General features: G+C 36.2%; 1 protein-coding gene across 4 annotated transcripts; it reads right to left on the bottom strand.

Moving 5' to 3' along the window:
* Positions 1–36,431: 36,431 nt before the first annotated feature.
* Positions 36,432–70,997, bottom strand: WDR75 (WD repeat domain 75). 4 transcript variants are annotated; one of them, XM_077154410.1, is made up of 22 exons: positions 70,898–70,990; positions 70,529–70,768; positions 66,906–67,035; positions 65,552–65,617; positions 64,584–64,674; positions 54,869–54,993; positions 53,053–53,123; positions 52,013–52,132; positions 51,441–51,529; positions 48,749–48,907; positions 47,807–47,866; positions 47,601–47,716; positions 46,773–46,948; positions 45,382–45,539; positions 44,733–44,913; positions 43,070–43,164; positions 42,013–42,108; positions 41,206–41,375; positions 40,562–40,621; positions 38,390–38,536; positions 37,183–37,274; positions 36,432–36,777 (listed from the first exon to the last, which is right to left on the bottom strand). In XM_077154410.1, the coding sequence occupies exons 2-22, from the start codon at positions 70,609–70,611 to the stop codon at positions 36,573–36,575; spliced, it is 2,490 nt and encodes an 829-aa protein (XP_077010525.1). In that variant the 5' UTR covers positions 70,612–70,768; positions 70,898–70,990; the 3' UTR covers positions 36,432–36,572. The 4 variants fall into 4 exon arrangements, with proteins under 4 accessions (XP_077010525.1, XP_077010523.1, XP_077010522.1 ...); XM_077154408.1 differs by having other exon boundaries at positions 70,876–70,978; XM_077154407.1 differs by having other exon boundaries at positions 70,529–70,997.
* Positions 70,998–72,089: the final 1,092 nt, after the last annotated feature.

Raw genomic sequence — 72,089 nt, 5'->3', positions numbered from 1 at the left:
TGACAAGCACCACCTGTTGAGCAGGATAGGAAAAGCACAGAAGCAAGAGTCTTCAAGTCTGACAACATTCTAGGTCTCATTTTCAGGGAAACTTGATAGTAATTACACCCTCCTCCTGAGACCTGGGATACTCTGTCTTAGAAAATCTGACTGGAGTCAATAATATCTGAGTAGACCCTCATCAGAAAAAAATATTCCATAAAGGTAGGATAAGAACCATAAGGAAAAAAGAACTGAAAAATTCTGATCAGTTAAACAGAAGCTATGCTAGAAGTCTAGAATAAGTTGAACTGAATGCCAAAGAACAGATAGAGAACAAAGCCAACTGTTCTAGTTTGCTAGCTACTGGGATGCAATATAACAGAAATGGAATGGCTTTTAAAATGGGGAATTTAATAAGTTGCTAGTTTACAGTTCTAAGGCTGTGAACTTATCCAAATCAAACAAGTCTATAGAAATGTCCAATCTAAGGTTTCCATATATGGAAAGAGACCATAATTCAGGAAGGCTGATGATGTTCAGCATTTCTCTTAGCTGGAAGTGCACATGGCAAACATGTACTAGCATCTGCTAGCTTTCTCTCCAGTTTCTTTCTTCATGAAGCTCCCTGGTAGGTGTTTTCCTTCTTCATCTCCAAAGGTCACTGACTGGTAGGCTCTATGGTTCTCTCATCATTCTGTTATGGTTCTCTGTCTGTCTCCTCATTCTCAAAAGGAACTCTCTCAAAACTGTTTCCTCTTTTATAGGATTCCAGTAAACTAATTAATACCCACATTGAATGGGTGGAGACACATCTCCCTCTAATCAAGTTTAATACCCACAATTGATTGAGTCACATCTCCATGGAGATAATCTAATTAAATTTCCAACCTATAGTACTGAATAAGGATTAGAAGAAACCATTGCTTTCACAAGATTGATTAGGATTAAAACATGGATTTTCTAGGGTACATAAATCTTTTAAAATTGGCACACCAACCAACAAGAAAACCCTAGGTCAAAGAATGAAAATGACCTCCAGAATAAGGTAACCAAGGAAACCATATACTAGACACCAGCAAAAAATGATGAGTCATAAAAATGAAGATATGGCCCAGTAAAAGGACAAAACTAATACTTCAAATGAGAAATAGGGGTAGAAACAACTAATTAAAGATGTTCAAAAGACACGCTAAATCAAATAAAAAAATCAAATCAATGAATTGAGAGAAGATATGGCAAAAAGATGAAGGATATAAAAAAGACATTGGACAAAAATGAAGAAGAACTTGGGGGCTTGAAAAAACAAATAATGGAATTTATGGGAATAAAAATCACAGAAGAAGAGATGAAAAACACAAAGGAGACTTACAACAGCAGATTTGAAGAGGCAGAAGAAAATATTAGTGAACTTGAAGACAGAACATCTGAAATCCTACACAAAGAAGAACAGATAGGGAAAAAAATAGAAAAATATGAGCAGGGTCTTAGGGAATTGAATGACAACATGAAGCACATGAATATACATGTTATAAGTGTCCCAGAAGGAGAAGAGAAGGGAAAAAGGGCAGAAAGAATAATGGATTTTCCCTATGTTATGAAAGACATAAAATTAAAGATCCAAGAAGCACAGTATGCCCCAAACATAATAGATCCAAATTGACCTACTCCAAGACACTTACTAATCAGATTGTTAAATGTCAAAGACAAAGAGAGAATTCCAAAAGCAGCAAGAGAAAAGTGATCCATCACATACAAGGGAAGCTCAATAAGACTAAGTGTGGATTTTTCAGAGAAAACATGGAGGGGAGAAGGCAGTGGTGTGATATATTTAAAATACTGAAAGAGAAAAACAGCCAACCAAGAATTCTTTATCCAGCAAAACTATATCCACCCTTCAAAAATGAGGGTGTGTTTAAAATATTTTCAAACAAACAGACACTGAAAGAGTTTGTGAATAAGAGACTTGTTGTATAAGAAATACTAACGGGAGTACTATAAGCAGATAGGAAAATACCAGAGAGAGGAATTTGGAGAGAAGTGCAGAAATGAAGACTATCAGTAAGGATAAAAAGAGAGAAAACATAAATAAGATATGACATATAAAATCCAAAAGACAAAATGGTAGGAGAAAGTACTGCCTTTACAGTAATAACATTCAATGTTATTGGATTAAACTCCTCAGTCAAAAGACATAGACTGGCAGAATAGATTAAAAACAAGGCCCATCTATATGCCGCCTACAAGAGACTCACTTTGCACCCAAGGAAAAACAGTTGAAAGTAAAAGGTTGGAAAAAGATTTTTCATGCAAACAACAACCAGAAAAGAGCTGGGCCAGCTATACTAATACCAAACAAATTATACTTCAAATGTAAAACAATAAAAGAGACAAAGAAGAACACTATGTATTAATAAAAGGGACAATTCATCAAGAAGACATAAAATCATAAATATTTATGCACCAAGGCAGTGTCCCAAAATACATGAGGCACACAATGACAACACTGAAGGGAAAAGTAGACACATTTACAACAATAGTTGCAGACTTCCATAAACTGCTCTCATCAATGGATAGAATGGTTAGACAGAAGATCCCAAAAACTTACTTTGCAAAAATAGAAAAACCAATAACCAAATTTATTTGGAAGAGCATGGTACCCTGAATAGCTGAAAATATCTTAAGAAAGAGGAATGAAGTGAGAGGTTTTATTCTACTTGATTTTAAAGCATATCACAAAGATACAGTTGTCAAAATAGCATAGTACTGAAATAAAGATAGATATACTGACCAAAGAAATTGAATTGAATGTTCAGAAATAGACCCTCTCTTCTATGGACAGTTGATCTTTGGTCAAGTCAACTCAACTAGGACAGAGCAGCCTCTTCAATAAATGGTGCTTGGAAAACTGGATATCCATATCCAAAAAAAAATGGAAGAGGACTCTTAACTCATATCTCACACAAAAATTAACTCAAAATTAAACCAAGACCTAAACGTTAGAGATAAGAACATAAAGCTTTTATGAAAATACAGGGAAGTAACTTAAAGATCTTGTGATAGTAGGTGGTTCCCTAGACCTTACACCCAAAGCATGACCAATGAAAGAAGAAACAGATAAAGGAGATCTCAAAAAGTGAACTCTTTTGTGCATCAGAGGACTTTGTCAGGAAAGTAAAAACGCAGCCTATGCAATGGGAGATAATATTTGGAAATCACATATCAGTTAAGGGTTTAATACCCAGAATATATCAAGAGATCCTGTGACTTAACCACAAAAGACAACTCAATTTTAAAATGGGCAAAAGACATGGATAGACATTTTTCAGAAGAGGAAATATAAAATATTTGAAAATATATGAAATGATGCTCAACTTCACTGGCTATTAGGGAAATACAAATCAAAGCCACAATGAGATATCATCTCACACCTACTAGAATGGCCATTATCAAAAAAACAAAACTACAAGTGCTAGAGAGAATGTGGAGAAAGAGGTACACTATTCACTATTTGTTGGAATGTAGAATGGTGCAAACCCTCTGGAAGGCAGTTTGGTGATTCCTTAGGAAGCTATGTAAAGGATTCCCATATGACCCAGCAATCCCATTTCTAGGTATATATTCAACGGAACTGAAGCAGGGACATGAATGGACACTGATGTTTATGGCAGCATTATTCACGATCGCCAAGAGATGGAAACAGCCCAAATGTCAATCAACAGATGAGTGGATAAATAAACTATGGTATATACATATGATAGATTATTATCTAACTGTAAGACAGAATAAAGTCATTACACATGCAACAATGAGCATGAACCTTGAGGACATTATGTTGAGTGAAATTAGCCACAAAAAAAAAGGACAAATACTGTATGGCCTCATTAATATGAACTAACATTAATGAGTAAACTTTGAGAGTTAAAGTTGAGAACACAAGTTATCAGGAGATAGAAAGAGGGTAGTGATTGGGCATTTGTTACTGAAGGACTACAGAATGTTCAACAGGATTGATTGTAAAGATCCAGAAATGGATAACACAATATCTGATAGTAGCACAATATTGTAAATGCTCTAAACAAAGCTGAGAGTATGGTTGAGAGAGGAAGGCTATGGTCATGTATGACACCAGAAAGAAAGACAAAAGATATAGACTGTGACCGTATAACTTAGCAAAGTAGTGATGGTGAGTAAATGTACAAATATAAGAATGTTTTTACATGCAGGAGAAAAAATGAATGTCAACATTGCAAGGTGGTGAAAATGGTATGGTATATGGAAAAAATACAATCGATGCAAACTAGAGTCTATAGTTAACAGTAACATTGTAATATGCTTCCATTAAATGTAACAAAGGCAATATACCAAAGCTAGAAGTCAATAAGAGTGGATATGAGGGAGGGGTATGGGATTCTTGGTGCTGTTGTTGTTGGTTCTCCTTTTTATCTTTTTTTTTTATTTCTTCTTCTTCTTCTCTTTTTCCTTTTCTTCTTTCTTTGCAGAAGAAATGGAAATGTCCTCATATAGAATATGGTGGTGAATGCATAACTACATGATTATACTGGAACCATTGTTTGTTTGTTTAGGATTGAGTGTATGAGGTATGAATAATACTGTTTTAAAAAATAAGCAGAAAGATGCAAGTGCTAGAGAAAATGTGGAGTGAGAGATATACCTATTCACTGTTGGTAAGGAAGTAGAACGGTGCAGACCCTCTGGAAGGCAATGAGGTGGCTCCAGGAGGCTAAGTATAGAGTTGCCATATGATCCTGCAACCCCATTATTAAGTATATACTTGGAAGAACTTAAAGCAGGAACATACATAGGCATTTACACACTGGTGTTTATGGCTGCAGTATTTATAATTTTCAATGGACAGAGGGGCAAGAAGGGCAAACTGTGGTGTGTACATACAATGGAATATTGAACATCTGCAAGAAGAAATGAAGTTGTGAGGCATGCAACTAGGTAGATGAGCCTTGAGACAGTATATTGAGTGAAATAAGCCAGAAACGAAAAGACAAATATTATAACACCTCACTATAGACTTACTATAATTTGCAAACTCTGAGAATTGAATTCAAGAGCATAGGTTATCCAGGAAAGGCTTACTGTAAATATTCCTAGATTGAAATCTCTTACAGCAGTCACATCTATTCCTGAGTTGCAGCAGTTATATCTAAATTCCAAGATGCTGAGTTCTTTGTGTTTAAGCTGGTCGTTTCCTGGAACTTTGGTTATCCATGTGACACCTAAGACTCAGAGCTAGAGTTGTGCAACTATGAAAGTCAGCATTACCCCATATAGCAACTGTTAACAAAAACAAAAAAAAAAGGTGAAAAAGAGATTTATTTCAATTAGAGATACAAATGAAGCAAATCTGGTTAGGACTAAGGTGAATCAGACTAAAGGGTAAAGGATGATATTGACTGTGTTTTAAAACTTCAATTTTTGTGTAAAGCCAAAGGAAGAGATGTTTATTTGGTAAAATTTGTATTTTCTGTAGCATACTATCTAAATTAAGTAGTATGGTCAGTTTATCTGAACACCATAATTACATGGAACCTTGCTTGAATAGGGAGTGAGATTTTATTGGTTTGTACAAGGTAGTGTGATGCCCTGATACATGCCAGAGTAATCTGAGCAGAAAATAAAAAAGTATTTGCAAAGTCCCTTAGAGAGACTGGGGGAAAATGTGGAAATATTAAGCTTCTGCTCCTAGGGAACTCCTGATATTCTCACAAGCATTGAGGACTACCAATTTAATAGGCCAATCCCTCAGTCTTGGGGCTTGCCCTTATGAAACCTATTCCTGCAAAAGAATGAAAATGTTCAAAACTTGACCGTGGTGATAAATGCAAAACTTATGTGATGATACTATGAGCCACTGACTGTATACCTCAAATGGTATGTATGGTGTGTGAATATATCTCAATAAAGCGGCACTAAAAAAAAAAAGAACTACTTAGGCAGAGAAGACATCAGTAGGGAGAACGGTAAACTTATGTAGCTCAGGAGCAACTCCTAAACTAAGCCAGGAGAAAGAAAAGGTAGTAGGCTCAGATTGCTCTCTCAGAGAGTCTTCTGCCCTGAACAAATGGAACTGGAGTGAATAAGGTTTTCAGATATTTGGAAGACACTGGCATGACTCTCACTCTGAGGAGGGAATTGGGTTCAAACTATACAGAGGTTTGCATGGCATTGCCAGAGGTGTAAGGTGTTCTTTGGCTGGATGATACAACAGTCAATTGGACAGACTTGGAGTTTTAGATCTTCTAAATGGGAGGTCATCTATATATGGATAATATGCAAGATGCTCTATTATAAGGATCTGAGTAAAGAGTGCACAAAATCATCTTGTTGAAAGACTGGGTATATCCCATTAATGACCTTTGTTTTATCTAGCTCTGGAAGCCAAATTGCAATCACTGCTTTTTTCCCCGTTTCTGGAATATTTTAAATGGCACCTTATCTACAAGTTCTTAAAATATTGGGGAGACAGAGTGACTTTAACAGTGAATAAATAAGTATTTGCAAAGTCCCCTTTGGGGAATGGTGAGAAAGGGGGAAAATTCAACTTCCCCAAGTTGAATTCTTGATATTCTCATAAGCAGTGCGGACAACCAAAGCTGTAGGCTGAGCCCCCAATCTTGGGGTTTGTTCATATGAAACTTAACCCCACAAAGGATAGGTCAAGCCTACTTAAAATTAGGCCTAAGAGTCACCCCCAAGACAACCTCTTTTATTGCTCAGATGTGGCCTCTCTCTGTCAGCTAACACAGCAAGCAAAGTCACTGCCCTCCCCCTGTCTACGTGGGACATGACTCCCAGGGGTGTGGACCTTCCTAGCAACGTGGGACAGAAATCCTACAATGAGCTGAGACTCAGCATCAAGGGATTGAGAAAACCCCTAGAATGAACTGACTCAGCATCAAGCATCAAGGGATTGATAAAAACTTCTTGACCAAAAGGGGAAAGAGTGAAATGAGACAAAATAAAATGTCAATGGCTGAGAGATTCCAAACAGAGTTGAGAGATTATCCTGGAGAATATTCTTTTGCATTAAATAGATATTACCTTGTTAGCCAAGATGTAATGGAGAGGCTGGAGGGAACTGCCTGAACATGTAGAGCTGTGTTCCAGAGCCATGTTTCTTGAAGATGATTGTATAGTGATGGAGCTTTCACAGTGTGACTGTGTGATTGTGAAAACATTGTTTCTGATGCTCCTTTTATCTACCTTATCAACAAATGGAATAAAAATAAATAATAGGGGGAACAAATGTTAAAATAAACTTAGATTGAAATGCTAGTGATCAATGAAAGGGGGTGTAAAGGGTATGGTATGTATGAATTTTTTTTTCTGTTGTCTTTTTATTTCCTTTTCTGAATCGATGCAAATGTTCTAAGAAATGATCATGATGATGAATATGCAACTATGTGATCATATTGTGAATTACTGATTCTATATGTAGAACGGAATGATCACAAGTTAAGAATGTTTGCATTTGTTTGTTGTTATATTTTTTAAAAAATTTAAAAATTAATTAAAAAAAAAACCTAACAATCAGATTCTATGTCTATCTATTAGATGGAAAAAGATTTGAAAATTTGATAATACCCAGAATTGACAGTGGGTGTGGAAAGTTATTCGAATAGAACACCTTAACTAGAAAACTAGTTAAACTATAATACCTCCTTTCACAGTGAAATTCTACATAGCATTAGAAAATGAGACAGAGCTATAGATACTGCAAATAAATTAGAGCTAAAATAAGCTGAGTAGAATGAAAGAAAGTCAAAAAATAGTAAGAAATATTGGGGAGAATTACTTTCTGACACCATATTTACCTCAGGCATTTCCAAGTTACTCTATTATTTTTATGCTAATTAGTATGTCAGCTTTATAATGCCAGTTATGTTAAATTATATTTTCCTTGAATAATAACCTGTTAAATCAGATGTTCTAACTCCTATTCATGGACTTCAGTGAATTCTCACTCACGTTTTCTTATTTTCCTTCCCTGTTGATAATTCTCCATTATTTCTCACTTTATAGATCTTTCTTATTTAACCCTTAATTAGATTAGCTAAACTATAATTTCTTGCACTTTTTTTTGTATGCTTATGGCAGGGGTCACATTTCATTCTTTTTCCATGTGAGTATCCCCTTATTGTGGCACCATTTGTTGAATTTCTGTTTGTTTGTTTTTTCATTTGTTTGTTTGTTTATTTGGGAAGTGCATGGGCCAGGAATCTTATCTAGGTCTCCTGCATGGCAAGCAAGAATTCTACCACTGAACTACCCTTGCACCCAATTTTTTGCATTTTTAAAGGAGCTCTAATCTTTTTATATTTCCTAAAGAATTAATGTTTCCTTTTCTCTGTACCAATCGCACCTTCTACTTTTCCGAGAATGGTTTTGGTATTTTCTAAACTTTGTGAATTTCAAGCTTAATTTAAACATTTCTAAAATTAATTCTAATTTGTTAAGATTATGATTGACCAAATATTTTCACCACAGTGATTTGGCCGAGTTTCAGTGGTTTTTATGTGTCTTCATTATTGTGATTTTTCTAGATGATCAGAAATTTTATTTCACATTAGAACTTTAACCATGTATTTATGAGGTATTTTTAAATAGTTCCAAGGGGATAATGATTAATTTTTTATTATACTCAATTTTTCCATTGTTCTCAAATAACATTATATGACTATTACTACTTTAGGAATTTGTGTTTTTTTTCTGATGCCTAAACGAATGGTCAAATTTTAGTTATCTCCATAAACCTTTAAAAGAAAAAGTGTATAAATTTTTATGTACAGGATATGTGATGAAGGTAATACAGATCCACCATAAAAAATTATTCGATTTATAACTCCTCCACCTTAATTATATCTATTTAAACTGCCATAAACTTGGAAAGGTGAATTAAAATTGTTTTAAAACATTAAGTTTAAAAAAAGATAATAGGACTAACCCTCAAACCTATGGAAAGATGGTTAATGTCTAATATTTAAATCATTACCTTTTCATTATACAAATAATTCACATACTTTTTTTTTCAGATCATGGCCCAAAATATAAGGCAAGTTATTGGTTTGAGAAGCTTTTAATATGGCTGGCTAGGCATCCTAAATATAGTAAAACTTTATATTTTGTATAGTAAATATGCATATAGTTAAAAAATATAGTCCCAAAATAAACCGATAATTGGATTGAGAAGCTTTTATAACAGGTGGTTAGGCATCCCAAAGTGAGGCAAAACCTAAATTTTTCAGCATAAAGAAAAGAAGAGCATTTATTAAAAATTCAGGTTTGCAATTACAGCCTGACCCTTATCATTAGTCGTTTCATTTCACAAACACCATTTTATTTGGTTGTCCATTTCAGAATTCAAGTTTTGTGTGTCCTGATTAGCAGATTAGTTGCTGTTGAGAAATTGAGAAAATAATTGGAGTGCTGAAAATTAGGCTCTTTGATTTGGGCTCATGTAAATTTTTATTGAGAGAGTGTATCCTCCTTAAGACAAGGTTTATGGTTGCAGTCATAAAGTCCAATTATTTGCTACATAACTATTTATTTGAAGGTCACATGTAAATTTAGGTCACGGCTCTAATGACAGTGTTGATGTGAGCAATACATTCTCTAAGGAGTCTTAATAAAGAAAGACAAAGAAGGTAGAAGGTGCTTGCTCGTTATGTTGGAAACTGCAGACACTTGTGAAGACACCGCTGATTGTGAGACTTACCACTGATTTAAGGAGAGTCCCTTTCCTTTTTTGAGCCACGGTACACGTGGAAAGTGATAACGTGGGTCCATGGTCAGCGGGAAACAGGGAAACTCCCAGATGAGGTCACTGGCCTGAGGGATTGGGTGGGATTGGGTAGTATCGGTGCCACCAGACCTCCCTAAAGGTAGAGGGATTAATAAAAACAAACAAACCAAAAAAAACACAAAACCCTCATTAGACAAGAAAATGACATGCTTTCAAGTACAATTTAAATATTCACTTTTTACATACATTTATTCTATGCGAAAGTTTATTATGAAATTTATTTTATATATTAATTACAAATTTATATAAATTTAATATTTAAATATTTAATATTTTAAATATTAAGACACTCTGATTCCAGAAAAAACTTACACTGAAAAAGTACAACTTAGAATAAAGGAAGCCTGGTAGCTAATATTGTGGGGTCAACTATTTTCTAGTTTATGTTAGAAGGAACCATTGGAGGAAACTTCAAAAATATCTGTTTATCGAACATCTCAGTTCAGGGAACTTCAGGCCTGTGAGCCTCAAAATTGCTTGCCAGACATGTCATGATAGTGGGAAGCTAAACAGATTGTAAAGATGGAGCTTCACACTTATTGTCAGGTTTTAGACGGTAGCCGACTGAAAAATCAGAGAAACTGAGTCCAAGTTTAAAAAGTTTATTGTCCCGGGGCGAGGTTCCCTGTCCGGGTGCTCAGGGTGCGGGCCGGGGAAGTCGCGCCCTCCCTAGGAGTGGCAGGGTTAGATATAGGCTAGCTAGTGGGGGTGCCAATGATGCCTACGGGGCCTCCTGTGGTAGGTTAGGAGTATCGCGTGCTTTAGGGCCGGGGGCATAGCTATGGGCCGTGTGCAGTGGGCATAGCTATGGGCCGTGTGCAGTGGGCATAGCTATGGGCCGTGTGCAGTGGGGGTCCTTTGTTTGTCGGGGCAGGTCCTGATTGGCTGAGTTTGAACAGCTGTATGCCCGGATGTTCACGGGTTTTAGTTCAGGTGGGGGCCTTCCAGCCAGAGGCTTCGGGGCCAGGTCTTACACTTATGATGAGTAATAACTGTCAATGAGATATTTTGTGAAAAAATTTTCTCAGGCATTTTAGATTCTTTCATAAATCTGAATGAATAGAGCAAGAATCAGGCAAAAACCTTTGTACTTTGTGGATAATTTGTTTTCTTAACTTTGAAACATTTATTTCAGTGCACTAATATATAATATGATAACACATTTCTTAAACATCCATATGAAAAAATATGACTTCAATGAATATGATTTCAGATAGTTGGCTTACAAATACTCATAAAATATAAATTTGTTATAAAATGACATTTATAACATCCATAATCATAAAATTTACTGTAGTAAATTATATGGGTTTGATTTTCTAGAAGAAAAAACTTTATCTTCTACTTTATAACCTTACTACAGTGGAATGTGTTATTAAAAAGTCACCCATTGGGGGTGCAAGGGTAGTTTAGTAGAATTCTCACCTGCCATGTGGGAGACCTAGGTTCGATTCCCAGTCCATCCATGCACTTCCCCAAAAACAAACAAGCAAGCAAAGTGGACAAACAAAATACAACAAACAAACAAAAATTCAACAAGTGGTGCTGCAATAATGGAATACTCACATGGAAAAACGATGAAATGTGACCCTGCCATACAGCATACAAAAAAAAAAAAAGTAACCTATTAAACTCAAGCTAGGAATGCTCTCAGTTATTGGTAGAGTTGTTCAGATGTTGATATGACTGACATTGCTCATATAAAAGTTTAAATGCTTGAAACAATTGTGATAAAAGTTTTCTAGTTTAATGTAGGTTGAAGTGTTATATTACTTCAAAACGCCAATAATCCAAAATTAGAAAGATCTTATTAAGATTAATTTTAATTAATCTTAAATTAGCACTAATTTTAATTCAGAATCATCCTTAGAAAAAGCATTAGTCTCTGTTTTATGTAAGTTCATTCTAAATTACCTCTTATTTAAAGGCAGTGGTTTGGAAAAATCATGCATTTTAAAGGAAGTTTGTTAAATACATTACATTGTTTGTGTGGAAGAGCCTGTAAGAAGAGTTTACATTATAATGAGTCATTATTTAAGGAGCTACAATAGATAATTTCTGGTGTACGTGCTAAAAATGGTCAAAATAACAAGCTAGCTCTTTTTTGATTGCTGATGAGTTACTAAAAAGTTAAACTGGTTCAAACATGTTTTTTATTTTTTTGGAATTTTCCCTTTTGTAGAATAATGGTCAGACATCAGACAAATATCCTAAACTAGGCCAAGCGTAGTTGAACAATTTTTTTTTAAATCAACTCTAATTGGTACAGTTTGTCATTGTTGGATACATTTTAGATCCTGAAATGGACTCTTAATATAGCTAAAAATCATATGGCTGGTTCGGAAGGTTCCTGCTATGTCTCTAGGGTATATGAGGATGTGGCTTTACATATGATTCTGGGTAGGAAAAACATAGTTAATTTTTGTATGATGGCAATCTGAGGTCTTTCCTGGCAGAAAGATATATAGAAGTGTATAGTAATATTTAAGAAATACACCATGCTCTTTATTTCAGAATAGTCCTGTGGGATCTAAGCTTGGGGCAGTCTTAAATACTTCTATAAGGGAAAAAAACTACCTTCAAAGAATCTTTTCTGCACCTTTAAATTTTTCCAGTAAAGAACTCAATCTTGGTACTTCAACAAAAGCATATTTGTTAGATTTCATGACATGATGTGTCCTGGATCCATCCAAGAAAAATTTCCTTTACTCTTTCTCTTCTTATAGCACTCCCTTGCTCCCTGCTCCCAATACCACACCTCAATCTCAACATCACTGATTGTTTTCTCTCTTAGATGACCACAGTTGATGGATTGATTCTACTCACATCATCTGTGCTAATGTTTTTTGGGAATTGTGGATGTTCTGGCAGGTAAGTAATCAGAAAGACCCTTTGGCTTCCCTCAAATACCAGGTACAGGCCTTGCTTTTTGGACTGAGAATTTTTTTCACAAGTTAGAAGAATAAGTAGGAATAAGTAGTTGCATTTAATTTTATGTGAACCAGCCACCAGGAAACATTTGCTACTTATTCCGTAATCCATCTTCCCTATTTCCCCATCACTTTCCATATTCCACCCACATAGGAAAGCTCATCTAAGAGGCAAAAGAGCGTGTATCTGATACCACTGCCAGCATTATTTACCTTCAGCTCAGCATGAGAACATTTGCCTTTGTGAATAGATGTTCCTACTTATAAGCACACACACTAATACTTTGGTAAAAAAAAAAAAGAAAGAACTATTGTACACACAATAAATACAATTGATCTTTTCCATACAATAGGATGTGATAGACTCATTGACATTAGACCAGATGCTTGGATTTTTTCACGATGGTTGATTTTCACGGTTCCAGCCATACTTGTTTGCTTTGCCACTGATGAACCTTATAAGCAATTTGCAAGGCAGCTGGCAGGAAGTTATAAATCCAACCTGGAGTCTTTAATTTTGTCGAGGTATGTTCCTGTTCATGAGGTGACAGAAACTGGTAAAATGTAGTTACATCACTGTTACCTTTAGAAAAACCTTAAATAACCATTTACAAATGAACTAGAATGAACCACACCTGACTGGCCTGCAGGATCCGACCATGCTCCTCACTGAGAATGTCCAGATAACTTTGCTATCCTCCCATCTTAAATTTCTCCAAAGCTGATTTACTGCCTTCTTGGCTGTACTGTGACAAGGCTTAGGAAAGTCTTCAAGGTTTCTTTTTGTTGCCTTAATGCTCCCTGAAAATCTGCTATTGCCTTTAGATAAAAGGAAACATTTTGAGCCAATTGCTTCCACTTTGATTTGGCCACATTTTCATTCCTGAATTAGCTGGAGATCCACTACACATTATTTGTCAGAACAGTAAGTGACTACCGAACACAAAACAAGAGAATGAAATTGGCTGATATTTGATTATTGTAACCAGTGCTAAATCTTGGCTACATTCTATAAATTTTTATCTGAATAGCTATATATATATATTTCAATCATAAAAGCAATTATGCCCTTGCAAGGGAATAGCTTTTTAGTATTATTTATGAATTTATTTATTTACTGCTAATTTACTTTCAGGTTCTTTAGAGCAAATAGTTTGGTCCAAGTCACAAGGAAAGAAAGCTTCTCCCCTTTCCTGGGACTACTGGTATTTCACTCTTTTCTATGTATTCTGATCCAAGAAAGGTGGTATTGAAAACATTTTTATTATTGGTTTTTCATATTTTGCTTTACATTTCATCATTCATTTCTGCATTTTGAGCATTTGTTTTTCAGAGGTCAATAAAATTTTTAATATAAATTCTACTTTCCATAGTAGCTGTTACCTCTTTATTTATAAAACAACTTTTGATTCTTAATAAAAAGATGCAGTTACAAAATAAACCCTAACAAAGTTGGCTCATAGAAGCCACCATAATAGGTGCTTTCGGACTGATACTTTTTTTCTGATGTTAAAGTCCTGCCTGCACTTCATTTGAAAGTTGCAAGAATAAAAGTAAAAATATTCAATATTTCAGAATCACATCATGACAAAGTATGAGTAAGTAGCTAAATGCATATGGTGAGACTATAGGCATAAAGCAGAGTGTATTACAGTATATGATGTGCCCAAGCTACAAAGAATTTAGAGAGAATCTGAGCATACAAAAGAACGGTTAGGACTTAGAATCAAATATTCCTCTTTATTCCCCCTCCAGAACACCCGAGGGGGATGGGTGCCTTCCCTTACTCAAATACAAGGAGTGATCCTTGAGGCTGATGCCTAGGAGTCAAATTCCAACTTCACAGCCATGCTCCCCATGGAAGTTAGAGAAATTTGTTCCTGGTGTCCCGATCACAACCCAGCATGCATTTTCCAATGGAAGGTGCCCTCTTCAGTCGGGCCCACCCAGTGGTGTGGTTGTATAGTTGAAAAAGAACCATCAGCATCATGGTTCATGTAAATTATAGATTAAATAGGCTGATTGGAAGCCCAATCACCATTTCTAATCTAACACAGGAATTATTTTCCCACTGAAATAATTTAATACCCAAACTTGAGTACCAAAGTTAGAGATTGCTTTTATAGACTCTCTCCTTCAATTCTAGCCCTTTAAGCCAGAAGCTGACATGGATTTATATGTGCACATCAGAGAGGCAACAGAAGGTCAAAACAAACCCAATGCATGAAAAGGCTGCATTTATGTTGTATACAAGGATAAATTCAGAGGTTGGGGGTGAGGAAAGGAATTTTCAGGATATAATGATTTCATGTACCCTTTGGGGAGAGAATAATAAGGAGTGCTTTTGAGAAAAGGAAGCTGAACAGTAACTTGGGAAGGCTGGAAACAGAATATAGGAAGGATCGTTTTCCAGTGCTGCAGTGTCCAAATACCTGGATTGGAACTTGTTAAAAAAAATCACTCTCCTACCCTTGGACTCATTTTCCTCATCTGTCAACTGATAGGATTCCATTAATCGGTGGTTCAGGTAATTAGTTACAATGCTACAAGCAGTGCTGCTATGATTCCCTACCGAGAACCATTGGACTAGAAGAAATCTAAGATCTCTTCCAGTTATGAAATTTGAGTTTTCTTTTAAAAGATAATATTCCACATATATAGGTATGAAGTTTTCGTAATTTTCTTTTGCTTACCTAGCAGAAAAGATTCTTCAGGAAGTGGGGACATAATAAATGAACTGTTCATCCATAGTCCTTTATTGTTGCAAAAACCATTCTAGGCAATTTTATTTCCAAATCCTTGTTACCCAATACATTAGGGTTGATCCACAGCGCCCTCTAGCCTGTGTGCCCGAATAGCCAGAGGCTAGACTTTGTAATTAAGTAGGAAAGCACTGGGCTTTATTCCTTGAATATTTTCTTCATAAAATATGTTTTCTTATTGTTTATTTATGTAATGTATAGACTTCAAAGGGTTGCCTTCTCTTTAACTTGAAGGAAACCATTGTTCATTTTAGGGAAATGAGTAACACCCCACCCAAGTTCTCCTCTACTCCACTTATCTAACATTCCTTGGCAATTTTCATTTTTAAAAAACTGGCTTTCAAATATATTGTACCCAGTAAGGAAAGAAGTTTGTAGCAAAACAACCTGATACTCTGATGACAAAGTCATGGAGTATATTATGAACTTATGTTTGGAAAAGTAAATAGACATTCATATAATATTAGATGGAATCATATAGAATTTCCCTAAACCAATTTTGATCTACAAAAATGGCTATTTTGTATGGTTCACCTTAATATCTAAAAGTATAAGCGGGGAACAGGGTAGAGGAGAATTGGGGAACTGGGAGACAGATAAGAGGCAGACTTACTTTTGTCCATACATTCTTTGAAATAGGAGTATTTTTTTTTACTATCTACATGTATTACCTATTCAATAAATTAATATAAAACATTTTAAGAGGAGAAGAAACAAAAAATACATGATCATAAGTTCCCCCAGTCTGACTTAGTTTCTCCTAATCCCATATTTCTCCTTACATTCTTTCCCCCTTCTCTGCTAGAGTTGTTTATTAAACTAATTATACATTATTTTAAAACTTCTGCTAAATTATTTTTAGGAATTTATTCTAAGACAATAAATCATCCAAGTATTCAAATATATATGTACAAAGTTTTTATTGTCTTTTTGTTTTATTATTGCTTTAAAATAGTGATAAATTTGGACAACACAGGTGGAGGGATTATATAAATAAAAGAGGGTTCATTCATCTATTGGGATACTATGTAGTCATTAAAGTTGCAATGTGGTTTATATTTATGGATGTGGAAATACAGTTATCATACAAGACAAAAAGTTTATGATTTAGTAAAGCCTCATAAGTAGAATTTCTTAAAACTTGAATTGTCAGCTTTCATTGCTGTTTTTCTCTTTTCTTTTTTTGCATTGGAAGGACTCCTTTGGAGGAAAGTTGATCTTTACTAATTATTTGAGTTCAGTTTTTAATAGGATACTGAACTTCTGAACATTAAAGGCTATTATGAGGGAAACTGGAGTGTTTAAGGCAAAAGGAAAGCACAGAAAGGATGCTGAGAATATGAATGGAAGGAAAATGGAACTCCAGGACTCCAGAAACCCCAAATAGAAAAAGTGGTCTGAGAGTGGGCCCCTCTACCAGGAGGTGTCAGCCAGTAGGCCTAAGGAAGGACTGCTATCAGGCGCTAGGAGCAGCATTGGATTGCAGACCTTGCCAGCCAGGCACTACCTTGCCTTCCCATGAAAGGGAACTTCACATGATCTGTGCCCGGGTTGTATATCTGCTTATCATTCAATTTGTACTCTGAGGGAGTATTTCTCTGTCTGCACCATGGACTCACCAGCTAATTGTCCAGCATGACAATGACCAGCCCAGACCATAAGTATTTGTTTTCTGCCTGTTCTAGTTTGCTAGCTGCTGGAATGCAATATACCAGAAATGGAATGGCTTTTAAAACAGGAATTTAATAAGTTGCTAGTTTACAGTTCTAAGGCTGAGAAAATGTCCCAATAAAACAAGTCTATAGAAATGTCCAATGTAAGGCATCCAGGGAAAGATAACTTGATTCAAGAAGGCCCATGAAGTTCAGGGTTTCTCTCTCAAGTGAGAAGGCACACGGCAAACACAGTCAGAGTTTCTCTCTCATTTAGAAAGGCACGTGGTGAGCATGGCGTCATCTGCCAGCTTCTTCTCCTGGCTTCCTGTTTCATGAAACTCCCTGGGAGGCATTTTCCCTCATCTCCCAAGGTCGCTGGCTGGTGGACACTGCTTCTCGTGGCTTATGTCATTCTGCTCTGCTCTCTCAGAATCTCTCTCCAAAATGTTTCCTCTTTTATAGGATTACAGTAAGCTAATCAAGACCCACCCAAATGTGTGGAGACACACCTCCACCGAATCCAGCTTAACAACCACTCTTGATTGAGTCATATCTCCAGGGAGATGATCTAATTACAGTTTCAAACATACTGTACTGAACAGGGATTAGAAGAAATGGCTGCCTTCACAAAATGGGATTAGGATTAAAACATGGCTTTTCTAGGGGGACATACATCATTTCAAAACAGTACACTGCCCCTGCATGGCTGCCCATTCGGGACATCTCCTTCCAATGTCCTTAGGGCATCTCTTAGCTCCAGGGGACCCCCTGGAGATCTACTGGTGTGATGGTGGTAAGGGAAATATGAGATTGGCTTGACAAATTGAATATGCTTGAGGACTCAAGGATGGAGCAGTGGGGAGTGGACACCACTGATAGGTCTGTATTCATAGGAAAAGGTGCAGAAGGACATATCAAATGAGTACAGAGTATTTTGACCTCTGTTGAATAATTTTGCCCCCCAAATTTTTGTACCAATATTGTTTTGACTTTGTTTCTAAATATCAACACTTTAATGAGAATATTAGTATTATTTAATTGTCAAGGAAACAGCATTTTGTAAAGCAAATCTCATTAAACCTATTTATAGTCTTGATTGAATTTCACAAAGTATTTCTAACTTTCCATTTTCAATCTTGTTTTACTGAAATTATTTTCCATTGGGGATAGAGTTTTGGTATAAATTTTATAACAATTTTTACTGATGATGGCATCTAGCATTTAAACTTTATTTGGGTGCCATCATTTCTATCAAATGTACTTCACCCAGCTCAAATTTGAATATTTAATTTTTTCTAAGGAGGTTCAATTCTTCCATTAATTTTAGTCATTTTTTTTCATGAGTAGTTTTAGTAATTGTCAGTTTTATTTTGTGTTCATTATTTCCTTTAAGCCTGTATTTTTGAGTTAATGAGTGCAATTATCCTTCAGCCAGTTCTCTGTTACAATGAAACTGGGTCCAGACCACATAAGATAGGTTAGCCTTTGATAGAAACAAGAAGGCAGATACAGGAAAGCTGTGTTTTGATTTTCCAGAGATGCTACCACAAATACCACACAATGTGCTGGCTTAAACAACAGGAATTTATTGGCTTGTATTTTAAAGCTAGCAGAAGTCCAAAATGAGGGCATAATCCAAGTGATGCTTCCTTCCCAAAGTCTATTCATCCTGGTGCTGGCTGCTGGCAAGTTTGGGGTTTTCCTTTGGCTTGCATCTCTGCTTCCTGTCATCAAATGGTGATGTCCTCTCTTTTCTCACTTCTGTCATCAAAGGGTGATGTCTTCTGTTTTCTCATTTCTGTGACTTCTAGGTCTTCTTTATAAGGCCCCATGTAATCTGGATGAAGACCTATCCTGTTTCAGTTAGCCACACCTTAACTAAAACTAACATCTTCAAGATGTCCTATTTTTGAGTTCACACCCCTAGAAATGCAGATTAAGAACATGTGTTTGTTGAGGTACATAACTCAACCTACCACAGCTGGTAGAATTGGTTGTGGAAAGATGAGCGAGTGTCTAATAGCTTCTATTCCCCCGTGATGTGTATGCCTCAAGGCCAGCAACTGAGCGTGCCTTCTTAACTTTCAGAGAGGAGATAGTGTGATGCAGTTATTTTAGACAGAGGAGACACCATCCTAATAGGGAAGAATGGTAGGATTGAAGTAATAAATGCTCTCTTGAGATTTATGGTCTTGGATTTAAAGTGAAACCAACTGTGTATTTTCATTCCGCTGTTTGAGTTCAGGAGAAGGGCAGAGTTGAGTTGGGCACGGTATTTACAGCAGAGGTATGAGGGAGCAAGGTCTTCTCAAAGCATTGCTTCCTTAATGGTCTTTTCTCCCCTGTATCATTCAACTTTTATTTACTGTCTCATTTTTCCTTTGGTATAAAAATGTGCTCCAATATCTATCATCTTTAAATAACAATACCAACAAAATGCAAACAAAACTTGCCTTTTGCCCCATTTCATTCAAAGAGCCAAGCTACCACTCTGTTTCTCTGTTTCCCTTCAGAGCTTAACTTCTTAAATGAGTTTTCTATGGTCTCTGCTCCATTTCCTCACTTCACACTTTTCTCTTCACCCATTGCCCTCAGCCCTCTGTCTCATCACTATTGAGACCGTCTTATCAAAAGACTATGTTTATCAAAGAAACCAGTGACCACCGTTATGCCAAATTAATAGTCAAACCTCAGTCCTCATCTTACTTGACCTTTCTGCACTTGACCATTTTCTTCTCTTGGTTTCCTTGACACCACACATCCTCTTTCCCACTGCACCTCATTGGCTACTCCTTTGAAATCTCCTCCTCTGCAGAATTTTTAAATGTCGAAGAGCCCATTCTTGGGAATAACTTTATCTAATCAGTTTTCCTATGGGATCTCCTTAGTTATCAAAGCTTTCAGGATTACTTACATGCCAGTGACCCCCATGAATAGATTTTCCAATGTTGGAAAATCCTTGTGTTTCCAGATCCATAGATGATTATTATAATGCAGTGTTTCATTTTGTTTTGTTTATACATTGATGGGTGTGGCTTGCAAATGCTTCATTTAGGAGTTTTACATATGTATTTATTAGTGAGATTGTCTATTTCTTTTTTATACAGCTCTTGTCCAGTTTTTGGCGTCGAAATTATCTTGGCCTTTTGAAATGAGTTGAATAACTTAGTTTCTCTATTTGCTTTCTTTTTGTGATCTATGTTTTATGTTAAGGATTGACTATGTAAGTGCAGGAATAAGTGGCTATAAAACTGGTAGTCTCTTACAAATTTTGGAGGAAGATTTTGGATTACTGATTACATTTCTTTAATAGTTATGGTTTATTCAAATTTTTGCATTTCTTCTTCAGCAATTTTTGGTAATTTGTGTTTTGCTTTAAAAAATGTCTTTTCTTATGTAAGATTTAAAAAATTTTGGCACAAATTTTTTCCTAATATATTTTTCATGGTGGAAATGGTGAACTGCCACTTTGCATCCATTCACCTTACCAACATTCCTTTCCACACTGCAGAGGCTGGAAAGGTAAAAACTATACTTCCTAGGCTTTCTTGCAACTACTGTTCTAGATGTAAAATAGGTTCTGCTAAAATAATTGCTTAGATGTAGGATATGGAAGGTGAAGCTAGGCACAGGTCATAATACTGTTGCTTCAATACTGGCCAGCATGGTCTTTGACTAGGTATTGGGTTTTATTACATCGGCCTTCCAATGTTCAGACACTAGTTTTATGAATGTTGACAGGCAGGTGTGACAGCAGCAGCTGCCTGATCTCTGAAGCACAACAAAGGCTATGTGATCTGGAGTTAACATTTCCAGTGGGAGCTTCCTGATTCCCTAATTTCCTGATTGTATAACTTAGTAGTTTCCTTATTTTTATGTAATTTGCAAATTTTTCATAGTAAACATTTAAAAAATGTAAAGGAAAAAAACCACATTTCAACCCAAAAGCATATGCATAATTCAGTTTCCTTGAAGGTCAGGCTTCAATTTCTACTTATCCTATTGGGTTCACTCTTTGTTTCAGTTACATGAACTTTTCCCTTTCCTGACATTAAAAAATAGATATTTATATATATAATATATATGTATACATATTTTATCTCTCTATATTTTTTTACCTTACTTGAAGTGGCATCAGCTATTGACTCAGACAGCCATCTTCTCTGGAAGTCCTCAGCAGAACAAAGGGAGGGAGGGAATAGCTGCAGGTTGGCTGTGTCCCTCTATTGCAGGCCACAGATCCTGTCAGCTACCACTGTCCATCTCTCTCTCTGCCTTCTGGTAATTATGCTCGCCCATCACCATTCAGGTCCAGTAGTGGTACCATCACCCTCCTCTTTCTAGCTTTGGATTACTGAACATTTCCTCAAGTCTTCCCACACTTTTATAAATAGTTTCTGTATTAAACTCTACTCAAATTACCCAAGTTGACATAGAGAGTATTCGGCTGAAGGTTGCAGGCTCTCAGAACGCTCAGCTTCTGGAGTAAATACAGGTAGCTCTGCCCTCCTGAAATCAGTAGCCTTTCCATGATCTTGTCGTCCCAGAAACTAAGAGGAAGAATTTAGAATATTCATTTGTAATTCTAACAGCACACCAATCCACTTTTTCTCCTACCTATTACGGCATCCAGCGAATTCATTTAATCCTGCCAGCTGTTCTTGGTGGCTCTGGGAAGAAGAGCCAAATAAGAGGAACTGAGCAGAGAGGCAGGAGGAGGGCAGGCCAGTCTAGACAAGCTTCTCTTCCCAACACAGAAGGTATGCATGCTTTCACAAGACAGGATCAGCTGCTGTGTCTCTGCATTTTGTTTATACGTCTAATATTTTAGGATGGCATTACATTTCTAGCTCTCCTCTTCACATCATTCCATTAGTAATGAATTATGTTGTTCTCATCTTATAGGATGTCTTTCAAGCTGAGAAAAGTGATTAAAGGAAAGATAGGACCCTGTTTGAGAGATATTGAAGGCAAAACAACCAGTGGCCTGAGGCAAGGATGGAAAATTCACAGGCTCTCAAATTGCAAATCTGCTCAGACTCTTCTGTTTGGGACAGGTCACTCAGAGGGCAAGTTATGTACCTTATACAGACAAAGTGATTATAATAATCATAATAATTACCACTAGGTACACTAATCAGTACACTAAGGTGTACTGATTAAGTAGCATTTATAAGGTGTTATGGAAACATCAAACACTCATAAAACAGTAGAATAACTGAAATCCAGTCTCTGAGACTCAAGGAAAAAGAAACACTTATTGCTTTAAATTTTAATATTTTTCCTTAGCTTACAATTTTGTAAGGCATTAAAAATACCAGACCCATGTTCCCAAGTTTTTCAAGTGTAAAGGAACCCTTTTTTTACAAAAGGAATCTTTTTAATATAAAATATTTTGTAATCATCTGTGTAATTAAGTTTATAACAAGTACCTTTTAATAAGAAAATACATCAGAAAAAGCTATATTGATTCACTAATATATTTAAATAGATCTGCATTTTATTAATCATGGGATGCATGTGATGATGTGGTCAAGAACATGAGCTCTAGAGTCAGATTGCCTGGCTCAAGCTTTTAATCCTAGCTCTGTGATTTAGTATGTAACCAAGGTTATGTCTCAGTACCTCAGTTTCCTAATATTTAAAATAGTGAATGACAGTACTTATTTCATAGGAATGGTATAAAGGTTCATTAATATATGGTATGATAAGTCCTTAGAAGAGTACCTGGCACGTACTATATTTGTTTGAAAAATAGCACACATACTTGCTTTGAACTCATTTCTTTAGTCCTCATATAATGCCTGATGGGCTGTATAGCTTAGAGACTAAGAACTGCAGATTGTATCTGTATTGTTGGTGCTACATCCTCAGTACTTAGCCCAGTGCCTGGCAAGGAATGGATGCTTGGGAAAATGAAGTCAGAGAGATCTGGCTTCCAATAATATTCTATATGCCAGCAATGAACATTCCAAAAAGGAAAAAAGAAACTAATGCCATTTATAAGTAATGCCACCCTGAGTAAGTTACTTGACCTCTCAGCTGGAAAGTAAGGATAACCTCATAGGTTTGTGGAGAGGATAAAGTGTGCTGTTGTATGGCAAATACCACACATTGATTGGCTTAAACAACAGGAATTTATTGTCTCGTGGTTTTGGAGGCTAGATGTTCAGCATCACAGTATTGGCAGGGCTTACTTTCTCTGAGTCTTAGTGTTCAGGTAATCCTCTGTCACAAGACAAGTTCTCTCTCCCTGGGTACACTCCTCTGGTTTCTGCTGACTTCTGGCTTCTCCTTCTATGCCCTATTTCCTTTGCTTATGAGGACTTCAGCCATATTGAATTAAGGCTCACACTGATTCAATTTGGCTTCATCTAAATAGGATCCTTGAAGATTTTGTTCACAAATGAGTATGCACCTTAACTAAAAATACTTTCAAAGGTCCTGTTTACAGAGGGATTCATATGCATAGGACTGGGTTAGACTTGAACAAGTCTTTTTGACAGACATGATTCAATCTCCAAAACACACAAACTACAAAACAACTCAAAATTCATCTCAAACTTTTCCAAAAAGTTGATGATAGAATACTCATTCTAAAAGAACAGCATTACCCCAATACTGAAGTTAGATAAAGGCACTACAAGAATATCTCTTATGAATAATTTAGATGCAAAAATCCTCAAAAAATATTAGCAAACTATTTCAGCAGCATATTAAAAGGATTATGCCCACAACTAAGAAGGATTTATCTCACAAATGCAAGGGTGGCTAAATATATGAATATCAATAAATGAACAGAAAGAAGGGGAAAAAAACCACAGCATTTCAACTGATGGAGAAAATCACTGGGCAAAATCCAGTACTCTTTCATGGTAAAAACATTCAATAAATAAGGAATAGAAGAAAACTTCCATGAAAAAAGTAATAGTTAATATCATAATGTTCCCCAAAGTCAGGAACAAGGCAAGGATGCCTGCTTTTGCCCCTGCTATATAGTTTTGGAAGTCCTGGCCAGAGCCATTAGGCAAGGAAAGAAAGAAAAAAGGCGTCTGAATTGGAAAGGAAGGAGGAAAACTATCTCTATTTACAGATGACATAATAAACAAAGTTGCAGTATATAAAATCAACACTGAAAAAATCAGTTGTATTTCTATAATCAGCAATAAACACCCCCAAAAGGGAAAAAGATGCTAATGTTATCATAGCTTGCCACATATCCAGTTGGCCCACTTACTGCTGTCATTTCTCAATATTCAAGTTAGGCCATATGGCAACAAGGAGGGCTTCAATGCATTGTTATATAACTTCTTGAACTAGTCTGGTTTAAGAAGTTTTAACATTTTCATGTCATAATAATTAGAAAGAGAGTAATAATAACTGTTACAATAATAAACATTTATTGAAGGCTTACAGTATGACAGGCCCTGCATCAATATAGAATCTTTTCTATTATCACATTAAGTCCTCACAATCCTATAAGGTATGTACCATTATTATGCCAATTTTCACAAATGAATAATTGAAGCCTAGGTACTTTATGTGATCACCCAAGGTCATCCAGCTAAATTCTGTCAGAGCAGAGTTTTGAACTCAACAAATTAACTCAGGAGCTCACAATCTCTATAACTTGCATAGAATATAGATAATGGAAAGGATTCCAATTTGGTAGTCAAAAGATCTTGATTAGAATTTCAATTCTATCACTTATTCACTATGGTCATTGGGCAAGTTACTTAACTTCTTCAGCGCTACATTAATGGCTTCTATGTCTACTCCATAGTTATTGTGATCAATGAGGTATTCTATGGATAGCATTTTGCAAACCACAGAGAGGTCAGGAGAGATAAATTTCAATTGATAGCACATGTCCCCAGTACAGCTCTGTGCAACGACAGTGAGGCAGTGATCTTCATGTAATCATTCTGAGGCAGGACATGTGGATAGGATCTTCTCTGATTATTTAATGTTAAGTCCATCTATATATGATGGGATGATGTACCTTCTTTCTGGTCTCCATCTGGCCTATAAGATTGACCACATGCATCCTTGCAATTTAAAGATAGGGACTGCATCTTACCCATCATTACACAAAAATAAACTCAATAAAAACTTGTTGAATAAAATCCAATTTTTGGACATCAGAAATTCCCAAGCATTCCTTGGTATGATTAGATTAGTCTTTGTGGGGGAAATAAAACTCTTCTGGATTTCTTAGTGCTCCTGAAAATGCCCTAGCCCCTAGACACTCTTTACATACCATGAGAGTTAGATATGTAGCTATTTGCCCAGTTAATTTCTCTGATCCAAACTGGTGAAACTTCTCAAATCTTGCTAAGAGGCCCAAATGATTGCAACACAGACTAGTATATTAGGTTAAACCCCAGATTTCCAGGAAGACCAGAGTATTCTTTCCCTAAGTATGAAACCCAGACCTTAAAGATGTCTCCAGGTCATAAATGCCAGGACATATGGGATTATCCTATCCTTAGAGATATTTTATTTACGTAAGGAGTAAGGACTCAGACTCATTATGTTTCCAAGGAGACTATTTCATGAGGGGAGGGGGACAGCTGTTTCCTTCCCCTTTATCAGCCATGAAAATCACCTTTGACATCACCTGCCTACAGAATTTCCAGCTGCTTGCCTAAGACATTTGGTTTGGCTCTCACTGTGTCATCCTAGAGGGGGCAATTGTCCTTATTTACTGTAATATAATGAATAAGAAATCTGTGTTTCTGATCCAGAACACCTCATGTGCACATTCAGGATAAAATTAATAAAGATGCATATTAAAAATCAACAGTCTTTGAGATTTTATAAAATTATCTCCTGAGTTTCTAGCCAAGGGGATTAATGTCCAATATGTGGCCCAAACTATGGATGCCTCTCCCACCATGCCACCTCTTTAAAAAATTTAATTAGCATACTTTGTTTATAATGAAACTTATGAGTATGAGTAAGGCAAGTCCGAAGCATGCAGCAGCTGATCAGGGTCAGGGCACTATAGTACAGCTGGAACTTTGGGAAGGCCCATTCCCAGAGGGAACATGGTAACAGGTTTAACAGGACATAGGAGCCAGAAGTCAGAGGACTTGGAGGTAGGGATTCTTGGTAACTTACCTGTGGTTGTTTTAGGAGCTATGCAAGGCTTAAGAGCAAGCCCCTGAGTGGGAGTGGGAAGACATTCCAGAGGCATGACTGGATAGGAGGGGTGTTGTACAGAGACATATAGGAGCCACTCTCAGAAACAGATTATTATCAGAAAGAGCAAGGACAAAAAGTAGACCTTCAAGCTAGGCCCACTGCTCCAGTTTTGCCTCCAAGATGGGGATGTATCCAGTCGATTCATTCCAACAGAGTTTGGAAGAGGGTGTGGAGGAAGATCCAGAAGATTTAAAGCATATCTCTTTGACAGTGTCATCCAAAGGTGAGAAATGCCAGCAGCAGAGATCAGGTTGGGAGTTTCAGTCATTTTCTTGGTTCAGTCATTAAATCGATTTGAAAACACAGAAAAAAATAATAAAAACAGCTGAAAAGTAAAAACACAAGATAAAAGCAACCCCAAAGCTGTCAAGTATTACCATCTCTTTGATGGTTTCAGCTCAAGAGGTGAAGGCTCCATTGTCATGGGAGACCCCACTCCCCATCTTCCTCAATGCAATTGTTGTTGGGATACTCAGATATCCCTAGAGAGGTGCTAAGAAGGACAGAGACTGAGTAAAGAGCCATTTAATGGCTGGATCCTGGGACTTCACAGAGGGGCACATGCAGCACAGTAACCCCTACCCCCCCCCCCCCCCCCATTCATGCCCCACACAAGGCTAGAGGCAACCTTGCCTAGGTAGAGAGAGGCAGAGGCCTCTACTTTGGGTGTTGTAGAAGTCCTGAATGATGGTTTTGGCTGTCCAGGATCAGGGCAAAGCCCCAGTTAATGCTGGAGGTGAGCACAGGGCAGGGCTGTTGGAGGCCTTGTCCTCTATACGGTGTTAAACTTGGTCCCTATGAGGTAGACCAGCAGCCCAACAGAACTGTAAGAGGTGAGTGACACAAAGGGTACAGGGGGCCCTGTGGCAGCTTCGGAAGCAGCATCAGCAATGAAGTATATACTTTGTATAGCTAGTCTATGTTCTGTACCACACTGACACCCACAACCTCTTCCACATGAGCTGGTCCCCTACAGTGTTAATGCTGATGAAGGTGGTCACCTTCCACACGGGCAGGGCGCAGGCATTCACTCAGCCAGGCAGAGTCAGGACGATGCCCCAGGTTTACAGACCAGTGGAGCCTATGGCAAGGTTGAGAGGAATACAAAAGAGACAGACTCCCTAGGAGATGGGGGTAGGGCTGGCGATCACTCAGGAGAGGCAGAGACTGGATCCCATCTTGGGAGGATGTGCACCCTAGCCTCATCAGAGTAGGGGCTTCAGATTGGGAACCTTGTGCTTATGTGAGGCCCTGGGGCAGAGAAACCTACTTGTTGACCTTGAGGCTTGCAATGAGTAAGGAAGCAGATCCTGGAGTGATCCTGGAGCCAAAGAATGCTCGAGTCTTGGCTCAACCACTTACTAATGTGACTTTGGGCAATTCACCTAACATTTCTGGGCTTCTGTTTCCTACTCTGCAAAATGGAGATAACAAGACCTCATTTTAACATGTAACTACAACCTAAGATGTGGATTAAATGGTACATGATGCACCATGTTTCCCTGTTGCTAAAACAAATACCACACAATGAGTTGGCTTAACAGGAATTTATTGGCTCATGGTTTTGAGGCTAGAATGCTCGTTTCTTTCTGGAATGGGTTATCCTTTAGCCGGCCTGCCATCTGCGGGGTTCCTTGGCTTTTCCATCACATGGCAACGTACATGGCAGTATCTTCTCCTTTCTCTTCTGGATTCTGTTGCTTCCAGCTTCTGGCTGTTTGCTCTTGTTTCTCTTTTTCCACTATCAATTTCCTTTTCTTATAAGAACTGCAGCTGTACTGGATTATTCCCTCATTCCCTCTGGGCACACCTTAACTAATAATATCTTCAAAGGCCCTATTTACAAATGGATTCATACTCACAGGAGCAGAGTTTGGAACTTGAACATGACTTTTGTGGGAGACGTGATTCAACCTCCACACATGGCGAGTCCTAAATAAATGTTAGGAATTGTTACTGTTAGTGTCATGCTATTATATCCCCAGGACCCTGAGGAAAGTTACAATTATCTCTGTGATTTGTTTTTGTCTATTCCCCTCCCCCACCTCCTTCTACACACACACCCAGATCTGAGCCTCGAGAAGGCAGAGTTGGGGTCCCAAATAGATTTAATAAAGAGTTGTCTGTTGAGGCCTGCCTCCCCTTTTTAAATGTGTAAAGAATTCTGCATATGACAGTAGGCCTCTCTATTCCATTAACATATTCAGCAATAAAGTACAGCTAACAAAGCATTAATTACTATCTTAGTTGCGGAAAGTTAATATGCAGTACTCTTGGTATCAAAGACTATTAAAGCTGGAAGGCACCTCAGAGAAGAATGAGCCTTCCTTAACTTTACTGATGAGGAGACAAAGATACATGAAAGTTTAAGTGATTTTCCCAGAAATTCAATATAGCCATGCTGACTGATTTGGTAGTTGAACATACATTCTTGGATCTCCAAGAATCCATGGGGATAGATTCCATAAGACCCTGAATTGGAAATGTGATCCACAATGACACAGATAGGAAGATTGCTCCCATTACAGAGATCTTCAAAAAAGATGCAGAGATATTCAGGGGGGCCTATTTTCCATGCACTAAGAGAGGAAGTTGGAAATGTCAGGAAGAAGGCAAAGGCAAAATATAAATTTGTAATTTCTTGTTCTTGGATCAAGATGTTCCTCATTATTGGACATACCAAATAAGGTATACTCACTGGGCTGATTTTCATTAGTCAATACCTCTGCTTGTCCTTTTAATTTAAGGGATCTAGATACCTTGTAGTGTTCAGTGTTTTATCTGGGTTGTCTCATACAGTCAATAGGATATTATCTATCAGGGTTATGAACTTTGAGGATGAGAGAAGAGTATTAGAAGTTCGGATAAACTGGAGAGCTGGAGTTAGACATATTCAGCTAGGATTTCCAATAAACTCCCAAATTAGGGGATTGGAGATAGGGAAGAATTTCAAAACAGATGATGATGTCACATAATGATAACCATTGAGCAGCAGTGCCTTGACTGCTAAGACCTGGGGTCTTAGTTTCTTAGGGATGCCATAAAAAATCGCCACAAACAGTGTGGCCCCAAAACAAGAGAAATTCACAGTTCTGGAGGCTAGAAGACAAAATCAAGGTGTTGGGAAGGCCATATTCCCTCTGAATTCTCTAGGGAAGAATCTGCCCTGTGTCCTTCTGTTAGCCTTTGGTGGTTCCAGGCAATCTTTGATGTTCCTGGCTTGTAGACACATCATTCCAATCTCTGCCTCTGTCTACACATGGCATTCTCCTTCTGTGTCTGGGTGTGTATGAATGTCCCTTTTCTTACAAGGACACCAGTCACACTGGATTAGGTCCCACCCTGGATTAGGTCCCACCCAAATGACCTCAGCTTAATCAACTACATCTGCAAAGACCCTAATTCCAAACAAGGTTTCATTCAGAGATATCAGGGATTAGGACTTGAAAATAGCTTTTAGGGGGGGACACAGTTCAACCCGTAACACATGGGAAAAATAAAGATCTCAAAACTAAACTTGGAAGATGACAACTGATTCATACAGAATAGACTGGGAGACCCAGATAATTTCAAAGCCCAAAGGAGCAGAGTAGGAGGGAGATGAAGAAAGTGTGGTATTATCACAGCTGATGCCAATAGATTGCTTAAGAAGAAATGGTTGCTGGGAGGTTTGCAAGAAGCACAGCTCTAGGAGAACAAAATGAAGTCATGAGGATATTCATCAAGTAATGAATCTGAGCAGTTCTGGCAACATGTTAAAGACACTGGATAGATTACAAAGAGTTGGTCCTGCAATAAAAGAGATAGCAGAATTTGAGGAATTTAACTTTTGTATTTCTTCCCACCACCTTTTTATTTTGAAAAGTTTTATGTATAGAAAATTTGCCAGAAGACTGTATTAAGTATCTATATACTCTTTACCTAGATTTACCAATTTTGAACATTTTGCTATATTTGCTCCTCCCTTTCTCTTTATACCTATATCTATATCCATACCATCTAGCTATATAGCATATAAACATTTTTTTTCCTGAACCATACAAATTGCCTGGAACATCACACTTCACATCTAAATATTTCATCACACATTTCCCCAAAACAATGCCATTTTCCCACATAAGTGTAATTCACTCATCACCCTCAGAAAATTTAACACTGATACAATCCTTTACCTGAGATGTATATACATTCTAATTTCTCCAGGTGTTCCCAGCATGTCCTTTACATTTCCACCCCGCCCACCCCCCATCCAGGATCTAACCAAGGATCACGCACTGCATTTAGTTGTCATGTCTCTTTTAATCTGTAACAGTTCCCAAGCATTATTTTTTTCTTTCAAGATTGCCATTTTTTTTTTTAGGGCAGACCAGTTGTTTTGCAGAATATCCTTCACTTTGGATTTGCCTATCCTCATGATTGGATTCAAGCTAAACATGTTTTGCAGGAGTTGTACACTGGTGGTATTCTAGCCAGTAAGTTTTACAATAAGTCTTAACATACCAAAGTCCTGCCAGCTTGCAGTGACATGGATTTCCAACTTAAAGAGGTGTTTTATACTGAACAAATGGGATGATTTCTCAGTGTGCTGAAAGCTAATCTAGATTTTCATGACAAAAACTGGATTAATCTCATAGTCCTACTTTACTCTGTGTTATGCAAAGCTCAGGAATCAGAAGCCTGGTTTATACTGATAATCAGATTTGTTCATCTTTTGCATTTATCTTTTGGGTTAAAAGACTGATTCAAAAAAGTTGAAATTTGTTTTGGCAATATAAATGTCAACTATTAATGTAAAGATAGATTACATTATCTGCTGTAGTTCATGCCCCAAATGAAACTGAAATCCTTTTGCTGTCCAGTGGGATACATTTTAGATAGGGTACTAAATTTACCAAGAATTTTGCTTAATACTCACACATACACATAGGTATAACAGTTTATACCTCTGTGACTATAAAGCCCTTTATGTATAAAGTCTACCTTTGGAAGGGCTGTTTCATACAAGATTGCATTTAATGTTCATAATAACTCTGTGAGGTTGTGAGATGACTGAAGTTTCAGAGAGGTATTTAGAGAATGGTTGTAATTCCAGATGAGACAATATTTTCCTTGTTGTTAGTGGTTTGCAATCATATATTCACCACTTTTTTCCTCTCAAGCTAATACTACTGCCAGAGAAAAATTGTTCCAGAATTGGTTATCAAAGACATCAGGTGAATTGACTATCTATGAATATGAATCAATTTTTGTAGTAAAGAGAGCCAGACCTAGAACAGAAATCTCACTTTAATAGGTAGTTTTAATTTCATGCTAACTAATAAGTCATTCATTTGCTCATTCAGTCCTCGAAATTTCATTTGGAGCTGACTTTGCTAGGTAAGGATGACAAATTGGATATGATATCTGTTACAATATATGAGTATTTGTGCATCTTCATATTCAGGTGTGTTTCCAAAATTTCAAGATAGTTTACAGAAATACATCTGATTTAATGAAAAGCAAAATCAGTAAGAAATACAATAAGGTTGAAATAAAAATAATGTTAATGATGAGATTCATATATAACCCAGAATGCAAGCTGTGAGATTTGGTTTCAAGATGTGAGAATCTTGAGTATAAGCATGTCATCCCAAGGGGAAAGTGAAAATTTAAAGGTAGAAGAATTGGAGGTGGTGGCTGCTGGAGCTAGGTTCAAGCAGACTAAAGAGAATGGGATAAAAACCATGAGGGTGGAAGTGACAATTAGTTCCCCACAATACTCAAAGGATGTGTCATTTGTACACAAGGAATAAGTAGCAATAATCTGTAAGAGTCAGTGTGGAACAAGAAGCAAGCCCACCTCCTCTCTGGCCCTGTGGGAAATGGGGAGTGGAGAACAGCCTGAACTATCCAGTGAGGTGTTGTATTCAAAGCCTAGAAAACTTGTGTTCTACTTTCTATTGACTGTCTTCACTGCCAGACTAAAGTTCATGGATTCTGCTATCTGTTGCAGAATATGATTTCACAGTGGTTTATGGGAGCACTTGGAGCACAGGAAAATATTTGATTATACAGGGCAAGTTTTGGCCCTTCATTCACTTTGACAGTTGAGTGCAAATTAAAGCTATCGTCCTACTTTCTCCTGTTTTACTCTGTGGCCTCTTTCATTCAACAAATCTGAGTTCGTCTTGTAAGTTATACCACCAACCCTCAATTCCAATTTTTACTTTTGCTCAGTTTTGGGGGATGTTGCTAATGAGGAATTCTGACTCCAATCCTGGTCTCTGGGGGTCAAGTTTGCAGAGATCCAAGATAAGGACATTTTAGGCCTAAGTAGATACAGAATCTTTTCTCTTATTCAGAAATGTAGTTTTTAAAGCTTCATTCTATCTTCTTTAAAGCACCAAGAGGCTGTAATTAAGCAGCAAGGCCACACATTTTTTTTTGGCTATACAAAAAGAGAATTTTGGGTACTTTGGAGCCAAGAAAGAACCTCAGACCATTTAATGAAACCCAACCCTCTTATTTTAGAGATAAAAAAGGGTAAGACCTCAAATAACTTAATGCAAGCACAAACCTAGTAAGAGCCGGAGCCGGAACTAGGATTGTGGTCTTTGACTCCTAGGCCAGTGTTCTTCCTGGAATGTAATGCTGCTCACCAAATAAAACTGGGCTAGTGGACTTGAATTTCACAACTGCAGACAGGCATTTCTGTGGGAATAAGAGTTCAAATTTACCCTCCTATGTTAGCTATAGTATATCATCATCAATATTTGCATTTAAAGTGCTTGCTTTTGGAGCACTTATACTCATTCTTCCTTTAAAGCAGGCAGCCACTGAGTAACAAGGATTATCAAAACTTATCGTATCACAGATTTAGTATTTGCAAGAACAATTTCTTAGCATTTTTGGGTGTGGGGTAAGAGGGCTATACCACATTGTTCTGGAACCTAACTTAGTTTTGTGGTCACAGAGTATCAGATCTGGAAGGGGTCATTTTGTCTAATTAACCAAATTGAAAGAATTGTGACCCAGAGATTAAGTGGTTTGCTAAAGGTTTCAGAAAAACAAAAGCAACTTGAGCAATTTCTCTCTGATTTAGTCTGATGGACTCAATTCCATTCGCAGCCCTTCATGGTATACTATGACAAAATCCCAGGCACTTCAATTTCTATTGCCCTATAATCTCAGAGATATGCATCAAAAATAAATAACCTACCACATGGGCTCCTAAAATCCTTCTTGGTATTACCTCTTACCAGTTCAGTTAGAATTGTATGACGATACAGAATCTTGACTTTGGTGTTGTAAGAAAATCCTGCCCCTTTCATGACTATCAAGAAACACAGATAACAGAGGAAAACACAATTTCTAGAAGTAGTTCATACAAAACAACCTCACAGGAATTTCAGTGCCATTTACAAGACAGTTAATTTTCACCAGATGGCTGTTTAACTTATCAGGTTTCTGTTCAAGGCTCCACAAGAGTCATAGTACAAATACAAGAAATTATTTAAAAAAATATTATCCACAACATTACAACATATTCTGCAACTTTTATATTGGGGATTAGTCTAGAATCCAGTTTGATCTGTTTGCAAGGTTCCAAGCTTAAATCTCTGGCTGCACTCACTAATGTTGCCTGAATCTTCTTTTCCAAGTCATCCATTACTTCTCTTAATTCACTCACATTAGGATCAAAAAGTTTTCCAAGAATTCATGGTTTTCCACCTGATCCATATCTAAAGTTATATCTATCATTTCCTAAAACTTGGAGAAATCAGAACAAAGATCAATGAGGAGTCACAAAAACACCAACAATATCTGGTGTTTTCCTTCATATTTTTCCAAAGCTTGCATAATGTTAAGGAGTTTATGCCCTGAGAGATATGTTAAGAGTCTTGTATATTTGCTGCTTGTAAAGTAAGTTAAGATCTGGGAATCAATGAAGTAAATCTTCTTGTAAACTCTGCCTCAGTTCTGCATCTTCTACAAAAGCTTCTACTAAATTTAATATCAAAGTGTTACTGGATTTCGTTTTCCTAGGTTCTTGTCTACTCAGAATAACCAAATAAAACTTGAAAAAGAGCAGTTGTAGAGGACTTATATTTTCCTATTACAAAACTTACTACAAAGTTACAGAAATCAAGATAGTGTGGTACTGGCATAAGGACATAAGGAAAGAAACAAACAAACAAAATCAATGAAACAGAATTAAGAGCTTAGAAATAAACACTTGCATTTACAATAAGGGTGCCATGACAATTCACTGGAGGAAAGGACGTTCTTTCCAAGAAATGGTGTTGAGGCAACTGGATAGCCACAGGCAAAAGAAATGAAGTTGGGACCCTACCTCAAATCATACACAAAATTAAAAGATTAAAGACCTAAACGTAAATGCTAAATGTATAGAACTCTTAGAAGAAAACCACTGACAGTGAAAAGTTAACCCAGAGAAGGTGAGAAAATATTTGTAAATCATATGTATAAGGGCCTAGTATCCAGATACTCTCAACCACTCAGTAATAAGGACAATTAACAATGGACAAAGGACTTGAATAGAAGTTTCTTCAAAGAAGATACACAAATGACCAATAAGTACATGAAAAGACATTCAGCAGTATCAACCATTAAGGAAATGTGAATCAAAAGCATAAGATACTACTTCACACCCACTAGGAGAGCTATAATCTTAAAAGACACAAAACAAGTGTTAGAGAGGATTCGAGGAAACTGGAAGCCCTACATGCTACTGATGTGAATGCAAAATGGTACGGCTAATTGGGGAAACAGCCTGGCAGTTCTTTAAAAGGTTATAGAGTACCCTAATGGCCCACCAATTCCATTCCTACATATATACCCAAGAGAAATGAAAACAATAAAAAAGAAACGAATGAAGTACTAATACATACATGCTACATAGATGAACCTCGAAAACATACTAAGTGAAAGTAGTCACATATGAATACATATATATTGTTTGATTCCATTTATAGTAAATGTAACAGGCGAAAGACAGAAAGCAGATTAGTGGTTACTTAGGACTGGGGGTATTGGAAGGAAACAGGGAATGACTACTGATGGATATGGAATTTCTTTTTGTGATGATGAAAATGTTCTAAAATTGATAATAGTGGTGGTTGTATAACTTTGTGAACATACTAAAATCATTGACTTGTATACTTTGGGTCAATTATACAGTTTGAGTCATAACTCTATAAAACTGTTATTTTTTGTTTAAAGTGACTCAGACATCAAACAATGCCAAAGTACAGGCCTTACTTGGATACTGACTTAAATATACTAAAAAAGTTATTTGTGGCAATTTTGTGAACACTCATTGTGGTATGTTCTTATGATTATACTTTAAACATATCTGTATGTTAATTTTTTAATATAAAATTTATAGAAATGTATCACAGAACTGGAAAACTCAAAGTGCTAAATGGTTAAGATATAGCAGTATCATTACTTTAACATAATACAGAGGGGACGGATTCTTTTCAAATAGCAATGGGCTTTGGTAAAAAGTAGTTGTTCTTTAACTCGCTATCCATTGTCATAAAATGGAGAGAGCAATCCAAGTCTTCTTATTCCCTGAGGCTGCTAAGAACATTATATTTACACATATAGTAGACAAAGTCCTTATTTGAAATGCTTGGGTCCATATGATTCGCATTTAGAATTTTTCAGATTTTATGCAGTACATATATTATATAAAGCCTTAGTAGGGTTAAGGGAATACCATAAAATCTCTAAGAGAAATAAACTAAGAGGGAAAAATCAGGACTATAAACAGTCTCACAACAGTTCAGATCATGTTTGGTCACCAAATAAATTTTGGTGTCAAACTTAAAAACAACAATGACATTAAGATAAGAAAGGCTTTTGATTTTTGTAACTTTTCATATCTCAGAATTACAGATAGGGGACATATACAGTATAAGTTCAAGTCCCAATACTGATGCATCAGCTGTGAAGAAAATACCTACCTACTTTATAAGATGACATTGAGTGAAAATAAAAATGGAATGATGTTTATGTGAATGTACCCAGCAAGCTATAAAGCATGACACAAATATGATTTCATATTATGTTATTTAAAGTCTGTTAATGTTTAGCATTTTATTTTAAGAACAGAAATAACATTTAAATAGATGTTTCTAGAGTATCAATATACAATAAACAAAACAAAACAATCCCTTCACCCTTTCTCCAATGCTTAAAGAGCAGTTATCCAGCTGTAGTCCACTTTTCTTAATTTTCTCAGTTCTTTTTCTTCAGATTTTGACAACTGATGTATAATATCTTCTTCCAAATCTGTGTTCTTTGTATCCTGGACTTCTTCAATAAAATCATTTTCTTCATCTGAATCAACACTTTCTTTTTCTTCTTCCATAACAACATCATCCGAAATTTCTTTAGTACTTTAACAATAACAGAAAACATACAAGCACTTACTGTTAAAATATACATTTTCTAATCAGTTTTAACTTTCTAATTTAAGAAACCTTCAAGTAAATAGAATCATATGGACAAAGTAAATTTAAAAACTTGCTATAAATTGCTCTTTTATAAATTATGAGTTATTATAAAGAAGTAGATAAATTTATAAAAAGTGTAATTTTGTACTACATACAAAATCCTTAAAACATTCTCAAAAATATCTGACCCTTCGTTTCAATCTTTTACTTGATCTAATAATATATTCTTTAAATACATTAAAAACTGAAATAATAAGAAAGACAGTGGAAGAATATTCTAATAAAAATACCCACAAACCATCCTGTTTCCCCATAGAATGTCTAAACATATATTAAGAATTGCTTTACCTCTTAGTCTCCTTAGACAAGAGCAACGAATTTATAAACATGGAGCATAGAAAAGAAGCTGATGGCAGTACATGGGCTGGAGTGTGAAGAAGCTAAAATAAAAACAGCAAAAATCAAAAGATGTTTGTTACAGAATGATTGTCTAAAACTCTAACTTAAGGTGCTTCAATGCATTGTCTATTTCACAGTTTGCTTTTATAATTACTTACTTCAAGGTTTGTCCAGAGTGATGCCCCGATGAACCCCAGAGTGATCTGAACAGTTAATAAAAAAGTATTTGCAAAGTCCACTTGAGGGAATGGCAAGAAAGGGGGAAAATTCAATTTCCCCATTTGGAATATTCCTGATATGCTAGCAAGCAGTGGGGACAACCAAATCAATATGCCAAGCCCTCAATCTTGGGGCTTGTTCATATGAAACTTATCCTCACTAAGGATAGACTAAGCTTACTTAAAATTAGGCCTAAGAGTCACCACCAGAGAATCTCTTTTGATGCTCAGATACAGCTTATCTCTCAGCCAACACGGCAAGCAAACTCACGGACCTCCCCTCTGTACGTGGGATATGACCCCCAGGGGTATAAAGATCCATGGCAACGTGGGACAGAAATCCTAGAATGAGCAGCATCAAGGGATTGGGAAAATCTTCTCAACAGAAAGGAGGAAGAGAGAAATGAAATAAAATAAAGTGTCAGTGGCTGACAGATTTCAAACAGTCAAGAGGTTTTCCTGAAGGTTATTCTTACATATGGTGATCATGTGATTGTGAAAACCTTGTGTCTGATTGCTCCTTTTATCTACGATATTGACACATGAGTATAAAATATGGATTAAAAATAAATAATAGGGGCAACAAATGTTCAAATAAATTGAGTAGATTGAAATACTAGTGAACAATGAAAGGGAGTGGTAAGGGGTATGGAAAAAAATAGGGGGAACAAAGGTTAAAATCTATTGAGTAGGTGGAAATACTAGTGGTCAATGAGAGGAAGGGATAAGGGGTATGTGTGAGTTTTTTCTTTTTATTTCTTTTCTGGAGTGATGCAAATGTTCTAAAAAATGATCATGGGGATTAATAAACTAATATGTGATAATATTATGAGCCATTGATTGTACACCATACACAGAAGGATTGTATGTTAAGAATGTTCATGTTTGTATGCTGTTTTGGTTTGATAATACAAAATAAATTTTAAAAAATTACTTACTTCATTAATTTCAGGTATATTTTCTGTTAAGGGTAGTTGTACCAGCTCATTCCCCGAAGTTTCATTTAATTTTTCATCCTGCTGTTGCCTATGCTTTCCCAGTATGAAATAAAATGGGGTTGTTGGAAGACTTTCTTCTGCTAGCAGCTATGAAGATTTAAGACAGAGAGAAATTATTTCAATACAAAAGTAGAATTACTTTAAACTCAACAATAAGTACTACAGAGTCATAAAATGTCAAGAGTGGGAGGATCTTAATATGATCCTCTTATTTTATAGGTAAAACAACTGAGGTTACATACTATGGACAAAACAATATAATATAGGCACTTAGAAGACTGAACAAAACATGCTTCCTCCCCAAACTCCAAAAAAATGACAGTAAAAGAGTTTACCAAAAGACATATGAAATAATCAAAATATGCAATTGGAGTCAGAAGCTAGAATATAGGTTACCAGAGGCAGGGGTGGGGAGTGGGGAATACTCAGTTGGTTCAGCTTCTATTTGAGGTGATGGAAAAATTTTGGTAATGGATGGCAGTGATGGCAGCACAACACTGTGAATGCATTTAACCCCACTGAATTGCAACACTTGAAAGGGGCAAAAAGGATTAATTTTAGATTCCAAATATTTGGCCGTAATAGAACTGTTTAACACAAAGAACAAACCCTAATGTAAAGAATAATAGTGTTTTATCAATTGTAACAAAGGTAACATACTATGTTAATAGGGAGAACTATGTGTGTATGTGTGTGGAGGGTGTGGTATAGGGGAACTCTATACTTTCTGCATGATTTTTCTGCTAACCTATAAATGCTCTAAAAAAAAAAACCAAAACAAAAAACCAATCTCCCGAAGGGCCTCCACATTTCACTGAGGAAAACCCAAAGGCCTACCAACCTTGACTATGGTGTTTAAAATTGTAAGCTGCACCCCATATTCTCTTTACCTCTATCCCCCAACCCCATCATTCTTATCGCCTTCTAAAATACTACATATTTTACTTATTTAATGCTTGTTGTTTATTGTCCGTATCTTCTGGCTAGACTTGCCTATTTTGTTCACTGTGTCCCAAATATTTAGAACTGTCCCTGGAGTATAGTAGCTTATCAAAAAAACTGTTCAATGAATTCAATGAGTTTTCTGAGAAAAAAGAAACATGCTAAGTTACAGATAAAGTATCAAGAATAAGAATGGTATTGGATTTCTTGGCAACAATGTAAACTGTAAAATAATGGGACACCTTCCAAATTCAAAGAGAAAACGATTCTCAATCTAAAACTCTATGATCAAACATAACCAATTAAGGGGGAGAATAAAATAACATTTCCCAACATGCTAGGTCCAAAGACAACAAGCCAAGGGAATGAACAAAGACAGAAAAAAACTATGGGATTTAATATAATATTGGTGAAATGAATTCACAGAATGATGATGAAGGTAGATCCTAAGAGTCTGCTTTACAGCAGATTTACAGAGCCATCAGTCCAGGCTGAAGCAGATCAGAAGGCTTTTGGAAGCATTTCCAAAAGAAAGAATACCTAATGTGACTGAAAATAATGAGAGATTTACACAAACTGGATGGTCTGGTGTTGAACTAGGTGAGAAGTACACAGAAAACTAAGTAACCGAAAAAAGAAGAAAATCTAACTCCAACGGGGAAAAAAAAAAAGTTGGTCATAAAAGAAAAAAACAACCTGCGTATCATTACCATATGGCTCTGCTATGAATATACATGATTAAAACAACAAAAACCTGGGTTATTTAGCTATATCTACATTTGGAAAGTTGGGGGGCAGGAAGGGTCCATGTGCTGTGAGTGTGCATGTGAAAAAAGAGGTAAAAACCTTCACTTCAATAAATAAGACATAACAGATAATACCTAAACCTGAAAAATCCATGTTTGTGGTAACTGCAGTGGTGCAGAGGATCAGTTTTCCTTTAAAAGCCTTGCAGAACTATTTGATTCATTAAATCACAAGCATATACAAATTTAAATTTTAAAAGAGTGATATAATTAAAGAGAGGTATATCAGCTTACAACTGTGGGGCTTTTAATTCCATTTTAGGGCCAGGTGAAACATTTTTCCCACAGCTGAGTTTTAAAATATAACCTTATCTTTGTGGGGAGGAATGCAATCTGCATCACGAGTGGTCAAAACATAACATACCTGTTTGCTTGTTGGTGTGAGCTTCTCTTCTGGAGACTTTGTACTGAATGTCAACAAACTCTAAAAAGAGATTGATTAATGATGTAAAAGATAACTGTAGAATGCAAACACAAATAAGGTGTTTGCAAGTTAGAAGAGTAGAAGGTCAATTTTTCATTTTGATATGTATCTGCTTATAGAGAATTAATGCAAGCTTTAAGATATTTAATAATGGCTTTGATAGTGGTAAGACTGTCTGAGAGACAGTATTTAAGAACTGGTAATGAAATAAAATTCAATAAGCAGATCAAACTTAAGCCACCATTTTCTTTTTGGCAAATCAAATACTAAAATTCAAAGAAAATGAACCATGCTAATAAATACAATTTTAAGTAATTTTACTTGTTTTCTGCATTTTGCTGACACTGATTTAACATGAGCAAGATTTAAAAAGCATCAAATGTGTGGTAACTAAGTGGTGCTAATACATTCACGATTAATCCTGCTGTAGTGAGCATAATAGATGACAACTTCTTATAGAAAGTAATCCTTTAATGGAACTTACTATTCCTCCTGTCATGGAACCACTATTACTCTACAATATTAAAGCAACTGAAAACTATATTTACAAAGTGATTGTGCCTTTTCTGCGGGAAGAGAATTACCTGCGATTTTGTTAGGAAGTAAAACTGAGATCTGTTTAGCCACTGGTAAGCTTCTGAGGTGAATGATTCAGGGACATCTCTTGGAACAAACACTCCCCAGTGGACTTCCTCTCTGGTGATATTTTTTTGAATACACAATGGCCTTGGCTCACTAGGTTTAAATACAAACACTAGTGGAAAAAAACAAATAGACATTAACATTTTGCCTGAAAAGGTTAGTTTTAACCTTTTCAGACTGGCAGACTACACTGTTCCTTGATTCACCCCACTGAGTAAATGGCCCAGGTCACGACTATTTTAGGCTTTTGATTCAACAAATATCTACTGGGTGCCTACTATATGCCAACAGGTAAAGCGTGACGGCTATGAAGATATACAAGAGACAAATAATCTCTGTCTAGACAGCAGGGCCCCCAGCAGAAGAAAGATACCAAAATATTATTATAGTATATTGTGGGAAGTACTAGAGCAGAAAATAGGCAAAAACTGATTCAAGATGATAGCAAAGGAAAAATTAATGCTTCTCAGGAGAACTGATATACTTCAAAAGAGCAGTATCTCTCTTGGAATTTGACAGCTGAGTAGGAACTGACTTGTGGATAAATGAGTGATACTGGAGCTCTCCCAGTATCAGAACTAAGAGTCTGAGCCAAAAAGAAAGGAAGCAACAGCAGTGTGTCTCAGGCATGCTGGCTTCAACAAACATATGATTTGAAGGCAAGTTTTACTCAAATTATATTAAAAATATTAAAATGAAAATTTAGGTAATAGAGTGCTTCTTACTATCAAAGTATGGTCTGTACTTACAGTCTGAACCCACTGTAGACTGAGAGATTGCAGCAATATTCTCTGAACTAGGATCGGGTTCCATAACTCTAACATTTAATTTTGTACTCCACTCCACTGGGGGAGAAAAAAAAAGTGATTCAGTCACTCTCAGTAACTCAGAAATTTACTAAAAACTTTATAATTGGGAAAACTTTCTTACTCATTTTCTGCTATACAGTGTTCCTGATGCATCGCTCAACTTTCAGACAACTTAGAATGTCAAATCTTAATCTTCATTTGGACAATCAACTTTATTATTTCTAAGAAGACTTTATTTTTTAACTAATACATGGAAATATATTTAAATTATTTGTGTAAGACTGTATTAAAGTTAGGAGAAAGAAACGGAAAAACAATGTGAACTTCAGGTACTTCTTCCACTACAAAATAAATGATTATTATTTCAGTTAAACTACTATCTAAAGTTTTTCCACTGCTTCTAAACATGGCGAAAATGTTAACCAGACTCACCATACAGAATGAAAAAAATGCTATATATTCATTACTAAGCAATCACCATAGCACCTAAACATCTACTTCAATGTGGAAAATGCCACCAAGCCCATATTTGTTAGAAGGGTTTTGGCAGGCTACATTCAAATTTTAAGCTTTCAGGGACATGACAAATTAATATGCATTCCAAACTAGTAGAGATGCATTCCAAACTAGTAGAGATGCATTCCAAACTTGTAGAGATGCTCTCCAAACTGTTTATTAAAGTACCACTCACACTATTCAGCCCTGTGACCTGAAAGAGGATGGAGATTATGGCACAATAAGTCACACATATTGAAGACAGTGGAAAGAGATGAGGACATGGAAGCTGATTTACTAACAATTAGGTAGTTTATAAGTAATCTAAGTCTATTACAGGTCTAGTATTTCAAATTTTGGTGGTATAACATGTCATGTGAAAAACTATATACCCTCTGGGTAGAGACACTAAGATAGGATGTAGAAGTCCTAAAATGCCAAAGTTTAATGGCAATTCCCTAAGTGCTTTGCCAAGTTACTTTATAGTAAAAAAGTATCTTACATGCACAACTGAGGAGATTCCAACAACAAAGAATGTCCTTTTCAGTAGCACCAAGAAGATACTTTGAACACGTCAACCTCCCAAAGCAAAGGTGCCTAGATGAAAACCATCAAGAAGTTACCAACAGTCAGTTTTAGCACATTTAGTTACAAAACAGACTTATGCACACTGTATTAGTTTTGTGCACCAGATTTTTAGATAGACACATGCTTTGTTCATAATTAGCCTGCAGAAAAACGGAGCTGAAAAGGAAGGAAAAATTTAGCTTTTTTTTTTTTTTTTTTTTTTTTTTTTTAAAAGGAAAGACAGAGAGAAGGAAGGAAGGATAGAAGGAAGGAAGGAAGGAAGAAAGGGAAACATTTTTAAACATTTTCTTGTTTTATTGTATTCTGTTTCTCCGTTTTTGTTACATGGGCTGGGGCCGGGAATCGAACCGAGGTCCTCCGGCATAGCAGGCAAGCACTTTGCCCGCTGAGCCACCGCGGCCCGCCCTAAATTTAGCTTTTTTAGTTGTTAAGAAAATTAGGTTTGATAACCAAATCTTTTATCTAATATGCTGTGTAGTAAAACTAATTAATACTTACAGACTGAATGTATATGAAATGTACAGTTATTTGACAAAAAGCAACATGAAATGTACAAGTTATCTGACAAAAATGCTATTTTATGCTTGTTTGCCTAGAAACAGAAATCTGTGCAATATGAGTTTTGAAGAAATTTTTACGAAGTAAATTGAGAATCAGATATATTGGGAAATAGAAACAATTTCATTAGTCATTTGCATTCTGACCTTGAATGCCCAATCACCTGAAGTAAAATGGAATATATACTACTGGCATCTTACTCTGCCCAAAACAATGAGGTTTAAGCTAACAGTTTTTATGGGACTGCACATAAGATGAACACTGTCTGGATCAACTGAGGCTTATGTATAATTTCGATTATTACACAGTATTCACTACAAAGCAGTTGTAAGCATGAAAGTATTTATTACAACGAAAGACTCTGTAGGCCAATGTACTGGGTTGAATGTTGTCTCCACCAAAATTCATGTTTCCCTGGAACCTGTGATAATGACCTTATTTGGAAATAGGGTCTTTGGAGATGTTAAGATGAGGTCCGACTGGACTAGGATGGGTCCCGATCCAATGACTAGTGTCCTTAACAAGAGGAGGGAAACTTGGACACTGATACAAAAAAAGGGAAGATGGCGATGGGAAGATGAACGAGACCTGTAAGAGCTATGCTGCCACAAGTCAAGGAATGCCAAGACTGCTAACAACGACCAGAATCAAGAAGAGGCAAGGTATGCTTCTTCCTTAAAGCCTTTGGAGGAAGTGAGACCCTGCTAACATTGATTTTGGACTTTTAGCTTACAGAACTGTGAAAAGATAAATTTCTAATGTTCTAAACCACCTAGTTGTTGGTACTTTATGTAAGAAATTAAATATAGCAAATTACTAAACATTAATACTGATTTTAGAAATGGATAAATCATAGCACTTGGTTCACGTACCCAGAATTTTCAGCTTTCCAGCATTCTGATTAGCTGCTTGCCCCCCAAATCTACAGGCTACCTTTGGAGAAAGCATAAACTGCTACTCGCATTTACGGAGAAGGATTTAAAAAAAAGGACTGCATAGTACCCAAATTATTTACCTACCTTATCTTCCCAGCTCGTTGGCAAAATGTACATTTAAGCTCCCAAGTCTCTGAATCCCATATTGTGACAATTTCCTCAAAACTAACTGCAAGTACAGAGCCATCTTCAGAGAAACAACAGTTAGTTGCCTGGTATTTGTGGTAATTACCTACAAAGTCACAGGTCCAGCCAACAGCTTTTTCTGTGAAAACATAAATAAAAAAATTCAGAAATGGTATAAATGCTAGGTGACATTATTGTAAAGTTATAAGCAGTAAGAATTAATAAATAAAGAAAACATCTGCTTTCCCAAACGTCTTTAAGTCAGATGTTATAAAGCAACACTGACTGATTTCCTGTCCCTTTTGGAGACCGTGATCTCCCTCTAGTGGAACAGCGAAAGGACAAAGTGGAAAAGATCCTTTTTACCACACCCTCACAAATGGGAAACATCAGTACATAAATAATAAAGAGTTCTGTTAAAAAAGTATAGATTTAAGGAAAAAAAGGCATGTAAAAACTTAAACTCTTAAATCTATTAAAATTAGTCAATATCTTATAGAAAACTGAACAAGGCAGAAGATGTCGTCCCAGAATGGATAAAATTTTTGAAAGAGACAAATATCACTTCTTAAAACTGTACTCTTTAGACAGAGAATAATTAACTTACTGTATATATCAGAATCATCTGTTAATATCCATACTTTGAAATGACCATCTTTACTAGCTGTAACCAAGGTAGGGGTTTCAGATTTTTCTGCATTACGGAAACAGAGAGCTGTGATGTGGTCTTCATGTGGCATATTAACCCTTGTATTAAGAACAAACCTAGTAGAAAGGAAACCACAAATATATTCTTACATCAAAACATACAATATCCTGTCATACAAGTATAAATACCTCTTATATATTGTTTCTACATACAGCATCCTTAAGAATGTCAGTAAATTATAGCATATGCTATTAACGTAGCTGCTATTATCATCACCAGGAATGACAAATGAGTGCCCTATTTATAATGGTTACAGAATGCAAAGAGTTTTAACACATTATTTCTGTCCTCTTAGAGAAGATAATTATGGATAGTGGTCAATTTACAGGTACAAAATGAGTACAAAATAGAGGTCATCCCAAAATAATACGTGAAATCCTAATGAACTAAACTGCAGGAAAATTGTATAGAACCCAGATGCCTCATTTCTATTTTTGAAAATAGTAGAAAACTGAATGGCTGTGTAAATTCTATTGGTGGCAAGAAAATGCTGAAAGAAAACAGTAACTGTCCAAACTACCCTGGATAATACTTAATATTTAGAGTCACCCAAACTATCCCTCAAAGAGCTTATTTCCCACTTAAGGTGGTACCACTGTGAATGACAGATGATCTATGCCAGCTTGTGATGTGTTCTTAAAGGAACATTAGGGATGGATAATGTAGCAATTTTGAAAAAGCACAGGTTCTGGAGTCAGACTGACCTGGTTCAAATCCCTGCTCTAGCACTTATAAGAGTGGTGACCTTGGACAATCACTTAGTCCTTTTGGGTCTATTTTCTTACCTGCAAAATGTAGATGAAGTATTGTGGTGAAGATTAATAAGACAACGGGCACAAATGCACACGGCCTACCTACTGGCACACAGGAAGGACCTGATAAATGGTTCAATTAAGAATCCACTGGGGCCCTTGTCTAATCAAAACATGTTATACCATGCTGCACTGACACCTACTATTCTTGTTTTTCCAAAGATGGTAGTATAATGAGCAAGGGAATGAGGATATTTGGATTCCAACACTGGATTTGTCAGGCAGTAGATACTATGTATTTGAGGGTGTCACTTTTCCATTTTTCCTTATTTATGGAATGAGATGACATTATGAATGGAGGATACCAGTGCTTTTTCAGAGCAGAATGCTTAAAGGATACTTTTTAGAAGGGTAATACCTCCCCCTTTTCTCTAAATCTGAAACTTTTAAAATGAAGCATCTTATAGACTGATGTAACATTAACATAAGAAGTCAAATATTTTACACAATGAAGAAATGGTATACAGGTAGCATTACCCCTGTGTTTTCTTATTATATGTCCACAGTTTCATTTGTAATTCAAGCTCAGTTTCCTTTTCTTGACGTTGTTCCACTGTTGCAAGCCAGTTACCCTGGCATCCAAATGCAGCCTTTGTTAATTCAATTTGAATCAGACCATAATCATTGATATATTCTTGCTGTATAATATCTAACTGATGGTTAAAAAGAAAGAATCAAAGTGCTTATTAAAGTAAGTACATAAATGTTAAAGCATTCAAAGAATAATATATATTATTATATCCAGAATAACTTCTATATTCTACCATAACAGAGTTTTAGAGAAAGGGAAAAATGAACTAATTGTTAGCATGGATCAAAACTGCCATTTAAAATGGAGCATATAATATAGTACCAATCTGGTGATGATTATTCTTCAATGACCTTGAATATCAGCAGTGATTATGATCCATTTATAGAGCTTGCTAAAACGAATCTTGAGCTTATAGTAATATTTTTCTCCTGTTCCTAAGAACAAATAGCTTTATATAAAAATCTCAAAGAAGGCCATTAGAAAAAAGGAGAGTAGAAATAAAACCTAAATTTTAAGTGAAAAAGATGAACAATTTTGGAAGCATTTTACTTATGGTTCTTTCTTTAATCCTATATCCTGACCTACTTAACTAAACATGTATTAAGTACTTACTATTTCCAGGCATTATATTAGATGTAAGTGTACAGAGACCAATAATAAAAGCTTCCTTGAAGGGCTTAAAGGAGATGAAGACCCAGGTTCAACTCCCGGACCATGTATCTCCCAAAATACAAAAACAAGAAAATAAAATAAAACAAAACAAACAACCTTACATTATATAACTGCTTATCATTCTGGAGAGAATAAAACTGCAGGTGGCCAGGTTTTCCATTCAAAACCAAAGCTTTAGTTCTTGGATCAATCATCATACCAGTAAAGATACTGCGGTCTGCAAAAAAATGACAAACAATATTTGAAATCAGAGCAGTATTCACTTTGAAAATGTACATGATTCCAAAACCACTGGGTTCTGCAATACCTTTCACTAGGCCTTGAATTACTGCAGATGCCTCAAGATTTCGGTGAATGACTATTATCTCTGTGGGTAAAAAAAAAAATACATATGTATATATTTAAACATAAACAGATCAGAGATTCAAGGTAAAAAAGTCAGCTGAATTTATATCAACTTGAAATACACCAGAATACAAAACCACCCAGTAAATCAATTAATTCATAGTGTTACAGAACATCAGGAATATGTTTTGTCATTTAGCTGAAAAACTAGGTATGGGAAAAGGGGGGACTTTTCTGTTGAAATCTTTATCAGTTGTGCCTATAAATAGGTTTTAGTGTTAATTCAGAAACTACATACTCTAAAAGAGAAGCTAGGTAGTGTTGTTTACTTTGAAATGACCACATCACTAACGGACTGCTCACAATTATTTTCCTTTTTGGTGGGAAAGGAGGCAATGGGATCCACAAGGAGGCCTGGCCCAAGGCTGAATAGGAAAGAACTTTGTTGGAACACAAGACTGGCTCCATTTCTGCAGCACCCACAGGACCTCCACACTGATGGTTGAAATACTGGTTGAATCAAAGGAGAATCTCATAATATTTTTTTGAAAATGCCATCATCTATAAAAAAGCCAACACCCATTTCAAAACCCTCTCTTTACTTTCTTATATCACTCCACATTAGGTTTTGATAATATAAGTAGCACAAGAATAACTAAATACAACTATTCATAAGAACATTTTAAAAACATGTTCATAAAAAAAAAAAACAATCCTGAAAATACTGGGTTTTAGTGGCATCTGAGGGTAGAGACAAGTGGAGAAAAGAGGAGGAATAGGAGAAATAAAGCCCAATAACTTATACACTCAATTAATTTTAGGTCTATTATTTTACATTCTCTATACATAATAATTTAAAGCTTTATACACATCGTCTTGCACACAATAAAAAACTCAGACTTACTATTATCGGAGTGGGAAGTACAGAACAAATCCCCTGCAGGTGAGACTGAGATATGTTCAATAGTAGCTCCTAAACGGGGTAGAAACTCTTTATTCTTCTCTGTTGCATCACGCCACTCTACAAGTACAGACTCCCGACCGCCACTCAGCAGACTATTGCCTTCTCATCCATACAAAGAAATTAAAAGACAGTGTTTGGGGGAAAAATAGAGAATAATAAACAAAATTAACATTTATTCTTCTTACCATGTTAAATAAATTAATCAGTTAAAAACTATGTATGAACGATTGCCTTCAGATCTTTTAATATGCTAAAATGAAGCCCAAAAGAAGATAAGGAAAGAGAGAAAAGGGAACAGAGAAGAGTTAGGATCCATAGAAAACAAGCTGAAGGATGAATGGAGTTAAACCCAAAAAGACAGATTCCTTAAGTGTAAAATCGGTTAAATATTCAAAGAAAATAAAAAGACTGCCATGGGGGGGGGGGGAAATAAATAAAACCCCACCTTATGCTGTTTAAGAGAAATAGCTAATATGTAAGTATAAAAGAGGTTGGAAGTAAAAGCATGGAAAGAATATACCACATCAACATCAAAGAAAAGAAGGATGGTATGACAAAAAATTAAACAGACTTTACAGCAAGACATTACTTGAGATAAAGGAGGCTAAATCATGATCATTGGGTCAATCCACTGTAAGGAAAAAACATGTTTAAACTTACATGTACCTAATTAGAGCCTGAAAATATATAAAGAACTGTAGAACAGAAAGAGAAATAGACAAATTTCCCATAGTTTAAATTCTGATATACCTCTCTCAGTAACCTAAGAATAAGAAGGCTAAAAGATCAATAGACACTGATGATTTGAACAACAAAATTAACAAAGGTAACAATTCACTTGAAGAAATTTTTTATTTTAGTAACTATACAACATAATTTACTATTTTAAAACAGTCTGAACTGTGAAATATAACATATATACAGAAAAGTAAAAAATTTCAAAGTACGGTTTAACAAGTAGAGAACAAATTTCAAAATATAGCATGGATTAAAGTTCTACAATTTCAAGGTATTTTCTTCTGGCTGTTCTAATATACTAGAAACTAAAAAGGAATATCTATATAATGATTCAGTAGTCATAATCCTTTGTCAAATCTTACCTTCTCTGTTAAAACTCCTCCCTCTCATTTGATCATTCTCTCAATTTTCAGGGATATTTGGGTGATGACCATTTTAACTTCATGTTGAAAAGGGGTGTTGAGATTATGGGGTAGGGGAATGCAAATGGCTGATATTCTGGGAGAGACTACTGCTTCTAAGTTTCAGGTCTTATCTGACAACAACGTAATTTACTTTTGAACTACATATTGAACCCAAAACAATTATACATTCTTCTTATGTGCACACAGAATATTTACCGATATTGATCATATGCTGGGAAAGTCTCAAAAAATTTCAAAGGACTCAAATCATACTCAGTAAGATTCCTTACCACAGCAGAATTAAGCTAGTAATCAATAATAGAAAGATTAACATGGAAATCCCCTGAGTTTGGATATTTACACAGGATATTATAATAAACTTCTAAGCACCCCTTGAACCAAAACAGGAAATCACAAGGAAAATCATACAATACCTTGAATGAAATAATGAAAATAGGTCAAAATTTGTGAACTGCAGCTAAAGTTTTGCTTAGAGGGAACTTTACAGCCTTAAAAGCACACAACAGAAAAGGAAAAAAGTCTGAAAATCAATGACGTAAGCATCCTTATTAAATTAAAACAAAAGCAATCCAAAAATAGAGGGGAGGGGATAATTAAAAGCAGAAATAGATAAAATAGAAATAAAAAAAAGAAGTTTTCAATAAAGCCAAAAAGGTGACTTTTTGAAAAATCTAATAAAAACCCCAAAGCACACTTAAGGTGACGGTACCTCCTACTTCTTAGGGCTCTAGTAAAATAAATTCAAGTAACACTGTAAGGATCCATAGCACATGGTAGCATTTAAGATTTGTGCTGGGAGTCTCCAAGAAGACCTGAAGAAAGAAAAAACAATTTTCCTGCATTCTCATTTAGCCCAGTCTTCCCTGGCATCTAACTCCCCTTTTCTAGGACTAGTCATAATAGACTGACATTTTTCACCACATGGGAGTGAAGATGCGAAAAGAAGAGGCAGTTAACCAAAGACAAACCGTGAATATTGAATAAGGCAATCTAGCAGTTAAGAACAAATGCTCTGGAATTGCACTGAGGTTCAAATTTCACTTACTAGCCTATGAACTTTAGGTAAATTAGTTCTCAATTCTAAACCTTCCTTTTTTATGTAAAATAAGAATGCTACCTATTTCACAGCATCAAGGATCAACTGAGATAAATGGATATCAAGCATTAGCATCTGATAAATGGTAGCTAGTTGTTAATAAAAACCACTTAGGTATATAGACATACATTAAAAAAAATCATTAAGTTCTTTATGGTAGAGACTTTATCATTGGTGCCCACTTTCAAATTCTGAAGGGCTCTGAAACCTAAAGGATCCAGTATTGTGCAGAGCAGAGCCCAAAACACAGGGGTGATGTACAATTCATTCGAACTATGCAATTTTAAATTTTTCAAACTATGAATACAATGAACAAAATCCTTGAGATTCGTATACTTCAAAAGTTCATTTTAATTATTAAGCCTGCCGTTACCTGTCACTGAAAAAGCCAAATCCATGACCATATCATGGTGCCAATGCAAGCAGGTGTATGTGTATTTCTTATCATCATCAAAATTCCTCCTATTAGAGAAAACCAAAATTTTTAATTTGACCAAAAGCATAAGTTTGGAAAATAAGGGCATGTCAAATACCATAACAGATCATAATACCAAGCTTACTGGTTTTAATGAGCATGAAGTATATTTTCTATTTCTAACCAGAGTTATTTCTACAAACAGTAAACCAGTCAGATATTACCAGTGTCATTTTCTCCTTTTCAGTTAAAGGCTGATAAAAAAAGTTCTTTTCAAGAAAATGATTATAGGCAACATGGAATTTTTCACTTCGCCTATAAGCCCCAAGTCAGAAAATTCTAAAATAGTAACTCTATGAAATGAAGAGTATGATGATAAAAGACAGGGAGTGTCAGCAAAGCCTAATCTCTAGTACCAGCAGTGGCTTTTAAACATTGTACTTTTCCTTGATTCAGGAGTAGCCGTATTCTGCGGATCTAGAACAAAACAGCACATAAATGATCACCATGCTCTTAACGCACTAACTGACCAGAGACGAATTTTGCCATCCTTGTGACCAGATGCTATGCAGTCTTCCTTTGGGTGACATGCTACACATGTAAAATTGTTCTTAGAATGTTTCTTATTTCTTGATGATGACAAAGTAAACCTAAAAGATAAAAATTCTGTTAATTAGGAATGCATCTTGGTAAATGGTAATGTAATTAAGTAGAAAGGAGTTCCTACCCTTATCAACCCAAATTGCAGAGCTCTCAGAATTCACCGTATACAAATGGGGAATATTTTGAAGGGAACACTTGATTGATAAACAATCAAGTATTTTTGTTTGCAAACATATATTAATATATAAATATAAACTTCATATGACTAACATTCTACCACAAAAACTTGTTTATGGAAGCCACTGACATTTAAATAAAGAAAAATTAGCTCTTGTGGTAGTTTTGGGGCTGGGCAACCCTCGTTCAAATTTCTCATTGAAGCTAAGTTTTAGTGTAAGGTATAGACAAGCCTAGGAAATTATATCCGACAATTGGGTGACGTGTCGTAAGGGACAAATACATAGGGATCAATTCACTTATAACTTCTAGGCTATTTTCTATTTTTAGGCTGTTATCAATTTTCTGGTTATGAAGAAGTTGGGATCCTCACACAGCAAAGAAAAAACATGTTGATCTTGGCAGGCTAAAAAAAGAATTGAGAAGTGACTACCCAATACTTAGCACTTGCCTCTTTAAGTATGTTATTTTATGCATCCTCACCAGTGTTCAATCCTATACTCTCAAAATGGCAATTAAATAATCTGGGGAGGCTGTTTCAAAGTACATGCAATTTTGACACATAGTATATATGTCAGAATATAGGAGCATATGGGATATGGACTGGAAAAAGCTCCTTAGCCTTTTGAGTAATGCTTTCCCACCCTTATCCACTGTAGATTAAAAAATGAGAATTCCTTACCTTGTGACATCAATCACCTGTAACTGAAAACTAGAAATGGCTTTGGATTTCAAGGATAAGGATGAAATAAAATAATAAAAAAATACATAAAATAAAAGGAATTCTTACCTTGATGTTGTTTTCTTTTTGAAAAAATAAACAGACAAGTAAAAGTCCCGTACTGCTGCAACATATTCTCCCTGGTATTTCAAAAAGAAGACACTGTCACATTCATAAAATTAGTCAATGCACTTTAAGAAATATTCACATCACAAAAGTTAACACACTAACCATAATCTGATATAACAGATTAAGTACCTATTAATATAAAAAGATGTTACAGTTTAGTAATTAAAATGGTAATTCAATTTTTAAAATGATAGAAAAAAGATGAACTTAGGTTCTAAATCCTAAAATTAAACGCTTAGCTATAAATTTGATTTAGTTTATTTCCCCCATTAAGGCATAATTTACTACAATAAAACAAACTGTTTGATATGTGTATCTTAACATAACCATAGCCAATATTTAGCATTTCTTTCACCCTAGAAAGTTCCCTTGTGATTCTTTTCAGTTGTTTCTTTGACATTCTGTCAGTAACTATGATTTCTATCACCACAGTATATTTTTCTTCCTGTTTCAGTACATCATATTTATGGAATGATACAATATACACTCTTGCATTTGGAGTCTTTTGCTCAACATTGTATTTCTAAGATTCATCCATGCTCTTGTTTCAGTAGTAAGTTCCTTTCTACTGCTGAGCAGCATTCCACTGCACGAATATATACTACAATTTTCTTATCTATCCTCTTGTTGATGAACATCTAGCATATTTCCCTTTTGGAGCTATGATGAATAATAATCATTCATGTACCAGTCATTTTTTGGGCCTGTTTCATTTCTCTACTTATGGGTGGAATTGCTAAGTCAATGTAAAGATGTGTGTCTAACTTTGTTCCACATCCTGCTGATTTTTGGCATTATTAGTCTTTTTGGCTTTTGATCTTTAATGAATGTGAAGTGGCACATCATGGTGGTTTTAATTTATAGTTTCCTGGTGACTAATGAAGAACAACATTTATAGACGCACTGGGGCTTTTTAAATTTACAGTTAAATCAAATGATGCTAAAGAATAATGATAATGTTTAATGTCAATAATGTTAAAGATTTTTTTCTCTACTCTGAGAAATTAAATGTTTTCAGAAGAAATTCAAATTAAAGCTATAAAATTTAGGGCTAAACACATGCCACCACAAGGATGTTCAGAGGCTTTTGACCATACTTTTAAAATAATAAAGTGATTTTTAACAGGGGACAGCAGAATAAATTATGGTATACTTACATGATGGAACATTATTTAGTTATTATCTCTGAAGAATATTTAAGTATACACTCATGCTGCAACAAAAGTGATAAAAAAAAAATCCCAGGATAAAAAAAACCTTCAGATTCTAATTCAGTTTGAAAAAAGTTATGTTATATATGTGTAAGCAAAAGACTTGAAGGAGTTTCCTCAAATATTATAAGTTTTATTCCCTCACTAAATTTTTTGTAATTCCAAATTTTCTGCAATGGGTACATTAACTATAGATAAGGAGGCCATATTTTCTAAATGTACATGCTCTAAAATGAAAGGATTTGAGTGGCTTTTATGTGGAAAAGGCTGAGAAATAGTCTAAACACCAAAACACTGATATTTTTGGAACAATTAGAGGGCAATGCAAGGGAAATAGGACAGGATATACAAAATTAGGATGGTCCTAGAAACCTATATTGTAAATACATGCTAAAGCAATGAAACAGACTTCTAAGTTACTAACAAAAATACTGTAACTTAAGGTAATAGTAAATCACTTTAATTTTATATAAAATGCTCAAAGGACAGATTGCAGTAAAGAACTTTTATGTTCAGCAAAAGAAAACCATCAAAACAAAATTTACCTTATTCCCAAAGGCAATGCACTTGGGTGACTCGTTTATGTAATCCAAAACAAAGGATACCTCTTTAGCTTCTATTTCTTGGTTTGATGATTTTGGTAGTTTTACTGAAACCAGCTGAAATACATCTAGCCAAAGGAAGCTGTATTAATGCAAAGTTTCTTGCGAGAAAGTGAGGATATGCTTTTGTTCATATGAAATTATCAGGAATCTAGAATTCATTTGATGCCAAGATAATAGTTCTAGATTATCTTAAACAAAATATACCTTTAAGTTGAACTCTTCTTTTGAATATACTTGTTTTAAATGGGAGTATAACACATATAAATACATAACTCATATATATGGAAAATAATTTAAATCTTATTGGTGCATCCTAGTTTCCAAAGTATTAAGCTGAGCATTAAAATGGAGATGGAAAATGAATATTAGCAAACTGAGCAGCCAAAAGCAACAAAACATGTGAGAGAAAGCTTTTAGAAATGCTACTGGTATACTGCTACATCTTTTTATTTTACATGTTATCTTTCATGGTATCGTTTCCTGACTACATGTAATAATTCATTACAGAACTAACTGAACAACTACATGTACCAGATAGTGCTCTGTAATACTGACCAGTTCTTCTCGGCTCTTTTAAAAAATCTCTCTAAGAGGAAACAGCTATATTTTACATGCTCCGTTATCTTTCTTGTCTTCGTAAAGAATATAAGATTCTGTAATACACTGATTAACTATTTTCCTGTTTTCCAGTCTGCTTATTATGTTCTCTGAACTCTTGATTTGTCTAGTCTTCTCAGTCATCTCAAACTGTTAATGCCCACATCCTGAACTCTTGATTTTCTCTCTAAACTTAAGTTTTCCCCAAATAATGACCATCACAGTAAACGGCACCATCATTTACGTAGTTGCTCAGGCACCGTTCATATCATTTATCAAACCATCAATGAATTCTGTGGGCCATATCTTCAAAAAAATACCCAAAGTTTAACCATTTCTAACCACTTCTGTACTACTTCTAATCTAAAGTCATGATCATGTCTCATATTCAGAGAGTTAGGAGCAATAACCTTGTAACTGTTCTCCTTTATTCCACCTTAGTCCCCCTTCAGTCAATTCACAAAAAAGAAGTCAGTGATTCTATTACAGCTAAGTCAGGTCATGCCCCTCTTATGTTCAAAACCCTTCAGTGGCTTTTTTTTTTAACTTTAAATCTTTTATTTTGAAATACTTTCAAACTTATTGGACAGTTACTAAAATAATACACATTCCATACAGAGAACTCAAATATATCCCTATCACCCCAAATACCCAGATGCAAGAATTTTAACAGGTTGTTACATTTTCCATATCATTCTCTCTCTATCCATCTATCCATCCATCCATTTTCTGGACACTTGAGTATAGGTATATGCTCCTTGAGCACTTCATACTGTCATGTACATTTCCTAAGAACAAGGAATTCATTTAACTATCTACCTTAACTGTAGTTATCAAGTTCAAGAAATTTAACACTGACATAAAACTTATAGCCTGTCATTTTTTGTATGTCCCAATAATGACCTTTTCAGTCTTCTCTCCTCCATTGCTGATCCCACCCAAATCATGTATTGCCTGTCATTGTCTCTTTAGTTGCTCCTTCAATAACATTTTTATTTACTTTTATTTATTTTATATATATATATTTTTTAACATGGGCAGGCACCGGGAATCAAACCCAGGTCTCCAGTATGGCGGCTGAGAACTCTGCCACTGAGCCACCATTGCCCACCCTACTTTCTAATATATTTTTATTAGAGAAGTAATTTTATAGCAAAATCATGCAGCAGACTTCTCATATACCCCCCACCCCAGTTTTTAACATCCTGCATTAGTATGGTACACTTGTTACAACTGATGAACGAATATTTTTGTAAGTATATCACTAACTTAGTATATAGTTTATATTAGAATTCACTGTGTTGCAAAGCTCTATATTTTAATTTTTTTTAATGTTTTTTATTGCATAATATATATATATATACCAAGCAAAGAAAGAAAAAAACAGTAATTTTCAAAGCACTCTTCAACAGTAGTTATACAACAGATCCAAGAGTTTGTCATGGGTTACCAGTCTATCATCTCAGATTTTTCCTTCTAGCTGCTCCAGAACAGTGGAGGCTAGACGGAATATATATATAAAATCATAATAGACTTTTTTTGTGAAAAATAACATATATACAAAAAAGCAATACATTTCAAAGCACATAGCAACAATTAGTTGTAGAACAGATTTTAGAGTTTGGTATGGGTTACAATTCCACAATTTTAGGTTTTTAATTCTAGCTGCTCTAAGACACTAGAGACTAAAAGAAGTATCACTGTGATTCAGCAATCATACTCATTTGTTAAACCCTACCTTCTCTATAGGACTCCACCATTACCTTTGGTCTTTCTCCCACTCTTTAGGGGTATTTGGGTTATGCCCACTCTAACTTTGTCACGTTGGGAGAGGCTGTTGATAACATGGGATAGAGCGACAGAACTAGTTGATGTTCTGGAGAGGCTGGGCTCTCTGCATTTCAGGACTTATCTGGTCCAGAGACCCATTTGAAGGTTGTAGGTTTCTGGAAAGTTACCTTAGTGCATGGAACCTTTGTCTTATATATTGTCCTAGGTGTTCTATAGGATTGCCTGGAATAGTTTTGGTTGGGGTTTGGCAAGTGATGGTAGGTAGCAATGTCTAATTGAAGCTTACAGAAGAGTGACCTCCAGAGTAGCCTCTCGACTGCACTTGAACTCTTACAGCCATTGATACCTCATTTGCTACACTTCTTTTCCCCCTTTTGGTCAGTATGGCATTGTTGATCCCACTGTGCCAGGGCCAGGTTCATCCCTGGGATAGTTAACTTCCCATGGGAAGTTATTTCCCATGCCGACAGGGAAACTTTCACCCCTGGATGTCATGTCCCATATTGGGAAGACGGCAATGATTTCACCTGCAAATTTGGGATTAGAGAAGGTGAGGCCACATCTGCCAAACAAACGAGGTCCTCTGGAAGTAACTCTTAAGCATACCTATACACAGGCTAAGCTTCTCCGCTACATACATAATTTCAAGGGCAAGCCTCAAGATCAAGGGCTTGGCCTATTGATTTGGATGTCCCTATTGCTTGACACAGTATCAGAGGTTTTCCTGGTGGTAAAGTTTAATAGTTTCATATTTTTCTCCCATCCCTCAAGGAATTTTGCCACTATTTTTGATTATATGCTTAATATACTCTGGGATATAACCCAGTCATTACATTAAGCTATACAGGATTCAAGGGCCTCATTTTTATTCTGGGCTCCCTGTGTTTGGATTGTTTAAATGATCTATCCAGACAATTTGAGTTAGATTAGGTGCTACAGAAAATTTAGGTTCTGGACAAAATAAAGCTTTCTTCCTTTGGTCTCAAAGAGTAGGTGAAGTTCTAAAATAAAGACATTGTTTTCCTTACCTCTGTATGCTGAATAACCTTATTCTAGATCTGATTGGCTTCATTCTTATAAATACCAGGTTATACATATATAAAACAGCCTCTCAAAATCCAGAAATAATAATTACCACTCCGGACTAAATGTGACTGCTATAAAAACTTAGAATCTAGCCCATTTTCTTATATGCATTTTCTAAATGAGACCATATAATAATTGCTCTTTTCCTTTTGGCTTATCTTGCCTCACCAAATGTCCTACATTTGGTCACAATGTTGCATGCCTCACAACTTCGTTCCTTTTTTTAGCAGCACAATATTCAATCATATGTATACACCATCATTCACCAATTAATTCTCAGTCAGTGCATCCTTCAGCTACCTCCATTCATTAGGCATCTTGTATAATGTCCAAAGTCAACAGTCCACCAACACTGTCAATTTTAGATCATTTCATTGTTACCAAGAAAAAGAAAACCAATAAACACACCCTCACCAAATAGAAAATCTAAACCTCCTCTCAACTCTTGTCCCTCCTCTCATTATTTACCACTGGTGTTGCTGTGCTACTGTTGATGTTTTCCTGTTAAACACAACCCACAGCATGCAACAGCAGTTTTCCCTCTATACCCCAAACTTATACACTCTTTGTACAAGATTCATAACTTTGAAGTAGTTCATGCAAGAACTTATTTATATATGCAGTGGGATGCATGGGTCTATACAACCCCTTCGATTCAGTAATATTACTTACTGACTAGTGAACTGCCTTCACTTCTATTTCCTTGTATTTGAAATCAACCTCATTAGCTAACTGTTCACTCATCTCTGCTTCCATGTATCTCTAGGTCTCCTATATTCTGTATTATAAGCCTGATTTTTACCTTTACCATGGTGATAAAAGAATTATACAGCATCTATCCTTTTCTGTCTGGCTAATTTCACTCAGCATTATGTCCTTAAGGCTCATCTTGTCATGTGCTTCAGAATGTTATTTCGACTTACTGCCCCTTAATATTCTATCATATGTATATACCACATTTTGTTAATCCACTTGTTTATTGATGGGCACTTGGATTGTTTCCAACTTTTAGTGATTGTGAATAATGCTGCTATGAATATCAGTATACAAACGTCTGTTGTGCCACTGCTTTCAGCATTTCTGAGTGCTGCTTTTGCCAGTTCAATATTTAGTTTCCTAAGGAACTGCCAAACCGTCTTCCATAGCAGCTGTACCATTATACATTTCCACCAGCAGTGCATAAGCATCTCAATTTCTCCACATTCTCTCCAACATTGGTATTTTCCTGTTTAACAGCAGCCATTCTTATAGGTGTTTTGAGGTGGTGTCTCATTGCAGTCTTGATGTACATTTCTCTTATAGGTAATGCAAATGAGCATCTCTTCATGTGCTTTTTATTTAGCTATCTGTGTTGGCTCTTCAGAAAAATGCTTATTTGTATTTTTAGCCCATTTTATAATTGGGTTGTTCTTTTGTTGCTGAGTTGCATGATTTCTTTCTTTTTTTTTGGTGGACCAACAATTTATTTAGTTGCAATATTGATGGCATAGGGACCTATATAGGGAATCATCTGATAATTATTTGCTGTGTAATTCTGCTCATTAGTGATACTTAAGCCAAGAATTTGATAAAAGTTCCATTCAGTTGCAGTGCATTTCCATGTGATTCAATCAACAAAAATATACCTATACAACATCAAGCTTCTTCCCTTTTTCTTTCTTTCTTTTTTTTTAAGAGCAGCTCAGTGATTTGGGGGTTGCTAAATACAACAGAGATCTAAGGGGAAAAGTACAAAATGGCACATAACACCAATGCCAGTACTAATCACATACGGTTACAACTAAGGTTAAATCAATTTTTGTGTAATTCATTTTTCTTTCTAACATAAATCAGAGCCATTAACTTGAACTTGAGGTATATACACAATACATACACAATCTTATGCAAAATAGTTTTCATAAGTAACACTCCACATTAAAATAATGGAAACTGAGTAACCGTGCTGATTTGTGTTTTGACTTAATAGAAGAAGAGATAAACATTCAACTAGGGAGGTTAATACTCATGATAAAGCTCTTAACTTAACAATTTTTTTCTCTCCCTTTATATTTACCACAGACTACTCAGTGTCCTGAGTGGGTTCATTATGAGAAAAACGTTAGTCACAGCTTTAAGACCTTGCTTTGGAAGGAACTAATGAGAAGGCAAATTGGAAGCTATGACTTCATCTTTTTCTCAAATAAGTGGTCTTAATTTTTCTTCTTATAGAAAAAGTTTAAATCAGTTTATTATAAATATATCTAAACCATTAATTTCTGCAGCTTCCAGACAAAGTCCAGCACTTCATTTATTTAAAGTTTATGAGAAGAGGTTAGTAGAGATTATCCAATCTTCAATTGTGGCATCATCCATTCACGTCCTTGATACAATCCCTCACCTGTAAGAGCACAGTATGCCTGGATATGTCACTGGTGATCTTTAATAAAGTTAGTTTCAAAAACTGGGAGATTTCTGCTACTAGTCATATATTCTTTAACATCTTGTTTATTAGCAAAAAAACAGCAATCCAGCTTTTCTTAGGTCCTCATTCTCTAACATTTTATACGTTTCTTCTCTAGTTACAGAAATCCTTTGTCTGTACTGTCCACAACAACTACTGCAAGCTTAGTGTTAGCACAGTAAGTGTTCCAGGAAGAACAAAGAGATTCTTGGCCAACAATACCCTACAATAGGAAACATTTATTATTAACGACTATCTCTTCTACATTACTTTCTATGGTAGGGGATGTACGTACAACTTCATTCATAGAAAATGGTAAAGGATAGTAGTTTTCCCTGCATTATCCTGGCCAACAATGATAACTTCATGCTCCTGATGATTGAATAGCCTCTACATCCTGGTGAAGAGAATTCCCATTCTCGGGCAGCGGACCCCTCTCCAGCCACCCTGGCCTCCTGGCCTCCCCTGGCTCAGCCTGAAGGGAAAGAGAGAGAGCAAAGCTTCGCCTCTGCTGCTGCTGCTGTCCCCCGGCTTGTCACAAGCCCGCTTCCCAGGAACTGGGGGAAGGCTGAAGCCCAGGCTACCATGTGGCAAGAGGTTGTGCCGCTGCAGCCGCGGCACTTGCCTGGCTCACGGACATCACTGCCATGTTTTTGCACGTGTATGATTTCTTTATGTATACAGGTTATCAAACTTTTGTCTGATGTGTGATTTCCAAATATTTTCTCCCATTGAGTGGGTTGCCTCTTCATTTTCTGACAGTCTATGGAGGTACAAAAGCACTTGATTTTGAGGAGTTCCCATTTATCTATTTTTTCTTTTGCTGTTTGTGCTTTGGGTGTAGTTTAAGAAGCTACCTCCTATTCCTAGGTCTTGAAGATGCTTCCCTACATTTTCTTCTAGGAACTTCATGGTATTAATTCTTATATTTGGGTATTTAATCCATTTTGAGTTAATTTCTGTATAGGGCGTAAGATAAGGGTCCTTTTGCTTCTTTTGGCTATGGGTATCTGATTCTACCCATGCCCATTTATCGAAAAGATTATTTTCGGGGGCCTTGTTGAAGAGCAGTTGACCATAGATTTGGTGGTCTATTTCTACACTCTTGACTCAATTCCATCGGTCAGTACTTCTATCTTTGTGCCAGTACCATCTGTATTGACCGCTGTGGCTTTATAAGTTTTAAAATCAGGAAGTGTTACTCTTCCCACTTAGTTGTTTCTTTTTAGGATGCTTTTAGCTATTCAGGGTCTTTTACCCTTCCAGATGAATTTGGTAACTAGCTTTCCTTCAACAGCTTTTTATTTACTCAAAGTAAAAGCCAAAGTTTTTCCAACAGACTATAAAGCTGTGTATGATCTATTCTCCCCTGGCTCATGCCAGTCCATTCTTCCTGCTATGCCCTAAACATGTCAATAATGCTCCAGAATCTCCTATATAGGTGCACAGCTAACTTTTCTTCCTCAAAGGGACCTCCCCTGACTACTTATTTAACATGCACTCCTACAGTGTTGCTTATTCCCCTCCCCTGCTTTATTTTTTTCTAGAACACCTATTATCTTATTGCATTAAAATAATCTAATCAGCTCATTGTTAGCAGTTATTGTCTGCTTTGTTCTCTCCAATCAGAACATTATCTGGCACATGTAGGTGTTTAATTAACTCTTTAACAAATTATTACAGTCAAGAAATGATACCATAAAAGATAATATGTAACTAAAAGATTTTGTTTTTAAACAGAGAAGCAACATGACATACAATTTTCTATTATATACTCTGGTTTTAGGCTATGGAACAAAGATAAAACAAATGAAAGATATCTGAGTATATATATCTGAGTATGAGAGGCCAGTGGTGCAGTAATTAAGCCAGCTATCACAGGGGATCTTATCAAACTTGCTTCACATTCCTATGTAACAGATACGTAGATTTTCATATGCTGGGTGCCCATTATGTGCCAAGCATTGGAGAATCACATGAGATCCCACCATGACTGGAATTCAGATTAAATTACAGTATTTGAAGTGCCAGGGTTAACCCCAAAAGGCTAATGACCAAGACTTTCACTTTAGATGGATACTTTTCAGCCCCAGCTTGCACATTAGATGCAACTGAGTAGTTTTTAAATAGACAACTAGGTCCTGCTCCACAGAATCGTAATCAATTGGTCTGAGGTGGGATCTTGGTATCACTTTAAGTTCCTTGGGGTACTTCTAATGTGCAGACAAACTACCCTACTAAATGAGAAAGCATGAGTTGAGTAGAGTAGGTGATTACCAAATTGGGTGATAAGCAAAATCACTTGGGGAACTCACAAAAATGCAGAGTCCTAGACTATATAACCCAGATCTAGTGAATCAATTGCTAGTTAGGAGGATTAGAAATCTATATTTTTAATAAGCACATGGTTGGTATTAAGAATCCATATATTTACATACAGAACAAAACCTAAACGTTGAGGGAGAGCGTTATCTTCAGAGTAGTTACCTGGGAAGGCTACTTATTTAAGGACGTTGCCATTCCCAGAACATTTTTTTTGAATATCCTTTAGGTGGTTTAGGACCATAAAAAAAATTAAACTTACTATGTTTACACTCTCATGTCCCATTGATAGAATTACTCACTACCAGACTTAGCTCCAAATGATTTTGAGCTAAAAAACAGATTTAGCTTTCACAGTTTTGACTATTCATAGCGCCTGTAAAAGTCCATAGCATATAGCAACCTGCAAATTTGTTTTGGCCAAAAAAACTAACAAAAAGTACACCATGTGAGTTACACAGAGAAGGCAGCGTTTAATAAACGAATATGACTGCTGAATTTATTTCTTCTAATTTCCAGTACCTGGGAGCGGCTACTAATAAAAACTTAAGAATGTGTATATGTGACCCATAGCAAACTCTGAAATCTGTTCTACAACTAAATGTTGCGATGTGCTTTAAAATTGATTGCTTTTTTGTGCATTTTTCACACAAAAAAAGAAAAGTCGACTGTGATGATTTAAAAAAAAAAGCACCATGGAAAGTATTCATTTACTGAGCCAGCCTAGCTGACTGTCTAGTAACCATCTTAAGCTGTTTTCTTCTTGTAATTCTGAATATAGCTATATTTTATGGAGGAAACCACACTGAAGGAGTGGAATTCTTGAATTCTGGAATTAGAAAAGTTCTTTAGATACATTCTTCATGTCAAATTCTGATGCAGCAAATTTTCCACTGCAGTAATATTATTTGTAACCAATGAAATATTCCAGAAATTTTCAAAATGCTCTGAAACACAGTAATTTCAATAGAATAATATCCCAATGATAATGGAAGTATAATTAATAATAATAATTTAGGCACAGTATTGAATTTTGTTATCAACCTGTTTTCTATGCTGATATCAAGATCAACATGGGAGTTCAGTAATGTGTATAAGGATAGTGATGATGTTTAAGAATAACAGATTTAAGTGCACTTGGAAGACAAGTTAAAGTCCGCCTCTGTAAAAAAAGAGCTTTACAATTTGAGCTCTGCAGTCTATTACTACCACCATTAAAAAATTACCATTCCTTTTTTGTACATTTCAGAACTGACACAAAGCTTCCAAAAACTGAATGCAATAATTATGAAGGCAATGTAAATGCCAACTCTAAAAACTACTAACTTCCGCTGAAAACCAAAAAGTTAATTTTTGAGAATTATAAAATGTGAAGAGTCACTTAGTACCACATGGAAACAAAAGTTATTTATAGCATACCTGGTTTTTCTTTAGTTATTGTAGCAAAGACAGAATCCTCAGCACTGGCAGGAGTAAAGAGGGCATGAAGTTTATGTCCAACTACGAAAGTCTGAAAAATAAAATTCACCATCTTGTTTACTGTCCGACTCTTTTCACAAGAGCTTAAGCTCCACAAGAGTAGGGATTTTTACAAAGATCTGCTCACTTATTTATCCCCCAAATCAGAAGAGTATCTAGCCTAGAGAAAGACACTGGGAATATATTTGCTGACTAATTTTTTTCGAGATTAGTACATACTGACCTATCTTATTGTTCTTAAAGTTGTACAGTAGTTTATGAATGCATGCATTATAATTTTAACCAGTCCCCTACCAACCAACATCAAGGTTATTTAAATTGCCCCATCCCAACAATGTTGCAGGGACTACATATACATTGCTTTATTTCAAAGAGAGATTTTTATTTGTGAGATTGCAGGAACAAAGAGCTTGCATCCATTTTCAGTTTTATTCCCATTGATTGGGTACAAAAGTGCCTATTTTTCTACATTTAACTTATTACTAGCTTTTTTTCAATCTTTAATTTGGCCAATTTGATAGGGAAAAATACTATGTCATGTTTTAATAGATATTTCTTTAATTATTAGTTAGGTTAAGCATTTCTTCATGTTTACTGCTCACGTGTGTTCTTCATAAATTATATATTCCTACCCTATGCCATTTTTTTTTTAAACTGAATTAGTTTTTCCTAATGAGTTTTGGGATTTTTTTTGTAGATTAGGGCTAACATCTCATAAATATTTCCTGTTTTATTGCTTGTTTTTTCTTGTTGGAAGTTAATTTTTATACAGATGTATGTTATTGAATTTCATGACTGCTGAGGAAGGATCTCTGAATATTAGAACCTATAAAAGGAAACAAAACATGTCATTAAACTGTGTTGCCATTCCTTTTCCCAGATGGAAAACTGAAGATCAATCTACCTACCTTTATCAAAATGCCATCTAGATAGTCCCACAGTTTAATTGTGCCATCAACAGAACAAGAATATAGCTAAAAGAGTAAAAATAGCAAGAGAACTGATTAAAAAAATAGAAATCCAATAAAGTATCAAATAATTAAATGCTTTTACAGAAGGCATTATCACTGCTAGTATTAAAGAGGTGGAGCCATTTACTTATACTGCTTCTGCAAAACAGACAATCTGGACGAAGTATATTACTCAATTTCAAGTTTTAATTAAAACTGAGGAGGAAAAAAATCAAGTTAATTCTCTTTCTCCAAGAGGAAGATGTAAGGTATTGAGCTATGAAATGCACCCAAAAAGCTGCTGCTCTTTCTCATACAGTCTAGTTCCTTTTTTATTAATAGAACCACTTTCATCTTACATGAATACTAAAGGAGTGTTTCTAAAATTACCCGAGAAGGACTTTTTAAAAAATTTTTAATTTCCAATCCTGTGAAGACTGATACTTTCATAAAATACAATAGAAAAAATTATGTGCTTGGATGCTGTGGCTCCAAGCAGTGCTTGTCTGTGGACCCTACTTTAGAAGCACCAGAAAACCTCAGTAACACAATTTTAATTTCTGATCTAGTGTACTTAGTTTTACTAAAGCCAAACTGAAATTTTTAAAAAATATTGTGGAAATACACAATACAACACAAACATATGTATAAAGAATTTTATGTTCTTTGAAAGAAAGTGGCAGTTTTAGGACCTCTGCCATTGGGAACATAGGATCAGAACAATAATAAAAATGTTGGCTTAAAAAAACGTCATTTATCCAAGTAAAACAATTATATTAAATGGAAAATAAGCATCAGTCACTACACATAAAAGAAATCATAACACAGGTTGGTAAAATATAACAAATCAAACCTACTCAAATACGATGCTCCCTAAATCCACAGAATCTGTTCCCCCCAGCATCTCAACCAAACCTGCTACTAAAATGGCATTTCTCTAATGTTAACTTTCAGTCAAATGAAATATTTTATGCAATGCGCATGTGAGTTTTTGCTCATACAATGCTAAGTTGTGACCCTATTTTAAAAACTAAAAAATAAATGAGGGTGGGCCATGGTAGCTCAGTGGCAGAGTTCTTGCCTGCCTGCCAGAGATCCGGGTGCGATTCCCAATGCCTGACCATGCAAAATAAATAAATAAAATAAATACATGAAAAATAGCTTGAATTAGAATATTCTAATGCAAGAATTTGAATTTCCTATCATAATCTCAATTCAACTTAAATTTTTTATTACAATCTCAATTCAACTCAAATTTTTCAGGCCACAACAAAGCTAAAGTTGAAATCTGTAATTATAAACAGTTTGACACCTGTAGATGGTTGTTGGGGTTGAGCTGGATGCCAGTCACCAGATTTCTGTGTCCATGCAACATATGTACACATTCTTCTGTAGCTGTGCTATAAACTTTAACAAAGTCCCCAGAGACACAAAAGATAAACCTGGATATAAGCGAGAAAAATAAATTTCATGTACTTAATAAGTACTATAATTTTTTATCATCCAGTATAAAAATACACACAACAAAGGTTTCTTTCATAACACTGAGGTTCTAAGAACTGAATATTCAAATCTTTGTGCTGTTTTAACCTATTGGAGCATCTGAAGCAGATTAGTTCTTTAACTCAGAAAAGTAGATGAATGAAGTCAAAGTCATTTATCTGACCTTTGTAACATGAGCAGAGGATGTATGGACTAATTCTGCAAAAATAGCCAACTTAACCAAGTTGTCTGCTCACTAAATGAATGCAGACACAGTGTTATATTTTCACTTATTATCTACTGCTTCCATTCAATGGTTCTGTCCCTAATAGCAGTATCCTTCCATGCCCCCAAATTCTTCACTATTCTTCACTGGGAACAAGAGCAAATAAATGGTAAGTCAAAGGCTCTGATTAGTGAGACCCAGGTCTCATATGTGAAAGTAAGAAAAACTGGTTTTGTTTGTCTTTCTGAATTTGTGGCTTTCTTCCATGTAACAGAGGCTACTGAATTATTAAAAGTGGGTAAGTTATGCTAATATTTGTTTGGCTACTTTCCTAATAGATATAAGCATAGGACAAAGACCAGAAATAGAATTCTCCTAGGATTATTCAAATAAAAAGTATTTGCTCAGTGCTTACTGTGAGAGCTGAGCTAGGGCAACAAGAATGGAAAGTGCCACCACAGAGAATTAACACCTTGAAGCTGTCTGGCCCCTCCAGCAGATGTGTTCTAGAGATGCCCCCTGGTAAAAACATCTGCCCTCAGGAAGCCACAACCTGGCAGTGTGCAATAAATCCTCTTGCCCAAATCCTCCTCGCCCCCAGCCACAACCTCGCAGAACAAAAGCAGTATTTTAACTTTTAACCTCATCAATGGAAAATGGCCAACTCTCATAAGTCCACCTATGAGAAAGCCACCTAAAGCTACCTCCAAGTGTCCCTTTAAAAACCCTTCCTTGGATTCAGGGGAGTGAGAGTTGATTTTTTGAGTCAATTTTCTCTGCTGCTCCTCTGCTAATAACCTTTTCCCCACTGCTGGCGTCCTGTCTCTGCCTCTATATCTCATCTCCAACCTCTGCCCAAGTCCAGGACTTTCACTTACTATGTCTAATACTTTCCCATACACTGTAGAACATACAAACTACAGAATCCTCAGGCTGGATTTCTTTGTACTCCCGAAACACCCTGTACCTAACTCTATCCTAGCGTTTTTCACATTAAGTTGAAATTACTTGTTTGAGTACATATTCACCTCCCTTAATCGGCCATAAGCTCCTATAGGGCAAAGGGTATATTTATCTCTGATTCTCAATGAGGGATTCAGTTTGTTGAGTGGAACTTGTTCTACCCTCAAGGGTTTTATGAACTGGCTAAAATGAACTAATGAAAAATTGATACAAAATGAAATTTAACCTTCTGATGTTGAATGGGGTTGCTATTGCCCTGCTTTAACAATTCTAAGATACTTGATTTTTCAAATATTCACTTTTCTGAAATCAGGAAGCATCTTACAATCAATGACTCTTCTTTATAGACAAGGAGGCAGTCATGACATGGTTGTGGGAAAACTAGTAAGATCAAGAAAGCATGAGCAACAAATCATATGAGATATACTGTGTTTTCTTTTGCTGGAGCCTCCTCTCCATTCCTATTTCCAGTACCTTAGTTCACAGTCTCAACAACTTCAGCCTAGACTACTCTTAAAAGCTTTCTATAGTCTCTGATGCATGGTTCTTGAATTCATCTCTCACACTCACACCAGACTAATTCTGCATATTTGACCATATTACTTCCATACAGGTATAGTGGCAGATACTTTATAAATGTATTATTCCTATTTTGAAAGACAAAATTCAATTAAAATTCTCAACGGTTTCCCACTGCCTTCAGGGTATGATCCAAACTCCTAACATCTTTGGTGATTTAACACTGCTGTTCTATTCAAGTAATTCACAACTAACCCCATCCCTCACAAACACATTCCCATCAGTATCAATAAATCCTTTAGACAGTGCTTCTTTTGAGGTGTGGGGGAGGTGAAGGTGGGAAGGGGAGTCTGATTGTCAAACATCTCCCCACAGTTGATTACCTCACTGCTTATGCTTTCCCAGAGGGTCTGAATTTCCTCTCACCTAGTTCCACAGCAGATAATCTAGAGTTTGTTTTTAACTATTTGCAAGCAAGGCCCCAAAGGAAACACTCTTTTTCATCTTCTGCATATTCTGTTATCTACATAGAATGCTTTCTTTCTGACTACTTCTCCTTTGAGGTTCAGCTCAGGAGCCTCTTTGCAGAAGCCAACCTTTTAACCATGTCAGTACCACTCCAAAGGTGCTTCTACAGAATGGTGGGCTTGCCTTCAGCAGAGTATTTACCACACAGCATTACGGTTGTGTATTTATCATTCTCCCCTACTAGACTTTACATTACCTGAGAAGAGGAACTGTGCCTTTACTTACTATAAACAGCAGGAATAGTGTGGTAGAAAAAGGACACATTTTTAAGCAAATATAATTGGGTTCAAATTCCAATTTTACCACTTACTAGCTGTGATGCTAGAAAATGTACTTAATTCTCCAAGCCTCACTGTTCTTTACCGTAAAATGCAGGTAACACTTTCTCACAGGTTGACTGATGAGATGAAATGAAGTAATGTGTGCAAGTGGAAGCTTAACACATATAGTAAACAGTCCACAAATGGTTCAGTAAAATGGGGATACTATATTTATAAAGCAGCTACCACTACGCCTGTGACACACTACTTGATCACCTTTGTGGATGAAGCGTAGACGAAAAAAATTAGTTTGGCTGCAAGCAGAAACCAGGATTTAAATTAAGATCTAAGAGATGCATCATTCAGGGCCCGGAAGAAAAGGGAATCGCGATCAGGCAAAAGCAAAGAAATAATAATTAACATGTTATGTTGGAAGGCCAGGCAAAGTACCTATCTGACCAGCAAAGTTAGACATGGGCAGCAACAGAAAACAGATTTTTTTTTCCGGGGTGGGTCATGGAGATAGGGGAATTTTTAAAGATTCTGTAATTACAGGACAAGGTTCTGTTGAAAGAGCAGGGACACTTCTTGTGATATCGCAAGGGCAGTAGCATACACATTTCTGCCTGGACTCTTTTCCAGCCACCTCAGCGCCAAGTCGATTTTTTGACACGTGGGCCCGCCCCCAGCCCTCTCCATCTATCTGCAGGTAAACTATCCAAGGAGGGGGGTGGCCCGCCCCAGCCTGCAGTAGGACAAGACTCAAGGGGTTCTTCGCTCTCCTTACAGCGAACTGGTACCGGCTCTTTCCCGAGCGGCCGGAGGTCTCCAGCACACGCGCCTCTTCCCCAGCGCTCCCACAGACCCCAGCCTCCGAAAGCTCGCACCACCCGCTCCTCCATCCCCGCGGGGACTCACGCCCCTCCGCCCAGCGGACAACATGCGGTACCCCCATACTTAGAATCCGCAGAGAACACCGCTCTCCGAAAGTTCAACTCGCTGCCGCCACAATGAACCACGCGGAGAGTATCCTCCATCATCTTCGCGCAGATGCAGGAACACCCGACAGCAGGCCCCGCCCACAACTTCCTTTGCTGTAGCGGGGCAGTGGGGCGTGTTTTCCAGCCGCGGCTGCTCTAGGCCTGAGCTTCTATGGTTGGACCAAAGCCTGTGCCGCCATCTTTTCTTTGGGAAACACTTAAAAAGGGCACATGTAAAACAGTATAAAAGTAAAACCTAAAGACATAAAAACAATGGGTTTATAATATATACGTGTAAATTATTATTTAGTATAGGTAAAATACTCTCAAGCTCTGTCAGACTGACAATAGCTTCCTCAGCCAGAAGAAAAGGTGGCTCATAATGGACCGGGTAACGTCCAGTTTTCCCACCGAAGGTTTCGCCCCTTTTGTAACGGGCGTCCGGGCGCTGCGAGATGACGTCATCGTCCCGTGCCAATTGGTTCTTGGCCGAACTGTTGACCTCCTTAGCTGACAGGTCGGGTTGTACTTCTTGCGTATTTTTACTCCTCTAGTTAGCCGGCGCTTTTGTCTTTTTTCCTTTGAGCATCACATACGTTCCTTCAGAGTCTTCTCAATTCCAGGGCCTTGTTTTTTCACTTTAGAAATCTCGCTCCAGCTCCGAAATTCTGGTGCATTCGTCTCGCTCCGCTGCACCGTAGCTGCCAGGGCAGATCTGACTCCACAACCGCCAGGCCCCACTGCTCCCTGGTTTACCGTGGTTGTTTTGGCGTCTTGCTTTTTTGTTTTTAGCCTCACCTGTTTTTCCGTCGGGCCTGTGGGGAAACCCTGATCTCCGAGGATGTGCGTTTTTTTGCTTGATTCCCAATTTGTGTTCATAAAGTTATACCTTTCATTTTCATGGTCCTTGTATTATTAAAGGATGTCTATCTTTTTATTCAGACGTTCCTTCAATAAGTATTACCGATGCCCTTTGTGCTGACTCTGTGATAGTCACTGCGAGTTTAAACTTTAACGGGAACGGGAAAACTGTCTTATACTTTGTACTCCTTGATGTGTTGAAATTGAACCACGTCCATTCAAGTATGTCTGGAGGCAAGTGATTATTGAGGGTTTTCTGTATATGAGACGTTATACAAGATAGGCATGATCCCTGCCCTTTGTTGCATTCTACGGGAGATAGTCGGTAAACTGTTTAACAAAGTAATTTACAAATTGTATGTTGAAAAATACAAAACAGAATAGTGAGAGGGCGAAGTTTATACTGAAGTGGACGATTTACTGTTGGTTTAAATTGATGACTGTGTGTTAAAGCTATGCAGGTTAAGTGATATTTTAAAACTCAATGCTAAGGAAGATTTGCTATAAAATAATTCATTACAGGAATATTTCATTTGAACGGCACCACCCCAGAAGTATCTCTCCACTGTTCTAGATATATAAAACCTTAAAATTATTTTTTCAGTGGAATGTGGTTTGAAAGGATGTATGTGCCCTAGAAAAGCTATGTTTTTAATCCTAATCCCATTTTGTAAAGG

Source organism: Tamandua tetradactyla, chromosome 3, assembly GCF_023851605.1.
Source record: "Tamandua tetradactyla isolate mTamTet1 chromosome 3, mTamTet1.pri, whole genome shotgun sequence".
Lineage (NCBI taxonomy): Eukaryota > Metazoa > Chordata > Mammalia > Pilosa > Myrmecophagidae > Tamandua > Tamandua tetradactyla.
Note: the sequence above shows the minus strand (reverse complement) of the source record. Positions and strands in the feature narration are given on the sequence as shown.

Bases quoted from the DNA above. Each gene is read 5' to 3' on its own strand.
- WDR75 (XM_077154407.1), bottom strand. From the start codon at position 70,611: ATGATGGAGGATACTCTCCGCGTGGTTCATTGTGGCGGCAGCGAGTTG. The intron at 65,618-66,905 runs GTGTCAAACTGT...TTACTCTTTTAG, and splicing joins ACCCCAACAACCATCTACAG to CTATATTCTTGTTCTGTTGA. The intron at 54,994-64,583 runs GTATGCTATAAA...TCCTTTGGCTAG, and splicing joins AATAACTAAAGAAAAACCAG to ATGTATTTCAGCTGGTTTCA.